The sequence below is a fragment of the Salvelinus namaycush genome, chromosome 2, assembly GCF_016432855.1.
Source record: "Salvelinus namaycush isolate Seneca chromosome 2, SaNama_1.0, whole genome shotgun sequence".
NCBI lineage: Eukaryota > Metazoa > Chordata > Actinopteri > Salmoniformes > Salmonidae > Salvelinus > Salvelinus namaycush.
In genome coordinates this window covers 73,813,224-73,878,622 of record NC_052308.1, presented here as the reverse complement: position 1 = coordinate 73,878,622, position 65,399 = coordinate 73,813,224, and the positions used below count along the sequence as shown (strand labels likewise).

The following is a 65,399-nucleotide window of genomic DNA, read 5'->3' as shown; positions in this document are numbered from 1 at the left end:
GAACTGTGTTTCATTCTTCCTTACCTGACTGTGTCAGTCTTCTACCTGACTGTGTATCAGTTCTCCGCTATGTTCAGTCTCTACCTGACTGTGTGTACAGTCTTCCTACCATGCTGTGTGTCGTCAGTCCCTTCCTACCTGACTGTGTGTGTCAGTCTTCCTACCTGACTGTGTGTAGTGTCAGATCTTCCTACCTGACTGGGTGTATCAGTCTTCCTACTCTCGACTGTGTCAGTCTTCTTCCTACTACTGTGTTATCGTCTTCACCTGATGTGTCAGTCTTCCTACCTGACTGTGTGTGATCGTCTTCCTACCTGACTGTGTGATCTTTCTACCTGACTGTGTGTGTGTCAGTCTCCTACCGATTATGTGTAGTCTTACTACCTGACTGTGGTATCAGTCTTCCTACCCGACTGTGTCATCTTCTACCTGACTGGTGTGTGTGTCAGTCTTCCACCTGATGTGTGTGTATCAGTCTTTCTACCTGACTGTGTGTCGGTCTTCCTACCTGACTTGTATCAGTCTCCTACCGACTGTGTATCAGTCTTCCTACCTACTGTGTATCAGTCTCCTACCTGACTGTGTGTCAGTCTTCCTACCTGACTGTGTTCAGTCTGTGTTCCTACCTGACTGTGCGTGTGTCAGTCTTCCTACCTGACTGTGTTCAGTCTTCCTACCTGACTGTGTGTGTGTCAGTCTTCCTACTGACTATGTGCAGTCTTCCTACCTGACTTTGTTCAGTCTTCTACCTGACTATGTTGTGTCAGTCTTCTACCTGACTGTGTCAGTCTTCCCCTACCTGACTGTGTTCAGTCTTCCTACTTGCACTGATGTGTGTGTCAGTCTTTCTACCTGACTATGTGTCAGCTTCCTACCTGACTGTGTCAGTCCTCCTACCTGACCTATGTGTGTGTCAGTCTTCCTACCTGACTGTGTCAGTCTTCCTACCTGACTGTGTATCAGTCTTCCTACCTGACTGTGTATCAGTCTTCCTACCTGACTGTATCAGTCTTCCTACCTGACTGTATCAGTCTTCCTACCTGACTGTATCAGTCTTCCTACCTGACTGTGTTTCAGTCTTCCTACCTGACTGTTTCAGTCTTCCTACCTGACTGTGTATCAGTCTTCCTACCTGACTGTGTGTATCAGTCTTCCTACCTGACTGTGTGTGTCAGTCTTCCTACCTGACTGTGTGTGTCAGTCTTCCTACCTGACTGTGTGTGTGTCAATCTTCCTACCTGACTGTGTATCAGTCTTCCTACCTGACTGTGTGTGTATCAGTCTTCCTACCTGACTGTGTGTGTATCAGTCTTCCTACCTGACTGTGTTCGTCTTTCTACCTGATTATGTGTCAGTCTTCCTACCTGACTGTGTATCAGTCTTCCTACCCGACTGTGTCAGTCACCTCTTTCACTTACCTGACTGTGTGTGTGTGCATTCCTTCTACCTGACTGTGTTTTTTGGGGGGTGTTTTTTTTATCAGTCTTTCTACCTGACTGTGTGTCGGTCTTCCTACCTGACTGTGTATCAGTCTTCCTACCCGACTGTGTCTCGTCCTGCTACTGATGTGTATCAGTCTTCCTACCCGACTGTGTGTGTGTCAGTCTTCCTACCTGACTGTGTCAGTCTTCCTACCTGACTGTGTGTGTGTCAGTCTTCCTACCTACTGTGTATCAGTTTCCTCCTGACTGTGTGTCAGTCTTCCTAGCCTGACTTGTGGTCAGTCTCCTACCTGACTTATGTAGTGTGTCAGTCTTCCTACCTGACTGTGTCAGTCTTCCTACGTACTGTGTATCAGTCTTCTACTGACTAGTGTGTGTCAGTCTTCTACCTGACTGGTGTCAGTCTTCCTACCTGACTGTGTCAGTCTTCCTACCTGACTATGTGTGTGTCAGTCTTCCTACCTGACTGTGTCAGTCTTCCTACCTGACTGTGTCAGTCTTCCTACCTGACTGTGTCAGTCTTCCTACCTGACTGTGTATCAGTCTTCCTACCTGACTGTGTCAGTCTTCCTACCTGACTGTATCAGTTTTCCTACCTGACTGTGTTTCAGTCTTCTACTGACTGTTTCAGTCTTCCTACCTGACTGTGTCAGTCTTCCTACCTGACTGTGTGTATCATCTCTACTGACTGTGTCAGTCTTCCTACCTGACTGTGTGTGTCAGTCTTCCTACCTGACTGTGTGTGTGTCAGTCTTCCTACCTGACTGTGTGTGTATCAGTCTTTCTACCTGACTGTGTGTCAATCTTCCTACCTGACTGTGTATCAGTCTTCCTACCTGACTGTGTGTGTATCAGTCTTCCTACCTGACTGTGTGTGTATCAGTCTTCCTACCTGACTGTGTCAGTCTTCCTACCAGACTGTATCAGTCTTCCTACCTGACTGATGTGTGTTACAATCTCCTACCTGACTGTGTGTGTGTCAGTCTTCCTACCTGACTGTGTGTGTGTCAGTCTTTCTACCTGACTGTGTGTCAGTCTTCCTACCCGACTGTGTGTGTTCTTCCTACCTGACTGTTCAGTCTTCCTACCTGACTGTGTGTGTGTTCAGTCTTCCTAACTGACTAGTTCATCTTCCTACCTGACTGTCATTCTTCCTACCTGACTATGTGTCAGTCTTCCTACCTGACTGTGTGTGTAGTCAGTTCCTTCCTACCTGACTGTGTGTGTGTCAGTCTTCCTACCTGACTGTGTCAGTCTTCCTACCTGACTGTGTGTGTATCAGTCCTTCCTACCTGACTGTGGTCTTCTCCTACCTGACTGTGTGTGTATCAGTCTTCCTACCTGACTGTGTGGTGTATCAGTCTTCCTACCTGACTTGGTTTCAGTCTTCCTACCTGACTGTATATCTTCCTACTGACTTGTTCAGTCTTCTACTGACTGTGTATCAGTCTTCCTACCCGACTGTGTGTGTCAGTCTTCCTACCTGACTGTGTCAGTCTTCCTACCCGACTGTGTGTGTTTCAGTCTTCCTACCTGACTATGTGTCAGTCTTCCTACCTGACTGTGTCAGTCTTTCTACCTGACTATGTGTGTGTCACCTCTATGTGTCATTCTTACTCTGACTTGTGTGTGTCAGTCTTCCTACCTGACTGTGTCAGTCTTCCTACTGACTGTGTATCAGTCTTCCTACTTGACTATGTGTGTGTCAGTCTTTCTACCTGACTATGTGTCAGTCTTCTACCTACTGTGTCAGTCCCTACCTGACTATGTGTGTGTCAGTCTTTCCTACCTGACTGTGTCAGTCTTCCTACCTGACTGTGTATCGTTTCGACCTGATGTGTCTCATCTCTACCTGACTGTATCAGTCTTCTACCTGACTGTATCATCTTCTACTGACTGTATCAGTCTTCCTACTGACTGTGTTCAGGCTTCTACCTGACTGTTTCAGTCTTCCTACCTGACTGTGTATTAGTCTTCCTACCTGACTGTGTGTATCAGTCTTCCTACCTGACTGTGTGTGTCAGTCTTCCTACCTGACTGTGTGTGTCAGTCTTCCTACCTGACTGTGTGTGTGTCAATCTTCCTACCTGACTGTGTATCAGTCTTCCTACCTGACTGTGTGTGTATCAGTCTTCCTACCTGACTGTGTATCAGTCTTCCTACCTGACTGTGTCAGTCTTCGATTATGTGTCATCTTCCTACCTGACTGTGTATCAGTCTTCCTACCCGCTGTGTCAGTCTTCCTACCTGACTGTGTGTGTGTCAGTCTTCTACCTGACTGTGTTGTATCAGTCTTCTACCTGACTGTGTGTCTGTCTTCCTACCTGACTGTGTCAGTCTTCCTACCGACTGTGTATCAGTCTTCCTACCTGACTGTGTATCAGTCTTCCTACCACTGTGTGTGTGTCAGCTCTCCTACCTACTGTGTCAGTCTTCCTACCTGACTGTGTGTGTGTCAGTCTTCCTACCTGACTGTGTGTGTGTCAGTCTTCCTACCTGACTGTGTGTGTGTCAGTCTTCCTACCTGACTGTGTCAGTCTTCCTACCTGACTATGTGTGTGTCAGTCTTCCTACCTGACTGTGTCAGTCTTCCTACCTGACTGTGTATCAGTCTTCCTACTTGACTATGTGTGTTATCAGTCTTTCTACCTGACTATGTGTCAGTCTTCCTACCTGACTGTGTCAGTCTTCCTACCTGACTATGTGTGTGTCAGTCTTCTACCTGACTGTTCGTCTTCCTACCTGACTGTGTATCAGTCTTCCTACATGTGTATCAGTCTTCCTACCTGACTGTGTATCAGTCTTCCTACCTGACTGTATCAGTCTTCTACCTGACTGTATCAGTCTTCCTACCTGACTGTGTTCAGTCTTCTACCGTGTTTCAGTCTTCCTAACTGACGGTGTATCAGTCTTCCTACCTGACTGTGTGTATCAGTCTTCCTACCTGACTGTGTGTGTCAGTCTTCCTACCTGACTGTGTTGTCAGTCTTCCTACCTGACTGTGGTGTGCAGTCTTCCTACCTGACTGTGTGTGTATCAGTCTTCCTACCTGACTGTGTGTCATCATCCTGTCGCTACCTGACTGTGTATCAGTCTTCCTACCTGACTGTGTGTGTATCAGTCTTCCTACCTGACTGTGTGTGTATCAGTCTTCCTACCTGACTGTGTCAGTCTTCCTACCAGACTGTATCAGTCTTCCTACCTGACTATGTGTGTATCAATCTTCCTACCTGACTGTGTGTGTGTCAGTCTTCCTACCTGCTGTGTGTGTTCAGTCTTTCTACCTGACTGTGTCAGTCTCCTACCTGACGTGTCAGTCTTCCTACCTGTGTATCAGTCTTCTACCTGACTGTGTGTGTGTCAGTCTTCCTAACTGACTATGTGTCAGTCTTCCTACCTGACCGTGTCAGTCTTCCTACCTTGTTGTGTCAGTCTTCTACCTGACTGTGTGGGTGTCAGTCTTCCTACTGACTGTGTGTGTCAGTCTTCCTACCTGACTGTGCAGTCTTCCTACCTGCCTGTGTGTGTATCAGTCTTCCTACCTGACTGTGTCAGTCTTCCTACCTGACTGTGTGTGTATCAGTCTCCTACCTGACTGTGTGTGTCTCAGTCTTCCTACCTGACTGTGTGTGTGTCAGTCTTCCTACCTGACTGTGTCAGTCTTCCTACCTGACTATGTGTCAGTCTTCCTACCTGACTGTGTCAGTCTTCCTACCTGACTGTGTGTGTGTTCAGTCTTCTACCTACTGTGTGTCGGGTCTTCCTACCTGACTGTGTATCAGTCCGATATCAGTCTTCCTACCTGACTGTGTGTCAGTCTTCCTACCTGACTATGTGTGTGTCATCGTCTTTCTACCCTGACCTGTGTGTCGGTCTTCCTACCTGACTGTGTATCAGTCTTCCTACCCGACTGTGTAGTCGACAGTCTTCCTACCTGACTGTGTATCAGTCTTCCTACCTGACTGTGTGTGTGTCAGTCTTTCTTTCTTACCTGACTGTGTGTCGTGGTCTTCTACCTGACGTGTATCAGTCTTCCTACCGACTGTGTGTTATCAGTCTTCCTACCCACTGTGTGATCATCTTCCTACCTGACTGTGTATCAGTCTTCCTACCCGACTGTGGTGTGTGTCAGTCTTTCTACCTACTGTGTATCAGTCTTCCTACCGACTGTGTATCAGTCTTCCTACCTGACTGTGTATCGCTCTTCCTACCTGACTGTGTGTGTGTCAGTCTTCCTACCTGACGTGTTGTGTCGCTGGTAGCTTCCTACCTGACTGTGTATCAGTCTCCGACCTCGACTCTTACTAGGAAACCTAGTAGTGGTTTCCTTTAGTAGTGGTGTCCTTTAGTAGTGGTTTCCTTTAGTAGTGGTCTCCTTTAGTAGTGGTCTCCTTTAGTAGTGGTCTCCTTTAGTAGTGGTTTCCTTTAGTAGTGGTTTCCTTTAGTAGTGGTTTCCTTTAGTAGTGGTTTCCTTTAGTAGTGGTTTCCTTTAGTAGTGGTGTCCTTTAGTAGTGGTGTCCTTTAGTAGTGGTTTCCTTTAGTAGTGGTTTCCTTTTAGTGGTTTCCTTTAGTAGTGGTGTCCTTTAGTAGTGGTGTCCTTTAGTAGTGGTGTCCTTTAGTAGTGGTTTCCTTTAGTAGTGGTTTCCTTTAGTAGTGGTTTCCTTTAGTAGTGGTGTCCTTTAGTAGTGGTGTCCTTTAGTAGTGGTTTCCTTGCAGAAATTCAACCATGAAGGCCTGATTCATGCAGTCTCCTCTGAACAGTTGATGTTGAGATGTGTCTGTTACTTGAACTCTGTAAAGCATTTATTTGGGCTGCAATTTCTGAGGCTAGTAACTCTAATGAACCTATACTTTGCAGAAGAAGTAACTCTGGGTCTTCCATTCCTGTGGTGGTCCTTAAAGTAACGGACTGTTGTTTCTCTTTGCTTATTTGAGCTGTTCTTGACATAATATGGACTTGGTCTTTTACCAAATAGAGCTATCTTCTGTATACCACCCCTACCTTGTCACAACACAACTGATTGGCTCAAAATAATTATGAAGGAAAGAAATTCCACAAATGAACTTCTAACGAGGTACACGTATTAATTGAAATGCATTCCAGGTGACTATCTCATGAAGTTGGTTGAGAGAATGCCAAGAGTGTGCAAAGCTGTCATCAAGGCAAAGGGTGGCTACATTAAGATTTTTTAAATATAAGATATATTTTGATTTGTTTAACACTTTTTTTGGTTACTACATGATTCCATATGTGTTATTTCAGAGTTCATGTCTTCATTATTATTCTACAATGTAGAAAATAGTTTAAAAAATTAAAAAAGACCCTGGAATGTCAATTTCTGACTGGTACTGTAAATTCCTCTACCATAATTCGCCTCCAACGTTGTTTTAGAGAATTTGGCAGTACGTCCAACCGGCCTCACAACTGCAGACCACATGTAACCACGCCAGCCCAGTACATCCACATCCGGCTTCTTCACCTATGGGAAACTGAGACCAACCACCCGGACAGCTGATGAAACTGAGGAGTATGTCTCTCCGTAATAAAACCCTTTTGTGGCCTGGATCCCCAATGAGTGGGCCTATGCCCTCCCAGGCCCACCAATAGCTGCGCCCCTGCCCAGTCACGCGAAGTCCATAGATTACGGACTAGTGAATTTATTTACATTGACCGATTTCCTTATTTGAACTGTAAATCGTTGAAATTGTTGCATGTTGCGTTTATATTTTTGTTCAGTGCATATATAAACTGTAATAACCATATTATAAAGCATGAAAATACTTATTCAGATGTCATGAATTCACTATGACATCATCATGTTTGGATAGGATTTATGGGTTGACATTTTTTCCCCTCAGACATAAATAAACAATCCAATCCAAAGGCCAAAGCTTTAATAAAATAACAAATTAACTGGCAAAGCAGCAGAACGAGGCCCGCGTAATCCAGCAACATCACTAGTCACGTTTTTGCAGCTGTTTCAGTACAACACTACAGGGAGAGACAGAGGGAGAGGACAAACTCCACTGGACTAGTTTCAATGTATGGAATCACTTTAAAGCATCATTGAGAAATAATGAATTGAAGTTGTAACATTTGTAGACTAGCGGTGAAGAATGTTGGGCCAGTAACCGAAAGGTCTCCGGTTCGAATCCCCACGCCAGCAAGTTGGAAAAATCTGCTGTTCTGAACTTGAGCAAGGCAGTTAATCCCCAACAACCTTGCCTTGAATACTAAATAAATCAGTGTCAACAGCAAAGCACACGCACACCATCACACCTTACTAGGAAACCTAGTAGTGGTTTCCTTTAGTAGTGGTGTCCTTTAGTAGTGGTTTCCTTTAGTAGTGGTCTCCTTTAGTAGTGGTCTCCTTTAGTAGTGGTCTCCTTTAGTAGTGGTCTCCTTTAGTAGTGGTTTCCTTTAGTAGTGGTTTCCTTTAGTAGTGGTTTCCTTTAGTAGTGGTTTCCTTTAGTAGTGGTTTCCTTTAGTAGTGGTTTCCTTTAGTAGTGGTGTTCTTTAGTAGTGGTGTCCTTTAGTAGTGGTTTCCTTTAGTAGTGGTTTCCTTTAGTAGTGGTTTCCTTTAGTAGTGGTGTCCTTCCTAGTGCTGGTGACCCTTCTAGTGCTGGTGGCTCAGCCAAACTGAGCAATAGGGGGAGAAGGGCCTTGGTCAGAGAGGTGACCAAGAACCCGATGGTCACTCTGACAGAGCTCAAGAGTTCCTCTGTGGAAATGGGAGAACCTTCCAGAAGACCAACCATCTCTGCAGCACTCCACCAATTAGGCCTTTATGGTAGAGTGGCCAGACGGAAGCCACTTCTCCGTAAAAGACAAAAGAAAGCCAGCTTGGAGTTAGCCAAAAGGCACCTAAAGGACTTTAGACCATGAGAAACAAGATTCTCTGGTCTGATGAAACCAAGATTGAACTCTTTGGCCTGAATGCCAAGCGTCACATCTGGAAGAAACCTGGCATCATCCATACGTGAAGCATGGTGGTGGCAGTATCATGCTGTGGGGATGTTTTTCAGTGGCAGGGATGGGAGAGGTTTAGGGTAACTGAAGGATAGGACTGGATGGTCTTCAGAGATAGATGGGAGAGGTTTAGGGTAACTGAAGGTTAGGACTGGATGGTCTTCAGAGATAGATGGGAGAGGTGTAGGGTAACTGAAGGATAGGATTAAAAACAAACTAAATATAACTATTGTAAAATACATTGTGTCCGTAAAATGTACATAGTATGTAGAAGCTGGACGTAGAAGCCTAATAGTTGTTGTGCATTAGTTTACTCTAATTAGGGGATGGATGGTAGGGTTAGTGGAAAACATATTTTTATATACATACAGTGCCTTCGGAAAGTATTCAGGTTTTTAGAAATGTTTGTAAATTATTATAAATGTTTGCAAATTATAAATTATTATCAAAAGAAATACTTTATTTACATAAGTTTTCAGACCCTTTGATATGAGACTCGCTCAGGTGCATGCTGTTTCCATTGATCATCCTTGAGATGTTTCTTCAACTTGTGGTAAATTCAATTGATTGGACATGATTTGGAAAGGCACACAACTGTCTATATGAGGTCCCACAGTTCACAGTGCATGTCAGAGCAAAAACCAAGCCACGAGGTCGAAGGAATGGTGCGTAGAGCGCCGACACAGGATTGCTTTCATTGTGCATCTGTAAAAATTTGTGAGTGTTTTAGGTGACAAGCCAACTTTCTTTAGCCTCCTGAGGTTGAAGAGGCTCTGTTGCGCCTTCTTCACCACACTGTGTTCTTGGGGTCCTTCAATGCTGCAGAAGTGTTTTGGTACCCTTCCCAAGATCTGTGCCTCGACGCAATCCTGTCTCGGAGCTATACGAACAATTCCTTCTACCTCATGGCTTGATTTTTGCTCTGACAGTCTCATAGCAAAGGGTCTGAATACTTACTGTTATGTAAATAAGGTATGTTTTTTATCTGATCTTTTATCTTTAAGAAATTCGCTAAATGTTCATAAAACCTGTTTTTGTTTTCTCATATTGGGGTATTGTGTGTAGATTGCTGAATATGTATTTTTTAAATCCATTCTAAAATAAGGCTGTAATTTAACAAAATGTGGAAAAAGTAAAGGGGTCTGAATACTTTCTGAATCCACCGTACAAACATCACATTGAATATTCACCTCACTTTCAAAAAGCTCCATGAGGAAGAAAGGATTCCCAGATGATCTTTTAGATGTTCTGTCTTCAGGATGTTCTGGGTTGATGTCTGTTGGAGAGGGGAGGGGCAGTTGAGTGAGCTGGGGGCCTTTTATTACCCTGCCTCTGGGAGCCTGTCAGCTTGTGACATGATGAGAGATAGTTAGAGAGGGTCTACCTGTAAGATAGTTAGGCAAATTTAACAATGACTTGCAGGCAGTGGGTTCAGAATAAAAATGACAAAAAAATGAATACAAATTATACCACCACCCAAAAGGGAACTTTAGAGACTGGAAGGGAAAAGGGGCATGAGCTCTACACAGGTAGAGCCGTATCTGTCCATGTTACCTTAAACAAAGCAGGCACTGCTTCATGTGGCCTCACCTACACTCACCTTAATAGCCCATATGCCACTGGGTGAGAGAAATTGTCATAGTTTTAGGGCAACATTATGTGAGGTGTTATTATGTGTTGTTTGCGATGAGCTTTGGTCAATTTAGCTTGGAATATGCCACCCTCTTCAATCTGTCACCTAATCCTACCTAAAGTATTGGCTGTAAGAAGGAAGAGAAAACATAACATCTGGTTGTTTTTTCTCCAATCTGCGTTACCCACTCCAGCCAGCAGATGGCGATATGAGTCTTTCGGGTGATGCGTCTTGCGTGACGTGTATTCTAGTGGACGGGACAGGATGCCTCTTCAACTGCGACAAAAGGCTTCTGATTCAATCAACGCGGTGGTTTGCTAGCGAACATAAACAGAAACATTGAAGCTCTTTAAACCATCTTGTGTATATTACTCTTAGTGTTTGGCTCATAATTATGTTTACGTATCTACTCGTTCATTTAAACGTAATTTGAGTCTTAAATTAGCAAATGTGTTAATTGATACTGCACTAGGATATCGCCCGGACATGAGCTCACTAAACTCGACGGAGAAAGAAGCTCTGGTGAAAGGAGAGGAAGAAGCTTTCAGGATGAGAAAGGAGGAAGAGGAGGCTATCACATTGACAGAAGAGGATGATATTACAGTGAAAGAGGAAGATGGGAGAGAGGTTGTCAGAGTGGAAGAGGAGGAAGGTAGAACCTTTCAGAATCAAAAAGGAGGAAGATACCATAACATTGAAAGAAGAGGAAGATACATTTTGTAGTAAAAGAGGAAGAGGAGGCTATCTCAATAAAAGAGGAGGAGAGGGAATTTTCCGATTACCACCAGTGAGTACTGTCTTAAAACCAGGGTCACAAACGATGCAGTTGTTGAACTAATGGGGTCTAATTTGTGGAACGTCCCAACATGAATCTGTTCCAAAATCTTCGTAAAGTACAAGGATGCCAACAAACGCCGCATGCAAAGTAGCATGTTCAATTCACCGAGCTAACACGCTGCCGAATAGGCATCAACTCACCACGTAGCTTATTCTTAATGTTTGTCCGTAGGCTACCAGAGTGGATTAACGTGGTGAGTGAAACACGTAATGAAATAGCCCACTCCCTTCCCGGTGTCTTATTCTGCCTCTATACAACTTTGTATGCGCTGTTTGTTGGCAACCTTGTTATTTACGAAGTTTTTGGAACATATTCCTGTTGGAACGTTACACAAATTATAACCTGAACTAATGTGTGGTTTTAAAGGGGCATTCTACTGAAGTTCTACACTTGAATATGTTGTTCAGTAAGGTAGGAAATGTTTAAGTGGTAATCTGCCATTGGTACATATATTTTTGGTACTTTTAAATTCGATTTATTGAATTCTCCGTGTGGTCTGTATTAAAGTGCACTTAACTTTGCATAACAGGCTTTTAAAATTCAATATTGGTGCATCATTTCTACTTAAAAATATCAAAGGGGTGCAAAAAGCCTCCATTTAGTGGAACGATCCTTTTACATTTACAACACAAACAATATTTTACAAAATCATGATGAAAGTGGCCATTATAGGCCCTTTTTAGACATTCATGCCTCTTGTAAGACTCTATGATTGTAGTAGAAGATCATAAGTTGACTGTCTGTCTGATGTTGTCGTTCACACAGGAGAGAGACATGACTATCGTGGATCCTCTGGGGAGCCTCAACAACATCCTGATGCTGACGAGGCAGAGAAGAGTCTCTCCAGATCAGAACACCAGATGGTACAGCTTGGTCTGGTCTAGCATACAGCTTGCTCTATCTGGGTACTGGGCTGGGTTTTTGTAACGCACTTCATGACAACAGTGACATCAGCATCCATAATGATTTGTGTCTGTGTCCCCTCTTTATGGTTACCAGGACAACGCTAGCACTTCTGTCCTACTGAAGTCGCTATGTCGTGCCTCTCCCGGTAGCAACTTACTGCTGGGTATGAATAGGTTGTCTGTGCAGCTGGTGGACTGCAGGAAAACAACGGGGCTGAGTGGAACTGTGAAAGGAAGTGAAGAGAAGAAAGGATCAGATTTGACACATAAAAGTAAGTAGTTTAGTTTGAACAAATACAATGGTTCTGCTTCTGACTGGTATCAGATACCAGGACAACCAGCAGAGTTCTGTTAGTTGACAGGAAGATAGACTGGTATCTGTTACCAGGACAACCAGCAGAGTTTCTGTTAGTTGACAGGAAGATAGACTGGTGGATATGGATGTTATGGAATATCATAACACTGAAAAGGATTCTGCAATGAAAAGAGAGAACCAATTGACCATATAAAACCTTAATGAAAGTTAGCTTTGGAGAGAAGTTTCAAGATGATCTGATGTAAGGACAAAAACAGTTCCTAAGAACATTATGGATGTTACATTGCCTGTCCCAGTCAACCCCCCTGTCTTTACAAGACTGTAGAACAGGCAAACTAAACTCCATACACTTCAATGTGGTCTGTATTGCTTCATTAACATCTGATCTACTGAACTTGTTAAACATGGAAATACCTATATTCTTCAGATATTCTAGTCTTAATGGAGGCCTGTAGCACGTCCAGATGAAACATTATGGAGGCTAATGATTGAAAGGGGAAACCTAGTCAGTTGTATAACTGAATGCATTCAACTGAAATGTGTCGAACGCATTGAACCCCTCTGAATCAGTGTGGGGCCTTCATCGACGTCCACGTCATCGGTGCCCGGGGAGCAGTTGTTGTTGGGGATTAACTGCCTTGCTCAAGTTCAGGACAGCAGATTTTTTCAACTTACTGGCGTGGGGATTCGAACCGGAGACCTTTCGGTTACTGGCCCAACATTCTTCACCACTAGTCTACAAATGTTACAACTTCAATTCATTATTTCTCAATGATGCTTTAAAGTGATTCCATACATTGAAACTAGTCCAGTGGAGTTTGTCCTCTCCCTCTGTCTCTCCCTGTAGTGTTGTACTGAAACAGCTGCAAAAACGTGACTTGTGATGTTGCTGGATGCGGGCCTGGTTCTGCTGCTTTGCCAGTTAATTTGTTATTTTATTAAAGCTTTGGCCTTTGGATTGGATTGTTTATTTATGTCTGAGGGGAAAAAATGTCAACCCATAAATCCTATCCAAACATGATGATGTCATAGTGAATTCATGACATCTGAATAAGTATTTTCATGCTTTATAATATGGTTATATACAGTTTATATATTATATATGTACTGAACAAAAATATAAACCTAACATGCAACAATTTCAACGATTACAGTTCAAATAAGGAAATCGGTCAATGTAAATAAATTCACTAGGCCGTAATCTATGGACTTCGCGTGACTGGGCAGGGGCGCAGCTATTGGTGGGCCTGGGAGGGCATAGGCCCACTAATTGGGGATCCAGGCCACAAAAGGGTTTTATTACGGAGAGACATACTCCTCAGTTTCATCAGCTGTCCGGGTGGCTGGTCTCAGTTTCCCATAGGTGAAGAAGCCGGATGTGGATGTACTGGGCTGGCGTGGTACATGTGGTCTGCAGTTGTGAGGCCGGTTGGACGTACTGACAAATTCTCTGAAACAACGTTGGAGGCGAATTATGGTAGAGGAATTTACAGTACCAGTCAGAAATTGACATTCCAGGGTCTTTTTAAAATTTTAAAAACTATTTTCTACATTGTAGAATAATAATGAAGACATGAACTCTGAAATAACACATATGGAATCATGTAGTAACCAAAAAAAGTGATAAACAAATCAAAATATATTTTATATGTAAAAAATCTTTACGTAGCCACCCTTTGCCTTGATGACAGCTTTGCACACTCTTGGCATTCTCTCAACCAGCTTCATGAGATAATCACCTGGAATGCATTTCAATTAATACGTGTACCTCGTTAGAAGTTCATTTGTGGAATTTCTTTCCTTCATATTTATTTTGAGCCAATCAGTTGTGTTGTGACAAGGTAGGGGTGGTATACAGAAGATAGCTCTATTTGGTAAAAGACCAAGTCCATATTATGTCAAGAACAGCTCAAACAAGCAAAGAGAAACAACAGTCCGTTACTTTAAGGACCACCACAGGAATGGAAGACCCAGAGTTACTTCTTCTGCAAGTATAGGTTCATTAGAGTTACTAGCCTCAGAAATTGCAGCCCAAATAAATGCTTTACAGAGTTCAAGTAACAGACACATCTCAACATCAACTGTTCAGAGGAGACTGCATGAATCAGGCCTTCATGGTTGAATTTCTGCAAGGAAACCACTACTAAAGGAAACCACTACTAAAGGAAACCACTACTAAAGGACACCACTACTAAAGGAAACCACTACTAAAGGACACCACTACTAAAGGAAACCACTACTAAAGGACACCACTACTAAAGGAAACCACTACTAAAGGAAACCACTACTGAAGAAACCACTACTGAAGGAAACCACTACTAAAGGACACCACTACTAAAGGCCACCACTACTAAGGCCACCACTACTAAAGGCCACTACTACTAAAGGACACCACTACTAAAGGAAAACCACTACTGAAGGAAACACTACTAAAGGAAACCAACAAGAAGAGACTTGCTTGCACCAAGAAACACGATCAAGGGACATTAGACTGGTGGATATCTGTCCTTTGGTCTGATGAGTCCAAATTTGCGATCTTTGGTTTCAAACGCAAGTAGGTGAACGGATGATCTCCGCATGTGTGGTTCCCACCGTGAAGCAAGGAGGAGGCGGTGTGATGGTGTGCGTGTGCTTTGTTGTTGACACTGATTTATTTAGAATTCAAGGCACACTTAACCAGCATGGCTACCACAGCATTCTGCAGCGATATGCCACCCCATCTGGTTTGTGCTTAGTTAGACTATCATTTGTTTTTCAACAGGACAATGTTATCCCTTACACCACCTCCAGGTGGTGTAAGGGATAATTGACCAAGACGGAGGGTGATGGAGTGCTGCATCAGATGACCTGGCCTCCACAATCCCCCGACCTCAACCAAATTGAAATGGTTTGGGATGAGTTAGACCGCAGAGTGAAGGGAAGGCAGCCAACAAGTTCTCAGCATATGTGGGAACTCCTTCAAGACTGTTGTTGGAAAAGCCTTCCAGGTGAAGCTGGTTGAGAGAAGAGTGTGCATTGCCGTCAAGGCAAAGGGTGGCTACCTTGAAGAATCTAATATATATTTTGATGTAACCCTTTTTTGGTTACAACATGAGTCCATGTATTTTTTCATAGTTTTGATGTCTTCACTATTATTCTACAATGTATAAAATAGTAAATATAAAGAAAACCCCTTGAATGAGTAGGTTAGTCCAAACTTTTGACTGGTACTGTACATTAAATTCCCTGGCGACAGCTCCAGTGGACATTCCTGCAGTCAGCATGCCAATTGCCCGCTCCCTCTGAGACATCTGTGGCATTGTTGTGTGACAAAACTGCACATTTTAGCGGCCTTTTATTGTCCCCAGCACAAGGTGCACCTGTGTAATGATAATGCTGTTAAATCAGATTCTTGATATGCCACACCTGTCAGATGGATGGATTATCTTGGCAAAGGATAAATGTTCACGAACAGGGATGTGAATATTTGAGAGAAAATAGCTTTTTGTACATATGGGAAAATTCGATCTTTTTTTTCAGCTCATGAAACATCGAACCAACACTTTACATGTTGAGTTTATATTTGTGTACAGTGTAGTTTCTATCAGTTTTAGGAACATCTGCTGTCATAGTGAATTCATGTGAATGAACAAGCCTTTTCAGACTTTAAAATATGGCTGTATATAAACTTACTATATATAGTTACTATCAGTTTTAGGAATGTCTACCCAAAATATCTCACCGTATTTTTACTTTACCCAAACTGTCATGACATCAGTAACAGTCAAAATGTTGAAAATTTGTCAACGTCTAAATAACAAACTGGGCCATTTTTAAATAGCGTGTCAAACGGGGAGATGTTATGTTCTTAAGTTATTTTATGTTTAAGGAAGTGCGTAGGTCACATTCTGTATCATACAGCTATGAAGTTAGATATTTAGAACCACGTGCTCGATTGGAATCCAGCGACGTCTGTGTCTTCAGTGTCCTAGAACTGTTTAGTTTTTTGTGTTCTGACTTGTAAAACAGAATGAATAAAATAAGTAATGTTAACATATTATTAGTAATTACCAGGAAGCTCGACAACATTTCTTTTAAAATCCCACTAAGATTGTTAAAACTGGCCTCAGGTTATTGAGGGATCTGATTAGGATTTACCCTCGTAGCAAGGCCGTTTTATCATGTGGAGGTTTCATTCGGGTCTCTATTTAAAAAAACACACTGTCTTTGGCAGGAGAAAGAACAAACTCAGAGGAACCAGAGCCAGGGACGTCAAGACGACACCAGTGTTCCCACTGTGGAAAGTGTTTTAACCAGTTTGGGGACCTGAAACGACATGAGAGAATACACACAGGGGAGAAGCCTTACCACTGCTCCCAGTGTGGAAAGGGTTGTTACCTCTTATGGGAGCTTAAACAACACGAGAGAATACACAATGGGGAGAAGCCTTACCATTGCTCCCAGTGTGGAAAGAGTTTTAACCAGAAAAGCTAGCTGAAAAAACATGAGAGAATACACACAGGGGAGAAGCCTTTTCACTGCTCCCAGTGTGGAAAGTGTTTTACCCAGTTAGGGGACCTAAAACGACATGAGAGAATACACACAGGGGAAAAGCCTTATCACTGCTCATAGTCACTTAAAGGTCATTAGAGAATCCACACAGGAGAGAGAAATTACTTCTCTTAGCGTGTATATTGATATTTCACATCTCATTGACTTAAAATTCATCAGAGAACATACACAGTGCTCCCGTTGTCTTATATTGTTGACTGGTAATGTTTTACCATATGAAATTGAATTGTACAAAGTATACTCAAACAAATATTTGTATGTTTTTATTAGAAAACATGAATTGAATATGGAGTCTGTCAGTTTGAATATAGAGTAGATCAGATTCCATGGGTTTTAAATGGTCCTTTTTTAAACTCTGTGTTTGTGTTTATCTGGGTGTCTTTCCTCCAGCACTACAGATAATACAGTGATATTTGGATGTGATGCATTTGTTCCATTGTTTACATTTGCATTGTTGGTCCACTGATGATTTAATGAAATTAAAATGTTCACAGACTGGGGCCTCCCGGGTGGCGCAGTGGTCTAGGGCACTGCATCGCAGTGCTAACTGCGCCACCAGAGTCTCTGGGTTCGCCCCCAGGCTCTGTCGCAGCCGGCCGCGACCGGGAGGTCCGTGGGGCGACGCACAATTGGGCCAGCGTCGTCCGGGTTAGGGAGGGTTTGGCCGGTAGGGATTTACTTGTCTCATCGCGCTCCAGCGACTCCTGTGGCGGGCTGGGCGCAGTGCGCGCTAACCAAGGGGGGCCAGGTGCACGGTGTTTCCTCCGACACATTGGTGCGGCTGGCTTCCGGGTTGGAGGCGCGCTGTGTTAAAGAAGCAGTGCGGCTTGGTTGGGTTGTGCTTCGGAGGACGCATAGCTTTCGACCTTCGTCTCTCCCGAGCCCGTACGGGAGTTGTAGCGATGAGACAAGATTGTAATTACTAGCGATTGGATACCACGAAAATTGGGGAGAAAAGGGGATAAAATTTATTAAAAAAAAAAAAAATGTTCACAGACTCTGTAATGGAAAATGTTAATTGTATGTGTCCATATAACTGAGTATGTGACTAACCTTGTGAAACTGTCCTATTATAATCTCCTGTTCCTGGGAGTATCATCCTGTGTTGCAAACCAGCTGCACCTGCATCCTTGTATGAATAAAGTCCCTCCCAGGAACAGAAAACTATAAAGATATGTGCCCATCACCCAATGCTTCAGGAATTCAGACTGTCTACACTGCGCTGTGTAACTGTTATTCTCTCTGAGCTCAGAAATAAAGAATCTTGGTTTGACTTGGACTCCAGCAGATCCTTATTTTATAATATCCACCACAACTCTCCCACGGATTGGTGTTTATCATTGTCTCAATGAAGAGTTCTTTGTTTTCCTTTCCTGGGGGCATTTACAAGCCTCCCACTGGTTGAATAAACATTGTTTCCACGTCATTTCTACAAAACAAATCCATGTGATGTTAGATCAATGCAGAAAACTGATTGGATTTGTAAAAAGCCGTCAACATCAGTAATCTTTATTTTTCACCCAACTTGTAAGCTAAATCCAATGACAGGTGACATTTTGTGTTGATTTCATGTTGAATTCACGACTCAAAGAAATGTAAATAGAAACTAGATGTTGAACTGACGTCTGTGCCCAGTGGGCTGGTTTGAATAAACAGCAGGTGTTGGATCAATATCCACCTTCGTAGCTAAGTTTCCGTGCAATTTGCGACAGATTTTCATGTGAATATTCTTAAATATGTACAAAACAATATTGGAAAGGAGCATCAAGCTCATCACATGCAGTTTCACCACCCTGTGAAGTTCATAACTTATTTCATCTGTAGCCTAATAAACTGCATGGGTTCCCAAGTCGTAGAGGGAGGACCAATCAACATATCATCACATGACTTCAAGTTAACTTCGATATGATGGTTATTATATAAATATTTGCGCATGAAGGAGTTTCCACCATTTCTCGCTCATAAACGTTTACTGACACAAAATGATCCCACCATGTAAAACGAACAAACAAATTGTCTGTCGGCATTTATAAAATTGTAAAGGCATATCCTGTTTCCGTCAGCCCGGTCATTACTTTTGAAATGGTTGGATAAATATCCACCTTCATGATATGGATGAAGCCTGATTTGGAATGTCTGAGTAGTTCTATCTGATGTCATAATAACCCCTCTGATAATCAAGTGATATTTGGAATGTCTGAGTAGTTCTATCTGATGTTAAAATACACCCCTCTAAAAGTGATACATTTGCTCCATTGTTTCCATGTCAGTTGGTTTCCCACTCTGATGATTTATATCTGACAGAGGGGCTTTAAAGGAATAGTATGGTCACATTTACAGGTTGTGGCTCAGTATTCTTAGTATGATGTGAAAAAAGAACAATCAACTATTTATTGCTAATGTATATTCCTATTCAGCTTCTACATCTGCATAGAGGCAAACAGTATCTTAAAGTTGATTAAATATATATATATATAAATTGTACACTTCTATTTTCACAATTTGAATTATTATTCATCAAAAACTATACCAACAATACACTGCAGCTTTGACGTCAAGATGAGAATGGGCTGATGGGTGGTGGTGCTACTCTACAGGTAAGGCTGTCCAATGTTCAATTCACACAATAGGTTGATCGGTAGCCAGATAGCTAGCTGCTACAGTCCAATATGAATGTTCAATACACACAATAGGTTGATCAGTAGCCAGTTAGCTAGCTGCTACAGTCCAATATGAATGTTCAATACACACAATAGGTTGACTGTTGACCAATATGAATGTTCATAATGAGGGAAAAATAAAGGTGGGCTCTCCTGAAAACATGGGGCTCCTGCTGCAGGTAGCCTAGCGGTTACTAGTGTTGGGCCAGTAACCGAAAGATCTCTGGTTTGAATCCCAAAGACAACTAGGTGAAAAATCTGTCAATTTGCCCTTGAGGACAGCAGCAGCAGGAGCCTCATGTTTCTCCCATTCTTCTCTGCAGATCCTCTCAAACTCTGTCAGGTTGGATGGGGAGTGTCACTACAAAGCTATTTTCAGGTCTCTCCAGAGATGTTAAATCGGGTTCAAATCCGGCCTCTGGCTGGGCCTCTCAAGAACATTCAGAGATATCTCCCAAAGCCACTCCTGCATTGTCTTGGCTTGGTGCGTAGGGTCGTTGTCCTATTGGAAGGTTAACCTTTGCCCCAGTCTGAGGTCCTGAGTGCTCTGGAGCAAGTTTTCAAAAATTATCTCTCTGTATTTTGCTCCGTTCATCTTTCCCTCGATCCTGACGAGTCTCCCAGTCCATACCGCTGAAAAACATCCCCACAGCATGATGCTGCCAACCCCATGCTTCACCGTAGGAATGGTGCCAGGTTTCCTCCAGACGTGACCCTTGGCTTTCATCAGACCAGAGAATTTTGTTACTCATGGTCTGATAGTCCTTTAGGTGCCTTTTGGCAAACTCCAAGCTGGCTTTCATGTGCCTTTTACTGAGGAGTGGCTTCCGTCTGGCAACTCTACCATAACGTCCTGCTTGGTGGAGTGATGCAGAGATGGTTGTCCTTCTGGAAGGTTCTCCCATCTCCACAGAGGAGCTCTGTCAGAGTGACCATTGGGTTCTTGGTCACCTCCCTGACCAAGGCCCTTCTCCCCCGATTGTTCAGTTTGGCCGGGCAGCCAGCAGTAGGAAGGGTCTTGGTGGTTTCAAACTTCTTCCTTTTAAGATGATGGGGACCTTCAATGCTGCAGAAATGTTTTGGTCCACTTCCCCAGATCTGGGCCGTGACACAATCCTGTCTCGAAAGGAGTATATCACATCAAATACAGGCTACTTAAAGTTCATGAGAGAACACACATATGCTCGTACACTTGTCTCATTTTTACAAAAATAGAATTGTGCTTTTGGTCATGCAATATTTTCTTTATATATACACTGCTCAAAAAATAAAGGGAACACTTAAACAACACAATGTAACTCCAAGTCAATCACACTTCTGTGAAATCAAACTGTCCACTTAGGAAGCAACACTTATTGACAATAAATTTCACATGCTGTTGTGCAAATGGAATAGACAAAAGGTGGAAATTATAGGCAATTAGTAAGACACCCCCAAAAAAGGAATGGTTCTGCAGGTGGTGACCACACACCACTTCTCAGTTCCTATGCTTCCTGGCTGATGTTTTGGTCACTTTTGAATGCTGGCGGTGCTTTCACTCTAGTGGTAGCATGAGACGGAGTCTACAACCCACACAAGTGGCTCAGGTAGTGCAGTTCATCCAGGATGGCACATCAATGCGAACTGTGGCAAAAAGGTTTGTTGTGTCTGTCAGCGTAGTGTCCAGAGCATGGAGGCGCTACCAGGAGACAGGCCAGTACATCAGGAGACGTGGAGGAGGCCGTAGGAGGGCAACAACCCAGCAGCAGGACCGCTACCTCCGCCTTTGTGCAAGGAGGTGCACTGCCAGAGCCCTGCAAAATGACCTCCAGCAGGCCACAAATGTACAAAATACAAAACCTAGGAGGCTCATGGTTCTCAAGGCTTCCATAGACTTAAACAGTAATTATGACAACTTCCGGAGGACATCCTCCAACCTATCAGAACTCTTTCAGCATGAACCTTCTCCGCTGTGCAATGTGGTTTCCGAGCTGGTCATGGGTGCACCTCAACCCCGCTCAAGGTACTAATCAATATTATAACCGCCATCGAGAAGAGACAATACTGTGCAGCCGTATTCATGGGTTGGCACCCCCCATTGGGTTGTGCCATGGCGAAGATCTTTGTGGGCTATACTCGGCCTTGTCTCAGGATGGTAAGTTGGTGGTTGAAGATATCACTCTAGTGGTGTGGGGGCTGTGCTTTGGCAAAGTGGGTGGGGTTATATCCTGCCTGTTTGGCCCTGTCCGGGGGTATCATCGGATGGGGCCACGGTGTCTCCTGACCCCTCCTGTCTCAGCCTCCAGTATTTATGCTGCAGTGGTTTATGTGTCGGGGGGCTGGGGTCAGTCTGTTATATCTGGAGTATTTCTCCTGTCTTATCCGGTGTCCTGTGTGAATTTAAGTATGCTCTCTCTCTCTCTTTCTCTCTCTCTTTCTCCCTTTCTTTCTTTCTTTCTTTCTTTCTTTCTTTCTTTCTTTCTCTCTCTCGGAGGACCTGAGCCCTAGGACCATGCCTCAGGACTACCTGGCATGATGACTCCTTGCTGTCCCCAGTCCAGCTGGCCGTGCTGCTGCTCCAGTTTCAACTGTTCTGCCTGCGGCTATGGAGCCCTGACCTGTTCACCGGAGGTGCTACCTGTCCCAGACCTGCTGTTTTCAACTCTCTAGAGACAAACGTTTCTTAAACAGAAAAAAACGGGATAAACATACCTGAATTTGTTAAATAAAATCAAACTTTATTTGTCAAATGCGCGAATACAACAAGTGTAGACCTTACAGTGAATTGCTTACTCACAAGCCCTTAACTAACAGTACAGTTCAAGAAAAGTTAAGAAAATGAGCAAATGACCAAAAGTAAAAAATAATAAAAAGTAACACAATAAAATAACAATAACAAGGCTATATACAGGGGGTACTGGTACCGAGTCAATGTGCGGGGGTACAGGTTAGTCGAGGTAATTTGTACATGTAGGTCGGGGTGAAGTGACATTTCATAGATAATAAACAGCAAGTAGCAGCAGTGTACAAAACAAATGGAGGTGGGGTCAATGTAAATAGTCCAGGTGGCCATTTGATTAATTGTTCAGCAGTCTTATGGCTTGGGGGTAGAAGCTGTTAAGGAGCCTTTTGTTTCTAGACTTGGTGCTCCGGTACCGCTTGACGTGCGGGAGCAGAGAAAACAGTCTATGACTTGGGTGACTGACAATTTTTGTGTCTTTCTTTATATAGGTCCTGGATGGCAGGAAGCTTGGCCCCAGTGATGTTCACTACCCTCTGTAGTGCATTATGGTCAGATGCCGAGCAGTTGCCTTACCAGGCGGTGATGCAACCGGTCAGGATGTCCATGTGTCACTGTCTGTCACCTAAAAAACGTATCTCGACCTGTGTGCACCTACATTCTAAACTTTCATTCATAGGCTAGGTTGTAGCAATCTCATGATGGGTATAGGGAAAATTCTAGTATCATGTAGTAGCCAAAACCTATCGCTGTTCCCTTGAACAGGGTGAATGGAATATGAATGACAGTCATCCAATATGCTGTAATAGAATTAAGGCCATGCTCATGAAAAAACAAATCGTTCTGCCTCATCTTAAACACCACTGTTTGGGTGTTGGATGATTCTTGGTACACATGGGAAACCGTTGAGCTGGAAAACCCCAGCAGCATTGCAGTTCTTGACACAAACCGGCGCCTGGGACCTACTACCATCCCCCGTTCAAAGACACTTAAATATTTTGTTTTCCCCATTCACCGTCTGAATGGCACACATACACAAGCCATGTCTCATTTGTCTCAAGGCCTAAAATGCCTTATTTAACCTGTCTTCCCCCCTTCATCTACACTGATTGAAGGGGATTTAACTAGTGACATCAATAAGGGATGATAGCTTCCAGCCCCAGCTAACACACCAGACTCCAATAACCACCTAATCATAATCTTCAGTTTAGGATGCAGTTTGATTAATCAGCTGTGTTTGCTAGCGATGGAGAAAAAGTGTGACACCAATCAGGCCCCCGAGGACTGGAGTTGCCCACCCCTGGTTTACAGGATGATTTGTATCTTAAAGAGCGTAGCTTTAAGGGAATAGTACCGTCACATCTAGATGAAAACGAATGTGAAAAATGAACAGAGCAAATGTTTATTTAAACACTACCTATTCATAGAAGTATGTATTCATCATTTACAATATATCAGCTTATTGTTAAATTATTTTGACGTTTTTTCCAATACAGAAAGTGTAGTAACTGTTGTTTCCAAACTGCGTTACCCACTCCAGCCAGCAGACGGGGATATGCGTCTTTCAGGTGTTGATTCTTGCGTGACGTATAATGGACTGGACCGGACGCTTCTTCAGGAACAACAACACGGCTACTCTTTCAACCACCTCGGTAGCTTGCTAGCCAACATAAAACTGAAAGATTGACGCTTTAGACCATGTTAATGTACATTAGCTAATCTCAGTGTTTTAAACACATTTCAGTTGACGTATCAACTGGTTAACTTTAACCTAATTTGCTTGTTCAATTTGCAAAGTTGTTAAACATTGATACTGAGCCTAGCGCTAGGCTAGTCGCTAATTCTAACATCCCAGACCATGAGCTCACTAAACTACTCCTCCCCCGTTAAAGAAGAAGAGGTCTGCTGTATGCAGAAAGAAGCTCTGAGGCTGAACATTGTCGTGAAAGAAGAAGAGGATGTTATAGAGGAAACCGAGGAAGAACCTTTTAGAGAGGAAGAGGATGCTATCTCAGTAGAGGTGAAGAAGGAAGACGTCTTGGGAGTGAAAGAGGAGGAGACAGAATATCAGATTAACACCAGTGAGTACTGTCTTAAAAACAGAGTCACACACTATTCCGTTGTTGAACTAAGGTGGGGGTTTTAAGGGGCATTCTACTGAAGTTCTACACTTGGATATGTTGTTCAGTACTGTAGGAATTGTTAAAGGGGCCATCTGCCTTTGTTAGTTTTAATCTGCCATTGGTACATATATTTTGGGGACTTTTAAATTAGATTTATTAAATTATCCATGTGGTCTACATTAAAGTGCATCTCATCTAGTATAACAGGCTTTTAAAATGCAATGTTGGAGCATAATTTATACTTAAAATATCAAAGGGATGCAAAAGGGACCCATTTAGTGGCACGACCCTTTAACATTTGCGTTTTAGGCTGTTTAGAGAGATTAATGCCTCTTGTAAGACCCGATGATTATAATAGACGGTCGTAAGTTCACTATCTGTTTGATGTTCTCATTCACACAGGAGAGAGACATGACTATTGTGGATCCTCTGGGGAGCCTCAACAACATCCTGATGCTGATGAGTCAGAGAAGAGTCTCTCCAGATCAGAACACCAGATGGTACAGCTTGGTCTGGTCTAGCATACAGCTTGCTTTATCAGGGTCTGGGCTGGGTTTCTGTAAAGCACTTCATGACAGCGGTGACATAAGCATCCATAATGATATGTGTCCCCTCTTTATGGTTACCAGGACAACGCTAGCCCTTCCTCCCTCCCGGAGTCCCCGTGTCATGCCTCTTCCGGTAGCACCTTACTGCTGGGTATGAAGAGGTTGTCTGTGCTGCTGGTGGACTGCAGGAAAACAACGGGGCTGAGTGGAACTGTGAGAGGAGGAGAAGAGAAGAAAGGATCAGATTTGACTCATCAAAGTAAGTGCTGTAGTTTAGTTTGAACAAATAAAATAGATCTGCCCACTGGTATCTGTTACCAGGACAACCAGCAGAGCTCTGTTGGTTGACAGGAAGATAGACTGGTATCTGTTACCAGGACAACCAGCAGAGTTCTGTTAGTTGACAGGAAGATATACTGGTATCTGTTACCAGGACAACCAGCAGAGTTCTGTTAGTTGACAGGAAGATAGACTGGTATCTGTTACCAGGACAACCAGCAGAGTTCTGCTAGTTGACAGGAAGATAGACTGGTGGATATGGATGTTATGAATATCATAACACTGAAAAAGGATTCTGCCAATGAAAACAAAGAAACCAATAGACCATATAAAACCTTAATGAAAGGTACCTTTAGAGAGAAAGTTTCAAGATGATCTGATGTAAGGTGCATGTTTTACAAAACCTTTTCCTAAAAACATAGATGTTACATTGTCTGTCCCAGTCAACCCCCCCCCCCCCCCCCTATCTTTACAAGACTGTAGAACACACAAACTAAACTCCAGACACTTCAATGTGGTCTGTATTGCTTCATTAACATCTGATCTACACAACTTGTTAAAGATGGCATATATATATTATAAAACCAGCTCCTTTTTTTGTCTTGACCTCTGTCTCTGTAATGGACAAAGTTCATTTCATTTCCTACTTTAACAGGTCAAATAAAGCCTGAACTCCAACATATTGACCTTAAAGAACATGGTTCATTTGGAAATGACTAACTTTATTAATAAAATGTGTAACTGACGCCAGTGTGCTTCTAACAGTTTAGTTTCCTCCACTGTCCCCATTCCGGGCTCAAACCAGTGATCCTCTGCTTCTCAACACACGTGACTGCTCTCCTTGAGAATGAACTATATTCAGAGTTCTAGAGCCACACACTCACTATAGCACAATAATTACTATAGCACAGTGTATTTAACAGATGGTGAGATCAGAAACAAATCAGTCTCTTTGTTGCTCTGTTTCAGAGCTACTCTGCTTTCTGATGAAGGAAAGCCCTTTCAACTATAAATGTATATTTGGCTGCCATTTAGGCTGCAACAACTATACAGTGGAACACCCCCTGATCTGTTGTTTTATGAAGGGTCACCTACGCCCAGTACCCAAACAGCTAGTCCCATCCTGGGATTTTTATGTTTTGCTTGAGGCCATTTCTGCTGTTGGAGCCGCTGGAAAGAATAGAAATTAGATTTATCTTGTTTAAAACGGCTTTACTTTAGCCATTATATCCGTATAATGAGTTACACCCCCATATCTTCATGAGGTTCTATAGTAGCAAGGATCTGACACCTCCGGAGGGCTTGATGGCTCAATCCACCAGAGGAATGGCTACAACATAGGCATTGTTCAAAGGCATCTCTGTTCAAGAGATCTGTAATGCAGCATGTTGTGGTGATGTACCTCCATGAGGTTCTACTGACTGGACATCACTACACATACGGTGAGTAGAGTGGGGACCTCTGAGGGATGATCCTGTCTAGACTTGGCATCAGAGAGGATATGAGCTGTATGGTAGTTGACTATATCCCCATAGTGAGAGACTAACGAGTCACTGAAATAGAACTGAAGGTTCCCTTACGGAACCCTGATTCTATGATATTCACCAGATTACCTAACAGAACCCTGATTCTATGATATTCACCAGGTTACCTAACAGAACCCTTATTCTATGATATTCACCAGGTTACCTTTCACACATGGAAGACGGGAGCGACTATGTCCCTGATATAGGAAGTGGTCTGCTATTGGCCGTTGCTATCGGAGAGTACAGTGCCTCCTGGAAGTATTCAGACCCCTTGACTTTTTCCACATTTTGTTACATTACAGCCTTTTTCTAAAAACACAATACCCCATACTGACAAAGCAAAAACATTTTGTTTGATAATTTTGCTAATTTATCAAAAAATACAAAACTGAAATATTACATTTACTTAAGTATTCAGACCCGATACTCGGAACTCTGTTCAAGCAGCAGGTTCTGCTCTGGAGCAGGTTTCCATCAAAGATCTCTCTTAAAGGAGGACTGTAGCATCTAATGATGAAACATTATGGAGTCTTAAAGGAGGACTGGGATGGGAAAGGAAAGGGGATATCTAGTCAGTCACAACTGAATCCATTCACCCTAAATGTGTCTTCCGCATTGAACCCAACCCCTCTGAATCAGAGTGGTGCGGGGGCTGCCTTAATCGACGTCCACGTTATCGGCGCCCGGGGAGCAGTTGTTGGGGGTTAACTGCCTTGCTCAAGGGTAGAACGGCAGCTTTTTTCTACCTTGGGGGGCGTGCGGATTCGAACCAGCGACTTCTCGGTTAATGGCCCAACATTCTTAATCTCTAGTCTACAAATGTCACAAATGTTCCAACTTCAATTCATTATTTCTCAATGATGCTTTAAAACCTCAATGATTAAAGCATCTCAATGATGCCTTAATGACAAATCATTACAAACAGTTAGCAGCCAAGAAGAAGAGTAACAAAAGCCAGAAATAGCATTAAAATGTATCACTTACCTTTGATCTTCATATGGTTGCACTCCGAAGACTCCATGTTACACAATAAATGTTTGTTTTGTTCGATAAAGTCACTCTTTATGTCCAAAAACCTCCGTTTTCTTTGCGCGTTATGTTCAGTAATACATTGGAACAAAGCGCGGTCACAGCAGTCAGACGAAAAATCTGAAAAGTACCATAAAATTTCATAGAAACATGTCAAACAATGTTTATAATCCAGCCTCATTGTTTTTGTCATAAATAATCGATCATATTTCAACTGGACAAAAGCTTCGTGAATAGAAAAGGAGAAACAAGAAATGCGCCCTCCCGATCATGCGCTGGGCTCATGGCTGGAAATTTCCACTGTACACTCATTGAACGTGCTGTTTCTCCCTCATTTTTCAGAGTAAAAGCCTGAAACAATGCCTAAAGACTGGCCACATGTTGAGGAAGCAATAGAGATAGTGACCTGCGTCATAAGTCTTTGTATGGTGGATAGGCTTTCAATGGAAAAACAGGCATTTCAAATAAAAGCATTTCCTGGATGGATTTTCCTCAGGTTCTCACCTGCCATTTCAGTTCTGTTATACTCACAGACATTATTTTAACAGTTTTAGAAACTTTGGAGTGGTTTCTATCCAAATCTACTAATTTGCATATCCTAGCTTCTGGGCCTGAGTAGCAGGCAGATTACTTTGGGCACTCTTTTCATCCAAAATTCCGAATGCTGCCCCCTACCCTAGTGAGGTTAAAGGAGAAGTTTACCCAAAATCCAGAAACTCTGAAGTGATTCCATACATTGAAACTAGTCCAGTGGAGTTTTCTCTCTCCCTGTAGTGCTGTCCTGAAACAGCTGCGTGACTCGTGACGTTGCTGGATGCGGGCCTCGCTCTGCTGCTTTGCCAGTTTGTTATTGTATTACAGCTATGGCCTTTGGCTTTCACCTGGAATTGTTTATTTATGTCTGAAACACTTTGTATTGATATAAATGTATATAAATATGATGATGTCATAGTGAATTCATGACATGTGACTGAACAAGCCTTTTCATACTTCATAACATGGCTACATACAGTGCCTTCGGAAAGTATTCAGACCCCTTTTTCATATTTTGTTACGTTACAGCCTGATTCAATCTACACACAAATACCCCTTAAACCTGTCTAGGACATGCGTTCCGCTAGCGGAACCCCTCGACAACATTCCGCTGAAAAGGCAGCACGGGTAATTCCAAAATATTTTTTTGAAATATGTAACTTTCACACATTAACAAGTCCAATACAGAAAATGAAAGATAAACATCTTGTTAATCTACCCATCGTGTCCGATTTCAAAAATGCTTTACAGCGAAAGCACAACATATGATTATGTTAGATCACCACCAAGTCAAAAAAACACAGACATTTTTCCAGCCAAAGATAGGAGTCACAAAAAGCAGAAATAGAGATAAAATTAATCACTAACCTCTGATGATCTTCATCAGATGACACTCATAGGACATCATGTTACGCAATACATGTATGTTTTGTTCGATAATGTGCATATTTATATCCAAAAATCTCAGTTTACATTGGCACCATGTTCAGAAATGCCTCCAAAATATCCGGAGAAATTGCAGAGAGTCACATCATATAACAGAAATACTCTGAAATTCACATTTACACAAGCATCGTTTAACATTTCCAAACTGATTGCAGATTTTTCTGACAAGGTTGCCAGTCTGGCATCCTCAACCATAGTGCCGTTTAGGCACACGCCCCCTATCAGAGGAGGTCGGTATGTGTCTGCTGGTGAATCACCCAAGCCACACAGGAAAACCTCATGTTCGGTTAAGTTCCGAGTTGAACTCACCTTGTCATTTGTCACCAATGGCAAACTCATGACCACGTTCACCGGGTTTGTGGCAGATGCTGACGTCGAACCCACGCCGTTGCGCAATGTATGACAGGTAGCCTTGGAAGAATGCGGGGAAGTCAACGGAGTTGGCATACATATTTGTCACCAGATTTGGTTGGTTTTCCAATCCATTAGTGGTACCAAACGGTCAATTAAATCTATCCCAATAAGCATCCGTTCGATGTCGATGGTAATCGCTTTCGAAGTTGAGTTTAAGTAGGAGACACTTGGTTAGTGGCGAGGTAACTTCGGTGAAACCCGAAGCTTCGTGTCGCAACGTTCCGTTTTCAACCAACGGTTTGTTGGGTCCACTGCCCCTTTTAGTTCATCCAGCAAGGTTTCGGATATGAGTGAAATTGTCAAACCCGAATCTATCAGAGCGTGACAGGTCAAACAGTCCTCCAGGACTGTTCTAAGGTATGGCCTGTTCGAGTTGGGTTTTCTCATCATATCCCCAACATAATGGAGTGGGTTGGGAGTACCGAGCGGTTTGTAATCTGTGTCGATTTCCAAGACGGATAACTCACCTATGTGACCCAGTGGGTCCTCTATCGGAATGGGAGAGGAATCATCTGTTGCAAAGCTGCTTATCTAGAACGAGTGGTCCCTGGACAGGGATTGGAGTGGGGGCGGGGGTAATGGAAATGTTGACGTCCTCTCGAATTGCGTTAGTTTCGGCTGACTTGGTTCCCAACAATTTTACGCCTAGTTATGTTGTCCTCTTTCTCAAATTTCTTACGATGCAGTACATCTCTTATCAGAGTTTCTATATCATTTCGCTTAGGGTTTAGATCATTGTTGAACACTTTGTTGCGCTTGTTACTCTTGTGTCCTGACCCTTTGTGAGGGTTAGGCGCAGGGACATATCGGCCAAGTTGATCTCTACGGGACCTGTTAGATTGGGGACGTTCATCATAGCTATTGTTACTGCAGTGGTTGTCAGTGTGGTGATTACTTGGTTGCCACCCCCTTTGATCGTCATCTTTTACCGCACCTGTCCCTAATGCTGCACCTTCTAATTGGAGTGATGGTTCCCGCCTAAGCTCGAAAGTCTAGGTGTCCGGGCTCTTAGCCCGGCTTGCTTTTGATGCTTCAAAAGCGGTGCTTACAAGCTCTCAGAGCGTCGAGATTGGCAACCCAATGTGGGCAGTAGGGCCCAAGTAGTTGATGAAGTAGATGTTTGACAGAAACAGTTGTTTGAATGGTAATAGGTCTTCCATTCCCGTTTCAGTGAGCATGCCAAAGTAAGCTGAACGAAGCAGGTGATAGTAGGTCTGTGGGTGTTCATTTTGAGCTTGTCTGATATTGTTAGCCAACGAGCTGTCGTGTTTGCGAGTCGCAGAACCACTGAATTCTATTTTCAAAACCGTGGCAAGTTTAGCGTAGTCGTGCAGGATTTCGCCACAATTTCTCTGTATATAATGGCCCATAACTTTAACACTAGCAGAGATCCTGGAATTGATATACCCTTACAGTATATTATATTCAACAATATATACAAAAATCAACATTTATATTTTCAATATTCATGTAAGAAATGTTTGAATGAAATCCGAATACTACTCATATTACAGAACAAGTGGTAAAGATTCATATTACACCCATTGTTGATTTGTAGCCTGTAGCATCTAATGATGAAACATTATGGAGTCTTGAAGGAGGTCTGTAGCATCTAATGATTATACATTATGGGGTCTTAAAGGAGGTCTGTAGCATCTAATGATGAAACATTATGGAGTCTTGAAGGAGGTCTGTAGCATCTAATGATGAAACATTATGGAGTCTTAAAACTTCTTATGGCTAGTGGAACCCCTCGACAACTTTCCGCTGAAAAGGCAGAGCGCTAAATTCAAAAATATTTTTTAGAAATATGTAACTTTGATGCATTCACAAGTGCAATACACCAAATTAAAGCTTAACTTCTTGTTAATCTACAAAAAAAGCTTTACAGCGAAAGCGGACCATGTTAGGTCAGAGCCTAGTCACAAAAACACACAGCCATTTTCCAGCCAAAGAGAGGAGTCACAAAAAGCAGAAATATAGATTAAATTAAATTTATCACTAACCTTTGATGATCTTCATAAGATGGCACTTATAGGACTTCATGTTACACAATACATGTATGTTTTGTTCGATAAAGTTCATATTTATATCCAAAAATCTCAGTATACATTGGCGCTTTATGGTGAGTAATGTTGTGCATCGAAAACATCCGGCAAATTTTCAGAGGCACATCAATTTACAGAAATACTCATAATAAACATGTAAAAGTTGATAAAAGATACAAGTATTATGCACAGAATTATAGATATACTTCTCCTTAATGCAACCGCTGTGTCAGAATTCAAAAAAGCTTTACGGAAAAAGCAAACCATGCAATAATCCGAGTACGGCGCTCAGACAAAAGCCATGCAGATACCCACAATGTTGTTGAGTCAGAAATAGCGTTTTAAATATTCACTTACCTTTGATGATCTTCATCAGAATGCACTCCCAGGAATCCCAGTTCAACAATAAATGTTTGTTTTGTTCGATAAAGTCCAACATTTATGTCCAAATACCGCCTTTTGTTAGCGCGTTTGGTAAACAAATCCAAACTCACGAGGCGCGGGCAAGTCCAGGCGAAAGTTCCGATGAAAAGTTCAAAAATGTATGTTACAGTTCGTAGAAACATGTCAAACGATGTATAGAATCAATCTTTAGGATTTTTTTAACATAAATCTTCAATAATGTTCCAACCAGCGAATTCCTTTGTCTTTAGAATTGCAATGGAACGCAGGTCGCTCTCACGTGTAGACGCATGACCAGCTCATGCCACTCTGGCAGACCTCTGGTTGAAACAGCTCTCATTCCCCCCTCCTTCACAGTAGAAGCCTCAAACAATGTTCTAAGACTGTTGACATCTAGTGGAAGCCTTAGGAAGTGCAATATGACCCCATAGACACTGTACATTCGATAGGCAATGAGTTGAAAACTACAAACCTCAGATTTCCCACTTCCTGGTTGGATTTTTCTCAGGTTTGCGCCTGCCATATGAGTTCTGTTATACTCACAGACATCATTCAAACAGTATTAGAAACTTCAGAGTGTTTTCTATCCAATACTACTAATAATATGCATATCTTATCTTCTGGGGATGAGTAGCTGGCAGTTTAATTTGGATATGCTTTTCATCCAAACGTGAAAATGCTGCCCCCTATCCTAGAGAAGTTTTTAACGAATGCACTGTGTGTGTATACTGAACCAAAATATAAACAACGATTTACAGTTTATATGAGTCAGTGATTGTAAATAAATAAACGAGGCCCTGATCTATGGACTTTACATAACTGGGCAGGGGCACAGCCATTGGTGGGCCCTGGAGGGCATACGCCCACCCATTGCGGAGCCAGGCCCAGCCAATCAGAATTAGTTTTTCCCCACAAAGGGCTTCATTACAAAGAGAAATACAACTCGGGTGGCTGGTCTCAGACGATGTGGAGGTCCTGGGCTGGCGTCGTTATATGTGGTCTGTGGTTGTGAGGCCAGTTGGATGTACTGCCAAATTCTCTAAAATGACGTTGGAGGCGGCTTCTGGTAGAGAATTTAACATTCAATTATCTGGTAACAGCTCCAGTGGATATTCCTGCAGTCAGCATGCCAATTGCACACTCCCTCAAAACGTGAGACATCTGTGGCATTGTGTTGTGTGACAGAACTGCACATTTTAGAGGCCTTTTATTCTCCCCAGCACAAGGTGCACCTGTGTAATGATCATGCTGTTTAATCAGCTTGATATGCCAAACCTGTCAGGTGGATGGATTATCTTGGCAAAGAATAAATGTTAACTAACAGGGATGTAAAAAATTCTGCAATCTTTTTTTTCAGCTCATGAAACATCCAACACTTTACATGTTGCGTTAATATTTTTGTTTATTGTAGTTACTCTCAGTTTTAGGAACATCTTGCCAAATATTTCACTTTATTTTTTACTTTACCCAAAATATCACATCAGCGATAGTCAAAATGTTGAAAATCTGTGAACGTCTAAATAATAAATTGGGCCATTTAAACAGCATGTGTCGAACCCTTTCGACAACGGGGAGATTTTACTGATGTGCTTTGTGTCTTCGATGTAAAAATAAGTTTTGGACTTCCACTTAAAATTACTTATTTACTTATTTTATGTTTAAGGAAGTGTGTAAAGTTGTGGCCAAACGTTTTGAGAATGACACAAATATGAATTTTCACAGTCTGCTGCCTCAGTTTGTATGATGGCAATTTGCATATACTCCAGAATGTTATGAATAGTGATCAGATGAGTTGTAATTAATTGCAAAGTCCCTCTTTGCCATGCAAATGAACTGAATCCCCCCCAAAACTGGAAGCTTCAAAAGGAGGGTGGTGCTTGGAATCATTGTTCTTCCTCTGTCACCCGTGGTTACCTGCAAGTAAACATGTGCCGTCATCATTGCTTTGCACAAAAAAGGCTTCACAGGAAATGATATTGCTGCCAGTAAGATTGCACCTAAATCAACCATTTATCAGATCATCAAGAACTTCAAGGAGAGCGGTTCAATTGTTGTGAAGAAGGCTTCAGAGCGGTTTAATTGTTGTGAAGAAGGCTTCAGGGCACCCAAGAAAGTCCAGCAAGCGCCAGGACCGTCTCCTAAAGTTGATTCAGCAGCGGGATCAGGGCACCACCAGTACAGAGCTTGCTCAGGAATGGCAGCAGGCAGGTGTGAGTGCATCTGCACACAGACTGATATTCTGCAAAGGGTACAGGGATTGGACTGCTGAGGACTGGGGTAAAGTCATTTTCTCTGATGAATCCCCTTTTCGATTGTTTGGGGCATCTGGAAAAAAGCTTGTCCGGAGAAGACAAGGTGAGCGCTTCCATCAGTCCTGTGTCATGCCAACGGTAAAGCATCCTGAGACCATTCATGTGTGGGGTTGCTTTCAGCCAAGGGTGTGGGCTCACTCACAATGTTGCCTAAGAACACAGCCATGAATAAGGAATGCCACCAACAAATCCTCCGAGAGCAACTTCTCCCAACCATCCAGTAACAGTTCGGTGACATACAATGTCTTTTCCAGCATGATGGAGCACCTTGCCATAAGGCAAACGTGATAAGTGGCTCGGGGGAACGAAACATCAATATTTTGTGTCCATGGCCAGGAATCTCCCCAGACCTTAATCCCATTGAGAACTTGTGGTCAATCCTCAAGAGGCGGGTGGACAAACAAAAACCCACAAATTCTGACAAACTCCAAGCATTGATTATGCAAGAATGGGCTGCCATCAGTCAGGATGTTTTAGCCCAGAAGTTAATTGACACCAGGGTGGATTGCAGAGGTCTTGAAAAAGAAGGTCAACACTGCAAATATTGACTCTTCAATCAATCAATCAATCAATCAAGTTTATTTTATATAGCCCTTCGTACATCAGCTTATATCTCGAAGTGCTGTACAGAAACCCAGCCTAAAACCCCAAACAGCAAGCAATGCAGGTGTAGAAGCACGGTGGCTAGAAAAAACTCCCTAGAAAGGCCAAAACCTAGGAAGAAACCTAGAGAGGAACCAGGCTATGAGGGGTGGCCAGTCCTCTTCTGGCTGTGCCGGGTGGAGATTATAACAGAACATGGCCAAGATGTTCAAAATGTTCATAAATGACAAGCATGGTCAAATAATAATTAGGAATAAATGTCAGTTGGCTTTTCATAGCCGATAATTAAGAGTTGAAAACAGCAGGTCTGGGACAGGTAGGGGTTCCATAACCGCAGGCAGAACAGTTGAAACTGGGACAGCAGCAAGGCCAGGTGGACTGGGGACAGCAAGGAGTCATCATGCCCGGTAGTCCTGACGTATGGTCCTAGGGCTCAGTTCCTCCGAGAGAGAGAAAGAAAGAGAGAAGGAGAGAATTAGAGAGAGCCAAGATGTTCAAAATGTTCATAAATGACAAGCATGGTCAAATAATAATCAGGAATGAATGTCAGTTGGCTTTTCATAGCCGATCATTAAGAGTTGAAAACAGCAGGTCTGGGACAGGTAGGGGTTCCATAACTGCAGACTAAACAGTTGAAACTGGAACAGCAGCAAGGCCAGGTGGACTGGGGACAGCAAGGAGTCATCATGCCCAGTAGTCCTGATGTATGGTCCTAGGGCTCAGGTCCTCCGAGAGAGAGAAAGAAAGAGAGAAGGAGAGAATTAGAGAGAGCATAGTTAAATTCACACAGGACACTGGATAAGACAGGAGTACTCCAGATATAACCAACTGGCCCTAGCCCCCCGACACAAACTACTGCAGCATAAATACTGGAGGCTGAGACAGGAGGGGTCAGGAGACACTGTGGCCCCATCCGATGATACCCCCGGACAGGGCCAAACAGGAAGGATATAACCCCACCCACTTTGCCAAAGCACAGCCCCCGCACCACTAGAGGGATATCTTCAGCCACCAACTTACAATCCTGAGACAAGGCCGAGTATAGCCCACAAAGATCTCCACCACAGCACAAACCAAGGGGGGCGCCAACCCAGACAGGAAGATCACGTCAGTAACTCAACCCACTCAAGTGACGCACCCCTCCTAGGGACGGCATGAAAGAGCACCAGTAAGCCAGTGACTCAGCCCCTGTAATAGGGTTAGAGGTAGAGAATCCCAGTGGAGGGGAACCGGCCAGGCAGAGACAGCAAGGGCGGTTCGTTGCTCCAGAGCCTTTCCGTTCACCTTCACACTCCTGGGCCAGACTACACTCAATCATATGACCTACTGTCGTGGAAAATCATCTCAGAAATATAACACTCATAAGAACTTGTGAAATCAAAACATGCTTTTATTACAATTGTATAGCCAACTGGAATGTCCGCGGAACACACCCCGCTTCCCAGCCCCGCTCCAACATTTTATATCCACCTAGTCTTATGCCCATCCCCCTATGAAGTCATTCACCACCATCTGCTTTCAATTAGTTTATAATGGTGGCCGGACCCTCTATCCCAGTGTATCCAATTGCTTCAGGCGCCTAAGTGTCTGACATGTATGTACGTAATGGAATGGTCAGACTATATGTCTAGTGGGTCTAAGTGCCCTAAACACATATTTCTCTGACAGGTGTATCTCTTAAAAGAATCAGCAGACTATGTGTCTAGTTTCCAATTACTTTAGGCGCCTATCTGTCTGATCAGTATGCACTTAATGGAATCAGCAGACTATGTGTCTCTTCTCTTCATGTGGTCTGTTATTTTACTGTTCAGCTGTCTTATGTCTTTATAAGTTATCCATGTGTCTAATCTTTCTCCTACACTACTGAAGAGAAAAGTCTTCAGTAAAGACTTAAAGGTTGAGACCGAGTCTGCGTCTCTCACATGGGTAGGCAGACCATTCCATAAAAATGGAGATCTATAGGAGAAAGCCCTGCCTCCAGCTGTTTGCTTAGGAATTCTAGGGACAATTAGGAGGCCTGTGTCTTGTGACTGTAGCGTACGTGTAGGTATGTACGGCAGGACCAACTCGGAAAGATAGGTAGGAGCAAGCCCATGTAACGCTTTATAGGTTAACAGTTAAACCTTGAAATCAGCCCTTGCCTTAACAGGAAGCCAGTGTAGGGAAGCTAGCACTGGAGTAATATGATCAAATTTCTTGGTTCTAGTCAGGATTCTAGCAGCCGTATTTGGCACTAACTGAAGTTTATTTAGTGCTTTATCCGGGTAGCCGGAAAGTAAAGCATTGCAGTAGTCTAGCCTAGAAGTAACAAATGCATGGATTAATTTTTCTGCATCATTTTTGGACAGAACATTTCTGATTTTTGCAATGTTACGTAGATGGAAAAAAGCTGTCCTTGAAACATTCTTGATATGTTCGTCAAAAGAGAGATCAGGGTCAAGAGTAACGCCGAGGTCCTTCACAGTTTTATTTGAGACGACTTTACAACCATCAAGATTAATTGTCAGATTTAACAGAAGATCTCTTTGTTTCTTGGGACCTAGAACAAGCATCTCTGTTTTGTCCGAGTTTAAAAGTAGAACGTTTTCAGCCATCCACTTCCTTATGTCTGAAACACAGGCTTCTAGTGAGGGCAATTTTGGGGCTTCACCATGTTTCATTGAAATGTACAGCTGTGTGTCATCCGCATAGCTTATGTTTACGAATAACATCCCCAAGAGGTAAAATATATAGTGAAAACAATAGTGGTCCTAAAACGGAACCTTGAGGAACACCGAAATGTACAGTTGATTTGTCAGAGGACAAACCATTCACAGAGACAAACCTGATATCTTTCCGACAGATAAGATCTAAACCAGGCCAGAACTTGTCCGTGTAGACCAGTTTGGGTTTCCAGTCTCTCCAAAAGAATGTGGTGATCGATGGTGTCAAAGGCAGCACTAAGGTCTAGTAGCACGAGGACAGATGCAGAGCCTCGGTCTGACGCCATTAAAAGGTCATTTACCACCTTGACAAGTGCAGTCTCAGTGCTATGATGGGGTCTAAAACCAGACTGAAGCATTTCGTATACATTGTTTGTCTTCAGGAAGGCAGTGAGTTGCTGCGCAACAGCTTTTTCTAAAATTTTTGAGAGGAATGGAAGATTCGATACAGGCCGATAGTTTTTTATATTTTCCGGGTCAAGGTTTGGCTTTTTCAAGAGAGGCTTTATTACTGCCACTTTTAGTGAGTTTGGTACACATCTGGTGGATAGAGAGCCGTTTATTATGTTCAACATAGGAGGGCCAAGCACATGAAGCAGCTCTTTCAGTAGTTTAGTTGGAATAGGATCCAGTATGCAGCTTGAAGGTTTAGAGGCCATGATTATTTTCATCATTGTGTCAAGAGATATAGTACTAAAACACTTAAGTGTCTCTCCCGATCCCAGGCCCTGGCAGAGCTGTGCAGATCCAGGACAGCTAAGCCCTGGAGGAATACGCAGATTTAAAGAGGAGTCCGTAATTTGCTTTCTAATGATCATGATCTTTTCCTCAAAGAAGGTCATGAATTTATTACTGCTGAAGTGAAAGCCATCCTCTCTTGGGGAATGCTGCTTTTTAGTTAGCTTTGCAACAGTATCAAAAATAAATTTTGGATTGTTCTTATTTTCCTCAATTAAGTTGGAAAAGTAGGATGATCGAGCAGCAGTGAGGGCTCTTCGATACTGCACGGTACTGTCTTTCCAAGCTAGTCGGAAGACTTCCAGTTTGGTGTGGCGCCATTTGCGTTCCAATTTTCTGGAAGCTTGCTTCAGAGCTCGGGTATTTTCTGTATACCAGGGAGCTAGTTTCTTGTGACAAATGTTTTTCGTTTTTAGGGGTGCAACTGCATCTAGGGTATTGCGCAAGGTTAAATTGAGTTCCTCAGTTAAGTGGTTAACTGATTTGTGTCCTCTGACGTCCTTGGGTAGGCAGCAGGAGTCTGGAAGGGCATCAAGGAATTTTTGTGTTGTCTGAGAATTTATAGCACAACTTTTGATGCTCCTTGGTTGGAGTCTGAGCAGATTATTTGTTGCGATTTCAAACGTAATAAAATGGTGGTCCGATAGTCCAGGATTATGAGGAAAAACATTAAGATCTACAACATTTATTCCATGGGACAAAACTAGGTCCAGAGTATGACTGTGGCAGTGAGTAGGTCCAGAGACATGTTGGACAAAACCCACTGAGTCGATGATGGCTCCGAAAGCCTTTTGGAGTGGGTCTGTGGACTTTTCCATATGAATATTAAAATCACCAAAAATTTGAATATTATCTGCTATGACTACAAGGTCCGATAGGAATTCAGGGAACTCAGAGAGGAACGCTGTATATGGCCCAGGAGGCCTGTAAACAGTAGCTATAAAAAGTGATTGAGTAGGCTGCATAGATTTCATGACTAGAAGCTCAAAAGACGAAAACGTAATTTTCTTTTTTGTAAATTGAAATTTGCTATCGTAAATGTTAGCAACACCTCCGCCTTTGCGGGATATGGTCACTAGTGTAACCAGGAGGTGAGGCCTCATTTAACACAGTAAATTCATCAGGCTTAAGCCATGTTTCAGTCAAGCCAATCACATCAAGATTGTGATCAGTGATTAGTTCATTGACTATAACTGCCTTTGAAGTGAGGGATCTAACATTAAGTAACCCTATTTTGAGATGTGAGGTATCACGATCTCTTTCAATAATGGCAGGAATGGAGGAGGTCTTTATCCTAATGAGATTGCTAAGGCGAACACCGCCATGTTTAGTTTTGCCCAACCTAGGTCAAGGCACAGACACAGTCTCAATGGGGATGGCTGAGCTGACTACACTGACTATGCTAGTGGCAGACTCCACTAAGCTGGCAGGTTGGCTAACAGCCTGCTGCCTGGCCTGCACCCTATTTCATTGTGGAGTTAAAGCCCTGTCTATGTTGGTAGATAAGATGAGAGCACCCCTCCAGCTAGGATGGAGTCCGTCACTCCTCAGCAGGTCAGGCTTGGTCCTGTTTGTGGGTGAGTCCCAGAAAGAGGGCCAATTATCTACAAATTCTATCTTTTGGGAGGGGCAGAAAACAGTTTTCAACCAGCGATTGAGTTGTGAGACTCTGCTGTAGAGCTCGTCACTCCCCCTAACTGGGAGGGGGCCAGAGACAATTACTCGATGCGACACATCTTTCTAGCTGATTTACACGCTGAAGCTATGTTGCGCTTGGTGACCTCTGACTGTTTCATCCTAACATCGTTGGTGCCGACGTGGATAACAATATCTCTATACTCTCTACACTCGCCAGTTTTAGCTTTAGCCAGCACCATCTTCAGATTAGCCTTAACGTCGGTAGCCCTGCCCCCTGGTAAACAGTGTATGATCGCTGGGTGATTCGTTTTAAGTCTAATACTGCGGGTAATGGAGTCGCCAATGACTAGGGTTTTCAATTTGTCAGAGCTAATGGTGGGAGCCTTCGGCGTCTCAGACCCCGTAACGGGAGGAGTAGAGACAAGAGAAAACTCGGCCTCAGACTCCGACTCGCTACTTAATGGGGAAACCGGTTGAAAGTTTCTGTCGGCTGAATGAGCGACACCAGTTGAGCATTCCTACAGCATTTCCCTCCAGAAGCCATGAGAAAGTTGTCCGGCTGCGGGGACTGTGCGGGGGGATTTATACTAACGTTAGTATCTGTACTTACTGGTGGCACAGACGCTGTTTCTTCCTTTCCTACACTGAAATTACCCTTGCCTAACGATTGCGTCTGAAGCTGGGCTTGCAGCACAGCTATCCTCGCCGTAAGGCGATCGTTCTCCTGTATATTATGAGTACAGCGACTGCAATTAAAAGACATGATGTTAATGTTACTACTTAGCTTCGGCTGTTGAAAGTACTGACGAACCATGTCCAGATAAAGCGTCCGGAGTGAAAAAGTTGAATGAGGGAAAAAACTCTTTGCATCAACTTCATGTCATTGCCAATAAAAGCCTTTGACACTTATGAAATGTTTGTAATTATACTTCAGTATTTCATAGTAACATCTGACAAAAACATCTGAAGACACTGAAGCAGCAAACTTTGTGGAAATTAATATTTGTGTCATTCTCAAAACTTTTGGTCACGACTGTAGGTCGCATTCTGTATCATACAGCTATGAAAGTTATATATTTAGAACAACCTGCTCGATTGGAATTATGCGACATCTGTGTCTTGAGTGTCCAAGAACGGTTTAGTTTTTTGTGTTCTGACTTGTAAAACAGAATGAATAAATAAGTAATGTAAACATTATCAGTAATTACCAGGAAACTCTACAACATTTGTTTTAAAATCACACCAAGATTGTTAAAACTGGCCTTAGCTTATTGAGCGATCTGATTAGGATTTACCCTCGTAGCAAGGCCTATTTATCATGTGGAGGTTTCATTCAGATCTCTTTTTTTAAAAACACACTGTCTTTGGCAGGAGAAAGACCAGACTCAGAGGAACAAGAGCCAGGGACGTCCAAACCAACAAGAAGACACCAGTGTTCCCGCTGTGGAAAGTGTTTTAACCAGTTAAGGGACCTGTACCGACATGAGAGAATACACACAGGGGAGAAATCTTACCACTACTTGCAGTGTGGAAAGAGTTTTAACCAGTTAGGGCATCTGAAAGAACATGAGATAATACACACAGGGGAGAAGCCTTACCACTGCTCCCAGTGTGGCAAGTGTTTTAACCGGTCAGGGAACCTGAAATCACACGAGAGAATACACACAGGGGAGAAGCCTGACCACTGCTCCCAGTGTGGAAAGAGTTTTAACCGTTTAAGGACCCTGAAAGTTCATGAGAGGACACACACAGGGGAGAAGCCTTACCACTGCTCCCAGTGTGGCAAGTGTTTTAACCAGTTAGGGAATCTGAAACAACACAAGAGAATACAAACAGGTGAGAAGCCTTACCAATGCTCCCAGTGTGGAAAGTTTTTCAGCCAGTCAGGGGATCTGAAAAAACATGAGATAATACACACAGTGGAGAAGCCTTACCACTGCTCCCAGTGTGGAAAGTGTTTCAACCGGTCAGGGCATCTGAAAGAACATGAGATAATACACACAGGGGAGAAGCCTTACCACTGCTCCCAGTGTGGCAAGTGTTTTAACCGGACAGGGAACCTGAAAAAACACGAGAGAATACATACAGTTGAAAAGCCTTACCACTGCTCAGAGTGTGGAAAGTGTTTCAACCGGTCAGGGGATCTGAAAAAACACGAGAGAATACACACAGGGGAGACGCCTTACCACTGCTCCCAGTGTGGAAAGAGTTTTAACCAATTAAGCAACCTGAAAGAACACATGAGACTGCACATAGAGGAGAAGGCTTACAAAAGCTCAGACTGTGGGAAAACCATATGAAATTGCTTCTTCCAATTATTGATAAACATGTACCTGTTAAGAAACTGACTGTTAGAACTGTTAAGGCTCCATGGATTGATGAGGAATTTAAAAACTGTATGTTTGAAAGAGTTGGGGCAAAAGGAGTGGCTAATAAGTCTGGCTGCACATCTGGCTGGCTTACGTACTGCAAATGGAGAAATGATGTGACCAAACTCAACAAAATAATACACTTTATTAGGAAGCCAAGATCAATGATATAAAGAATGATGGAAAAAAAACTTGTAAAAAATCATAATGAAAGAAAAGCAGTGCAAGTATTGAATGTTGTAAAGTTAGTGTGAGAGAGGTGGAAAAATTGTTATCGATCAATAATGACATTGACAACTTAGATGGGAAGCTACTGAGGACAGTAGCTGACTCTATAGCCACTCCTATCTGTCATATGTTTAATCTGAGCCTAGAGGAAAGTCTTTGTCCTCAAGCCTGGAGGGAAGCCAAAGTAGTTCCACTACCCAAGAGTGGTAAAGCGGCCTTTACTGGTTCTAACAGCAGACCTATAAGCTTGCTGCCAGCTCTTAGCAAACTGTTGGGAAAAATTGTGTTTGACCAAATACAATGATATTTCTCTGTAAACAAATTAACAACAGACTTTCAGCATGCTTATAGAGAAGGGCACTCAACATGTGCTGCACTGACACAAATGACTGATGATTGGTTGAGAGAAATTGATAACAAGAAGATTGTGGGAGCTCTATTGTTAGATTTCAATGCAGCCTTTGATATTCTTGACCATAACCTCTTGTTGAAAAAACGTATGTGCTATGGCTTTTCAACCTCTGCCATAATGTGGATTCAGAGCTATCTATCTACTAGAACTCAGAGGGTTTTTAATGGAAGCTTCTCTAATGTCAAACATATAAAGTGTAATGTACCTCAGGGCAGCTCTCTAGGCCCTCTACTCTTTTCTATTCTTACCAATGACCTGCCACTGGCATTAAACAAAGCATGTGTGTCCATGTATGCTGATGATTCAACCATATACGCATCAGCAACCACAGCTAATGATGTCACTGAAACACTTAACAAAGAGTTGCAGTCTGTTTTGGAATGGGTGGCCAGTAATAAACTGGTACTGAACATCTCTAAAACTAAGAGCATTGTATTTGGTACAAATCATTCCTTAAGTTCTAGACCTCAGCTGAATCTGGTAATGAATTGTGTTGCTGTTGAACAAGTTGAGGAGACTAAATTACTTGGCATTACCTTAGATTGTAAACTGTCATGGTCAAAACATATAGATTCAGTGGTTGTAAAGATGGGGAGAGGTCTAGCCTCAAAGAGATGGTCTACTTTTTTGACACCACACTCCAAAAAGCAAGTTCTGCAGGCTCTAGTTTTGTCTAATCTTGATTATTGTCCAGTCGTGTGGTCCAGTGCTGCAAGGAAAGACCTAGTAAAGCTGCAGCTGGCCCAGAACAGAGCGGCACGTTTTGCTCTTAATTGTAATCAGAGGGCTGATATTAATACTATGCATGCCAGTCTCTCTTGGCTAAGAGTTGAGGAGAGACTGAGTGCATCACTTCTTCTTTTTATAGGAAACATGAAAATGTGTTGAAAATCCCAAATTGTTTGCATAGTCTTGTAAGGGAATTCTGCCCTATGTGCACACAAGAGACCACATAAAACTTATTTGATCAGAGTTTACACTTACAGCAATTTGCAAGCAAGGCACTCAGTTCAAAAGATGGTGTTTTTCCTTTTTTATCCCCTACTGAGAATCACCCCGCCCAGGGTGATGTCCCTTAACTTTAATACCATATAAGCTCATAATTAATAGTTGCTAATACAAAGATGTCTCTGCTAGGCGGAGTTCAGCCTATTGCGTTTTTGGCAGTTAGTTTCCCAATCACTCTTCCCCTTATTGCTATCATGTCAGACTGGAAGTAAGACTGGAACATAGTATCAACAGGAACCCTTAGTTACCTTTATCCATCTGTTACCTAAAATATAGTTTCAACACATAGACATCTGACTTTGTACAGTTGACCTTTTCATGCACGTGCAGGGTGTCAACCACTGATTCTTAATCTCAAGCTAAAGCAACACATGAATCATTGTACTTTTGTCATCACAGGTGTTCCTATAATGTACAGATATCATCAAAGTTATTACAAGTCAACTTACACACAGCTCTGACACACACACTTATCCCACCAGACATGCCACCGGGGGTCTTTTCACAGTCCCCAAGTTTCCAGAACAAATTCAAGAAAGCGTACAGTATTATATAGGGCCCTTATTGCATGGAACTTCCTTCCATCTCATATTGCTCAAATAAACAGCAAACCTGGTTTCAAAAAACAGATCAAGCAACACCTCGCGGCACAACCCCTCTCCCCTATTTGACCTAGATAGTTTGTGTGTATGCATTGATATGTAGGCTACGTGTGCCTTTTACAAAATGTATGTAGTTCTGTCCTTGAGCTGTTCTTGTCTATTGATGTGCTGTATTCTGTGTCATGTTTTGTGTGGACCCCAGGAAGAGTAGCTGCTGCTTTTGTAACAGCTAATGGGGATCCTAATAAAATACCAAACTCTGTTATTCTCTCTGAGCTCAGAAATAAAGAATCTTGGTTTGACTTGGACTCCAGCAGATCCTTATTTTATAATATCCACCTCAACTCTCCCACGGATTGCTGTTTATCATTGTCTCAATGAAGAGTTCTTTGTTTTACTTTCCAATAAACATTGTTTCCACGTCAAAATAAAAAACATCTTTAACATAATGAACCTTCACTATCTTCATCCCTAAACTAGCAACATTAACTATTGTCTATTGTTATTCTCAGTAACCTTCCTGGCCATATGAAATCCTAGCTAAATACAATGTTCCCTACCAGTTTTCATGTCTTTGGTTATGCAAACATTTGTTTATTTAATTATATTTCTCATTGAGATTAATATTTGTTTAATTCTGTATGGGTCACGCATTGCTTTGGTCATATGTTCCCTTATGTGTCAATGATTTTAATTAGAATATAGCAATTATGCTCTCTCCTCAATCACTTACAGTTTCTTTGGAAAGTATTGAGACCCCTTGACTTTTTCCCATTTTGTTATGTTACAGCCTTATTAAAAAATGTATTAAATGAAACAATTTCCTCAGCAATCTACACACAATACCCCATAATGACAAAGCGGAAACAAGTTTTTTATACATTTTTGCAAATGTTTTAAACACAAAAAAATTATTTACATAAGTATTCAGACCCTTTGCTATATGAGACTCATAATTGAGCTCAGGTGCATCCTGTTTCCATTGATCATCCTTGAGATGTTTCTACAACTAGAATGGAGTCCACCTGTGGTAAATTCAATTGATTGGACATGATTTGGAAAGGCACACACCTGTCTATATAAGGTCCCACAGTTGAAAGTGCAGATCAGAGCAAAAACCTAGCCATGAGGTTGAAGGAACTGTCCGTAGAGCTCCGAGACAGGATTGTGTTGAGGCACAGATCTGGGGAAGGGTACCAAAACATTTCTGCAGCATTGAAGGCCCCTGATTTAGCCCCCTGCAGTAAAAGGTTATTCATGGAGTAAAATTATCTGTTTAAGTCATTAGTAAAGGGCACATCGTTAAGAATACAGTTATCTTTTTTTGTTGTTTTGTGGTCTATATCCTGTCAATCATTTATTCCTTCATAAACAGAAAACATATGTGTACCTCAACACAACATGTGTTCAAGGGCCCCTCTAGGTTCACAATCTCTTGACCATTAAATCTGGATAAGTGACAACTATTTTTTAAAGGGTAAAAGTGATTTGTTTAGGTCGTCAGGTTAGGATGCATAGTTAAAGAGTACAATGAACCTTTCAAAGAGGAGGGTGTGAGGCCTCTGGGGCTTTTTTTGGTGGGGTTGACTGAGACATCCCTCGGACACTCTTTTATGGGGGGTAAGATGTATCTGTTTAGGTCATCAGTAAAGGGGACATCTTAATATTACAATCACCCTTTCAAAGACAGAGACATCCCCCGGACATCTCCCCTATAACTATTTTTGAAAGGGTAAAAATGATCTGTTTAGGTGATTTGTAAAACATATGTTTTGAAAGACACCTGGGGGTCCAGGTTGTTAGTTATTTTGTGTACATATAGTTCCCCTGTGTGTAAGAGCCCCCCTAGATTCACATCTTCTTGACGTTTAACATTTCCAGCCAAGGGGAGAGACAGAGGGAGAGAGATTTAAATTCATTGAAAGTAAATTACATTTTATTTCAAACCTTTTATTTTATTCAACTTTAGTACACTAATTTAAACATACATATTACAATTATTAAAGTTTACTATGTAATATTAAATACAAAATTATGTCACTAATGTTTTTTACTAAAGAACTTTATATAAATCATACATGTTATTATTACATGTAGCAACACCACATGACAACAACATGGTTGCAACCCCACATAACAACAACATGGTAGCAACACAACATGACAGCATGGTAGCAACACCACATGACAGCATGGTAGCAACACCACATGACAACATGGTAGCAACACCACATGACAACATGGTAGCAACACAACATGGCAGCAGCACAACATGGTAGCAACACAACATGGCAGCAGCACAACATGACAACATGGTAGAAACACCACATAACAACAACATGGTACTAACACAACATGGTAGCAACACAACATGGTAGCAACACCACATGACAACAACATGGTAGAACCACAACATGGTAGCAGCACCACATGACAACAACATGGTAGCAACACATCATGGTTGCAACACCACATGACAACAACATGGTAGAACCACAACATGGTAGCAGCACCACATAACAACATGGTAGCAACACACCATGGTAGGAAAACAACATGGCAGTAGCACAACATGGTTGCAACACCACATGACAACAACATGGTTGCAACACCACATGACAACAACATGGTAGCAACACCACATGACAACAACATGGTAGCAACACCACATAACAACAACATGGTAGCAACACCACATGGTAGAAACACAACATGGCAGCAGCACAACATGGTAGCAACACAACATGGCAGCAGCACAACATGGTAGAAACACCACATAACAGCAACATGGTTGCAACACCACATGACAACATCATGGTAGCAACACAACATGGTAGAAACACCACAAAACAACAATATGGTAGCAACACAACATGGTAGCAACCCAACATGGTAGAAACACCACATAACAACAACATGGTTGCAACACCACATGACAACAACATGGTAGCAACACAACATGGTAGCAACACCACATAACAACAACATGGTAGCAACAACATAACAACAACATGGTAGCAACACAACATAACAACAACATGGTAGCAACACAACATGGTAGCATCACCACATAACAACATGGTAGCAACACAGCCTGGTAGAAACACCACATAACAACAACATGGTAGCAACACAACATGGTAGAAACACAACATGGTAGAAACACAACATGGTAGAAACACCACATGAGAACAATATGGTACTAACACAACATGGTAGAAACACCACATAACAACAACATGGTAGCATTACAACATGGTAGCAACACCACATAACAACAACATGGTAGCGACACCACATAACAACAACATGGTAGCAACACCACATGACAACAACATTGTAGCAACACAACATAACAACATGGTAGGAACACAACATGACAACAACAGGGTAGCAACACCACATAACAACAACATGGTAGCAACACAACATGCTTGCAACACAACATAACAACAACATGGCAGCAACACAACATGACAGCATGGTAGCAACACCACATGACAACATGGTAGCAACACAACATGGCAGCAGCACAACATGGCAGAAGCACAACATGACAACATGGTAGAAACACCACATAACAACAACATGGTAGCAACACAACATGGTAGCCACACAACATTGTTGCAACACCACATGACAACAACATGGTAGCAACACAACATGGTAGGAACACAACATGGCAGAAGCACAACATGGTTGCAACACCACATGACAACAACATGGTAGAAACACAACATAACAACAACATGGTAGCAACACAACATAACAACAACATGGTAGCAACACAACATAACAACAACATGGCAGCAACACAACATGACAGCATGGTAGCAACACCACATGACAACATGGTAGCAACACCACATAACAACAACATGGTAGCAATACCCCATAACAACAACATGGTAGCAACCACACATGGTAGCAACACAACATGGCAGCAGCACAACATGGTAGCAACACAACATGGCAGCAGCACAACATGGTAGCAACACAACATGGTAGCAACACCACATAACAACAACATGGTAGCAGCACCACATAACAACAACATGGTAGCAACACAACATGGTAGCAACACCACATAACAACAACATGGTAGCAACACAACATGGTAGCATCACCACATAACAACAACATGGTAGCAACACAACATGGTAGCAACACCACATAACAACAACATGGTAGCAACACAGCCTGGTAGAAACACCACATAACAACAACATGGTAGCAACACAACATGGTAGAAACACAACATGGCAGTAGCACAACATGGTTGCAACACCACATGACAACAACATGGTTGCAACACCACATGACAACAACATGGTAGCAACACCACATGACAACAACATGGTAGCAACACCACATGACAACAACATGGTAGCAACACCACATAACAACAACATGGTAGCAACACCACATGGTAGCAACACAACATGGCAGCAGCACAACATGGTAGCAACACCACATAACAGCAACATGGTTGCAACACCACATGACAACATCATGGTAGCAACACAACATGGTAGAAACACCACAAAACAACAATATGGTAGCAACACAACATGGTAGAAATACCAACATGGTAGCAACACCACATAACAACAACATGGTTGCAACACCACATGACAACAACATGGTAGCAACACAACATGGTAGCAACACCACATAACAACAACATGGTAGCAACACAACATAACAACAACATGGTAGCAACACAACATGGTAGCAACACCACATAACAACAACATGGTTGCAACACCACATGACAACAACATGGTAGCAACACAACATGGTAGGAACACAACATGACAACAACAGGGTAGCAACACCACATAACAACAACATGGTAGCAACACAACATGCTTGCAACACAACATGACAACAACATGGTAGCAACACAACATAACAACAACATGGTAGAAACACAACATAACAACAACATGGTAGCAACACAACATAACAACAACATGGCAGCAACACAACATGACAACATGGTAGCAACACAACATGGCAGCAGCACAACATGGCAGAAGCACAACATGACAACATGGTAGAAACACCACATAACAACAACATGGTAGCAACACAACATGGTAGCAACACAACATTGTTGCAACACCACATGACAACAACATGGTAGCAACACAACATGGTAGCAGCACCACATAACAACAACATGGTAGCAACACAACATGGTAGGAACACAACATGGCAGCAGCACAACATGGTTGCAACACCACATGACAACAACATGGTAGAAACACAACATAACAACAACATGGTAGTAACACAACATAACAACAACATGGTAGCAACACAACATAACAACAACATGGCAGCAACACAACATGACAGCATGGTAGCAACACCACATGGTAGCAACACCACATAACAACAACATGGTAGCAATACCACATAACAACAACATGGTAGCAACCACACATGGTAGCAACACATGGCAGCAGCACAACATGGTAGCATCACAACATGGCAGCAGCACAACATGGTAGCAACACAACATGGTAGCAACACCACATAACAACAACATGGTAGCAGCACCACATAACAACAACATGGTAGCAACACAACATGGTAGCAACACCACATAACAACAACATGGTAGCAACACAACATGGTAGCAACACCACATAACAACAACATGGTAGCAACACAGCCTGGTAGAAACACCACATAACAACAACATGGTAGCAACACAACATGGTAGAAACACAACATGGCAGTAGCACAACATGGTTGCAACACCACATGACAACAACATGGTTGCAACACCACATGACAACAACATGGTTGCAACACCACATGACAACAACATGGTAGCAACACCACATGACAACAACATGGTAGCAACACCACATGACAACAACATGGTAGCAACACCACATAACAACAACATGGTAGCAACACCACATGGTAGCAACACAACATGGCAGCAGCACAACATGGTAGCAACACAACATGGCAGCAGCACAACATGGTAGCAACACCACATAACAGCAACATGGTTGCAACACCACATGACAACATCATGGTAGCAACACAACATGGTAGAAACACCACAAAACAACAATATGGTAGCAACACAACATGGTAGAAATTCCAACATGGTAGCAACACCACATAACAACAACATGGTTGCAACACCACATGACAACAACATGGTAGCAACACAACATGGTAGCAACACCACATAACAACAACATGGTAGCAACACAACATAACAACAACATGGTAGCAACACAACATGGTAGCATCACCACATAACAACAACATGGTAGCAACACAGCCTGGTAGAAACACCACATAACAACAACATGGTAGCAACACAACATGGTAGAAACACAACATGGTAGCAGCACCACATGAGAACAATATGGTACTAACACAACATGGTAGAAACACCACATAACAACAACATGGTAGCATTACAACATGGTAGCAACACCACATAACAACAACATGGTAGCGACACCACATAACAACATGGTAGCAACACCACTTGACAACAACATTGTAGCAACACAACATAACAACATGGTAGGAACACAACATGACAACAACAGGGTAGCAACACCACATAACAACAACATGGTAGCAACACAACATGACAGCATGGTAGCAACACCACATGACAACATGGTAGCAACACCACATAACAACAACATGGTAGCAATAACACATAACAACAACATGGTAGCAACCACACATGGTAGCAACACAACATGGCAGCAGCACAACATGGTAGCAACACAACATGGCAGTAGCACAACATTGTAGCAACACAACATGGTAGCAACACCACATAACAACAACATGGTAGCAGCACAACATGGTAGAAACACCACATAACAACAACATGGTAGCAACACAACATGGTAGAAACACCACATAACAACAACATGGTAGCAACACAACATGGTAGCAACACCACATAACAACAACATGGTAGCAACACAGCCTGGTAGAAACACCACATAACAACAACATGGTAGCAACACAACATGGTAGCAACACAACATGGTAGAAACACAACATGGTAGCAGCACCACATGACAACAATATGGTACTAACACAACATGGTAAAAACACCACATGACAACAACATGGTAGCGTCACCACATAACAACAACATGGTAGCAACACAACATGACAACAACATGGTGGCAACACAACACGGCAGCAACACAACATGGCAACAACATGGTAGCAACACCACATGACAACAACATGGTAGCAACACCACATAACAACAACATGGTAGCAACACAACATGGTTGCAACACAACATGACAACAACATGGTAGAAACACAACATAACAACAACATGGTAGCAGCACCACATGACAACAACATGGTAGCAACACAACGTAACAACAACATGGTAGCAACACAACATAACAACAACATGGTAGCAACACCACATGACAACATGGTAGCAACACAACATGGCAGCAGCGCAACATGGTAGCAGCACAACATGGCAGCAGCAAAACTTGACACTATGGTAGAAACACCACATAACAACAACATGGTACTAACACAACATGGTAGCAACACCACATGACAACAACATGGTAGCAATACAACATAACAACAACATGGTAGCGACACCACATAAACACAACATGGTAGCAACACCACATGACAACAACATTGTAGCAACACAACATAACAACAACATGGTAGCAACACAACATGGTTGCAACACAACATGACAACAACATGGTAGAAACACAACATAACAACAACATGGTAGCAACACAACATAACAACAACATGGTAGCAACACAACATAACAACAACATGGTAGCAACACAACATGGCAACAACATGGTAGCAACACCACATGACAACAACATGGTTGCAACACAACATAACAACATGGTAGAAACACAACATAACAACAACACAACATAACAACAACATGGTATTAACACCACATAACAACAACATGGTGGCAACACCACATGACAACAACATGGTAGCAACACCACATGACAACAACATGGTAGCAACACCACATGACAACAACATGGTAGCAACACAACATAACAACAACATGGTAGCAGCACCACATGGTTTTTTGCAACTTGTTCCAGTCGCTAGCTGCAGCGAACTGAAAAGAGGAGCGACCCAGGGATGTGTGTGCTTTGGGGACCTTTAACAGAATGTGACTGGCAGAATGGGTGTTGTATGTGAAGGATGAGGGCTGCAGTAGATATCTTAGATAGGGGTAAATGAGGCCTAAGAGGGTTTTATAAATAAGCATTAAACCAGTGGGTCTTGCGACTGGTATACAGAGATGACCAGTTTACAGAGGAGTATAGAGTGCAGTGAGGTGTCCTATAAGGAGCATTGGTGGCAAATCTGATGGCCGAATGGTAAAGAACATCTTGCCGCTCAATGTATCCTACCATGACTATATTCAACCCAGCTCCATGTGTTGCCACTATCATGTATCATACCATGACTATATCAAACCCTACTCCATGTGTTGTCACTATCATGTATCCTACCATGACTATATCAAACCCTACTCCATGTGTTGACACTATCATGTATCCTACCATGACTATATCCAACTCAACTACATGTGTTGCCACTATCATGTATCCTACCATGACTATTTCCAACCAGAGTCCATGTGTTGCCACTATCATATATCCTACCATTACTATATCCAACTCAACTCCATGTGTTGCCACTATCATGTATCCTACCATGACTATATCCAACCCAGCTCTATGTGTTGCCACTATCATGTTTCCTACTTGGCTGAAGCTTTGATCCAGTGGAAGAAGTATTGAGGAGCAGGGAGGTTAAAGGTCACTTCAGGATACAGCTGTTACTCTACACTATTCCTAGATAATCCAGTAATGAGAGAAACTGAATAGAATATTTAGGGCCCTATCAAATCGGTTTTCTTTAGTATATATATTTTCTCCATTTAGTTTTTCCAGGTTTCTGATGTCCCTGTTTTTCTGTTTTTCTCTCTAAATCACACTGTTAATAGAAAAACAACAACATTGGATGTTCTTAGTCCACAACAATACTTAAACCACATCAAGAGACCACTTTTGAAGTCTGAGAAAAATCTAAGAAATGTTCATTTTTTGTGTGTAGATACCCTTTAATTCAAGTGGCACCAGCAAGAGCCTTGCTTGGTTAGTGGTGTCTCTGTAGCACACATGTGATTGCAGAGTTTGCTGAACAAATCACAACTGGATTGATGCAAATAATCATGATATCATTCTGCCAGGTAGGCATAGACTACTTTGTAGTAAACATTTAATTGACAAGGTTTTTGGGAAAGCTTTTCCATCAACCAGAAGATGGTTGTCATTAGCATAATCGCCCCAACAGCTAAACATAATGGTAGAAAAATGCACTCAGACAGGAGCATTTCCGGGCTTTTTCCTCTTCAAAAAGTTGAAGGAAAATAAAAATCACTTAGGCTAATTTAGACGACTTGCAGGCAGTGGGTTCAGAACAACTATGACATAAAAATGAAAACTCTTTAATCTGTCACCTAATCCTACCTAATGGGCAGGTCAGCCCTGGAGTAAAGTATTGGCTGTAAGAAGGAAGAGAAAACATAACATCTGTTTATTTATTTCTTATTACCTCTCATGACATTGCTTGCAAGAATAAACATTGTAATTAATATTTTTCTGCGTTACCCACTCCAGTCAGCAGATGGCGATTTGAGTCTTTCAGGTGATGCTGCTTGCGTGACGTATAATCTAGTGGACGGAACTGGAGGCTTCTTCAACAGCGACAAAAGGCTTCTGATTCAACCAACGTGGTGATTTGCTAGCGAACCTAAAACCGAAACATTGAAGCGCTTTAGACCAATCTTGTGTATTTTACTCTTAGTGTTTTGAACATAATTCTGTTTACCACTGGTTAATTTGAACGTAATTTGCTTGTTAAATTAGCTAATGTGTTACATTGATACTGCACTAGGCTAATCTCCCGGATCATAAACTCACTAATCTAGACGGAGAAAAACTCTGGTGAAAGGAGGCAAAGAAGCTTTCAGGATGATAAAGGAGGAAGAGGAGGTTATCACATTGAAACAAGAGGATGATATTACAGTGAAAGAGGAATATGGGAAAGAGGTTGTCAAAGTGGAAAAAGAGGTAGAAGCTTTCAGAATCAAAAAGGAGGAAGATGCCGTAAAATTAAAAGAAAAGGAAGAACCTTTTGGAGTAAAAGAGGAGGATATCTCAATAAAAATAAATGACCCCCAGCGTCCTATATCAATGTATGTCCTTTCTTTTGCATTTCAAAGATTATCAAATAAAAATTGAAAACATGTTTTTATCTTTTACCAGATGTGTTATATTCTCCTACATTAATTTCACATCTCCACAAACTTAAGTTAGATTTGGGTAATTTTAGGTGGAAATTGAGATGAAGGGTCCTATCCGGAAGAGGTTTTAACCTGACCCAACCATTCTCCTCCCTCTCCTGCTGGCTTTCGCAGATTGTGCCATTACTCTCCTGAAGTTGCCGCATTGACCAATCATGTCAATGAGAAGCTATACAGAGCTGTCCGCATTGGTACAACATTTGGGAGGTGCTTGGCGGTGCAGCACGGAGCTCCATTTGGCCTCTGGAGGCTGAGACCAAATTTTTGGATAAAGCATAAATTGGATTTTAGTCTTTTTTAGAATTAGTTCACTGAGAGGGTGCAAATACAATGCCTTCGGAAGTATTCAGGCCCCTTGACTTTTTCCACATTTTGTTACGTGACAGCCTTATTCTAAAATATATATATTTTAAATAATCAATCTACACAATACCCAATAATGACGAAGTAAAAACAGGTTAACATAAAAAAATTGTTTTTGAAATATCACATTTACATAAGTATTCAGACCCTTTACTCAGTACTTTGTTGAAGCACCCTAGGCAGCGATTACAGCTTCGAGTCTTGGGTATGAACCTACAACCGCCTTTCTTAAAGTATGGGTCGCGACCCTGTTAATGGTGGGTCGCGATGTGTCAGTGTACATTTATAATTGTTCACAACACCACAAAAATTGCAAATAAATTCAAACCTGTTTTCACTCTGTCATTATGGGGTATTGTGTGTTGATTGATGAGGGGGGAAAAAAAGATTTAATCCATTTTAGAATAAGGCTGTAAGGTGAAAGGTCAAGGGGTCTGAATACTGTATGTGCCAAGTTAAAATATTCCCAAGAGACATGTTCTAAACTCTGCTTCTGGCTCCTCAGCAACTTTGCAGTGTTTTGTTATTTCTATTAGCCCAGGACGTTTGTTGTGTCATTACATACAGCCGGAAATAACATTTGGATATCAGAGCGGCGGTAACTCACCAGCATTACGACCAGGAATACAACTTTCCCGAATGTGATCCTTTGTTCGTACCCCCCAGGGCTCGTCGCCGACGGCAGAGAAGAGGTATTCCGAGTGGATTTCTAGTCAGACTCAGGAGGCGGGCACACCATGTACAAAGAATAATAATGCAATTTAACCATTGATGGATGGTGACGAAATTAATGACATCACCAGTAGTCATGTTAAAGTTTTCAATATTTTATTGGTGGAGTTGATGTATTTGCATGTGGCTGTGCATTATATGATGCCTGAATAGGAAGCATAGTCTGATCATGACTACTGGTTTTCTTAATAAATTATTGATCAAAACCTTCTTTGGGGTTAATTCCAAATATCTACTTGCATTGCTTGGTCGTGTATTCGCATAGTATGATACATAAATAATAACATTTAAGTAAAATAAAACAAACAGTATTATCCTGAATTCAGACGTGAATAACATTTTTGTTATCACATCAAAATCTTTCAGAATATACCTGTTTTCATTGTAGAACGTTGGCTAGCAAGCTGCCGATCTGTCTGAATCAGTAGCCTTGTGTCGAACGGTCCCGTCGACTAGATTATACGTCACGCAAGAAACAACTTGAAAGAATCATCTGCTGACTAGTTTGGGTGACGCAGTTTAGGAAAATGTTAATTGCATTGTTTATTCTTGCTAACAACTTAATACAAAGTATTTTCAAAATAACCAGAGCTGTTTTTACTGCCCCATAGGAAGCATTTTGCCATGCTGTCATTGTAAATACGAATTTGTTTCCGAGGCTGCTGTTCATGCTGGGAATGTTGATTGGCAATTCAGTTTGGTAAACTAAGAAAACTATCATTTTTATAGTAGATTTTGATCACACAATATACATTGGACATACTCAGAAGTAAATACCACACCTTTTCATTCCATGTCATTCATTTCACTACTTTCACAGGAAGTTATGCTACACTGCCTACAGGAAGTTGTGCTACACTGCCTACAGGAAGTTCTGCTATACTGCCTACAGGAAGTTATGCTACACTGCCTACAGGAAGTTATGCTACACTGCCTACAGGAAGTTATGCTACACTACCTACAGGAAGTTACGCTATACTGCCTACAGGAAGATATGCTACACTGCCTACAGGAAGTTCTGCTACACTGCCTACAGGACGTTACGCTATACTGCCCACAGGAAGTTATGCTACACTACCTACAGGAAGTTATGCTACACTGCCTACAGGAAGTTATGCTACACTGCCTACAGGAAGTTATGCTACACTGCCTACAGGACGTTATGCTATACTGCCCACAGGAAGTTATGCTACACTGCCTACAGGAAGTTATGCTACACTGCCTACAGGAAGTTATGCTACACTGCCTACAGGAAGTTATGCTACACTGCCCACAGGAAGTTATGCTACACTGCCTACAGGAAGTTATGCTACACTGCCTACAGGAAGTTATGCTACACTACCTACAGGAAGTTATGCTATCTTATATCTTCATTCCTACAGCCTTCATCCCTGCCCCCGGAGTCTCTTCACTGTCTGATCTTCAGCCCCATGTTCACAGGAGAGCCCACCTGCACTCAGCTGGTCAGGTGCCTTAACAGGAAAAGGATATGACATCACACAGGGAGAAAGGCAGGAGCAGTGGTGCCCTGTATGTCCAAGGTGTCTCTGGGCCAGATGACTGTAAAAGCACTTTGTGACCACTGCTGAAGTAAAAAAAAAAGGCCATACAAATTTGCTTGATTGATTGTATAAATAGAAGTCCTACTACCAGTCAGGTAGGAAGTAGCAGTGAAGTCCTATTACCAATCAGGTAGGAAGTAGCAGTGAAGTCATATTACCTGTCAGATAGGAAGCAGCAGTGAAGTCCTATTACCAGTCAGATAGGAAGTAGCAGTGAAGTCCTATTACCAATCAGGTAGGAAGTAGCAGTAAAGTCCTAATATCAGTCAGATAGGAAGTAGCAGTGAAGTCATATTACCTGTCAGATAGGAAGTAGCAGTGAAGTCCTATTACCAGTCAGGTAGGAAGTAGCAGTGAAGTCCTATTACCAGTCAGATAGGAAGTAGCAGTGAAGTCATATTACCAGTCAGATAGGAAGTAGCAGTGAAGTCCTATTACCAGTCAGATAGGAAGTAGCAGTGAAGTCATATTACCAGTCAGATAGGAATTAGCAGTGAAGTCCTACTACCTGTCAGATAGGAAGTAGCCGTGAAGTCCTATTACCAGTCAGATAGGAAGTAGCAGTGAAGTCCTACTACCAGTCAGATAGGAAGTAGGAGTGTCAACACTGCCAAGTGGCTGGGATGTCCTCCACTGAGTCCACAGTCCTCTCCACCATAAACACCATCTGTTGTCTGCACACCTCTGACCAGATCAAATCAAATGTTATTGGTCTCATACACATATTTCTCTGATGTCATCCCTGTTGTATCGAAACAGTGCTGTAATATCTAACAATACAAATCAATACATGCAAATCCCCACAATTTATTTCAAGGAAGAAGAAATATAGAAATAGTAGAACGAGCAATGTCAGAGTCCGGAATATAAATATATATACAGTTAGTTTACAATGTATATGATGGTGTGTATAGACATTATGGACTGTATATGAATAGAAAAGGTGTGTACAGCAGTAATTATATAGGATGAGCCTGGACTAGAATACAGGGTGGAGTACTGGGTGGTAGACGGCAGTGTAACAGTGACTAAAGTTCAGGGCAGGGTACTGGGCGGAGGCCGGCTAGAGGTGACTATTTAACAGTCTGATGATCTGGAGATAGACCACACATTAACCACACAATAAGTATTGTGGTGGCAGCATCATGTTATGGGTATGCTTGTCACCGGCAGGGACTGGGGAGTTGGTCAGGATCAAAATAAATATGAATGGAGCAAAGCCCAGGTAAAAAGTTAAAACCCACCTCAGTCTTCTGAAACCCTGCCACGTTGTTTAATTTTTCTGAAGGACAATTACACAGATGTTTACACTGCTGCCACCACCAGGCCTGGAGGGCTGGGATAGGGTTTTATGTTTCTGCAATTACACCATTTTTTATGCAAAAAACACACCAGAATGGCGAGACTTGTTGAGTGTTCCTAAGTGGTCTGATCTCAGTCCTGACTTAAATGTACTGAAAAAACCCATCTGGTTTAAATATCGCTGTCCAGCAATGAGCAGTTTTGACAAAAACTATGGATGTATTTTGCACAAAGTTGGTGGAATCTTAATGAAACTGTAATGGCTTCCACCAAGTATTAACTTGGACGGGGGACGGACTTATCCAATTATGATGTAAACAAAAAAATTGTTCAACATTTTCTATTAAATCTAATTTCATCCCTTTATAGATTTAATTTTAAGGAGCAAAACGTATCAAAAAGTTAAAAGGCGTGTAGATGTTCTATAGTCACTGTTCAGCTTTAACTATGGAGTGACCCCATGAAATGGGACATCAGCCAACTCAGTGACAACCACAGAACACTGTTCAGCTTTAACTATGGAGTGACCCCATGAAATGGGACATCAGCCAACTCAGTGACAACCACAGAACACAACTATGTATAGTTTACACAAATATTAGCGTCTTAGCTTTTATTGCAGGACTTTGACTGTGGTACATCACCTCCATAGTCAACCTATTGTGAGAATTGAACATTCATTGGACTGTACAGACTTACTAACTGTGTTAAGATGGAGCAGCTAGCTAACTGGCTACCGATCAACCTATTGTGTGTATTGAACATTCATATTGGACTGTAGCAGCTAGCTAACTGGCTACTGATCAACCTATTGTGTGTATTGAACATTCATATTGGACTGTAGCAGCTAGCTAACTGGCTACCGATCAACCTATTGTGTGTATTGAACATTCATATTGGACAGCCTTACCTATAGAGTAGCACCACCACCCATCAGACCATTCTCTTCTTGACGTCAAAGCTGCAGGGTATTGTATCTGTAGGAGTTTATGATTAATAATCCTATTTATTTAAAGCCACCCTAAGATGTCACCATACTATTCCTTTAAAGCCCCTCTGTTAGATATAAATCATCAGAGTGGGTAACCAACTGAAACGGAAACAATGGAGCAAATGTATCACTACTCAGACATCCAAATATCACTTGATTATCAGAGGGATGTATTATGACATCAGATAGAACTACTCAGACATTCCAAATCAGGCTTCATCCATATCATGAAGGTGGATATTGATCCAACCATTTCAAGAGTAATGACCGGGCTGACGGAAACAGGATATGCCTTTACAATTTTATTAATGCAGACAGACGATTTGTTAGTTCGTTTGACATGGTGGGGTCTTTTTGTGTCAGTAAAAATGTATAAACGTGAAATGGAGGTGGAAACTCCTTTATGCGCAAATATTTATATAATAACCATTACATCTTAGTTAACTTGGAGTCACGTGATGATATGTTGTGTGGTCCTCCCTCTACGACTTGGGAACCCATGCAGTTTATTAGGCTACAGATGAAATAAGTTATGAACTTCACAGGGTGGTGAAACTGCATGTGACGAGCTTGATGCTCCTTTCCAATACATTTTGATGGTCTTATTCTGGTGACATGATGATTGATGCTTGGTTGCCATTTGACAAATAAAATAATATCGCTCTCTCTTATCCATAATAATCTCATCACGTAGGTAGCCTACCCCACTGTATCTGTGAGCTGTTGGCTACAGTGCAGTTTTCTATATAATGTTAAAAAATTAAACCATAGTAGATTTGAACATGTAATGGAAATCCATTTAACTTCTATTTTTCATTCGGTACATGGGAATTTAACAGCAAAAGTTTATTTTGGCAGTTACAGTCTTGTCCCATGGCTGCATCTCACGTACAGACTCGGTAGAGGCGAAGGTCGAGAGCCCAAAACACGACCCAGCCAAGCCACACTGCTTCTTGACACAATGCACGCTAATCCCGGAAGCCAGCCCACTGGTCAGTTCAGCATCTAGTTTCTATTTACATGTCTTTCAGTCGTCAACTAAAGTTAATTCAACATGAAAATACCTTATGTTGATGGATTTTCACTAATCCAATCCGTTTTTCACATTGATCTAACATCACATGGATTTGTTTTGTTGAAATGACGTGGAAACAACGTTTATTCAACCAGTGGGAGGCTTGTAAATGACCCCAGGAAAGTGGAACGAGGAACTCTTCATTGAGACAATGATGAAACAGCAATCCGTGGGAGAGTTGTGGTGGATATTATAAAATAAGGATCTGCTGGAGTCCAAGTCAAACCAAGATTCTTTATTTCTGAGCTCAGAGAGAATAACAGTTACACAGCGCAGTGTAGACAGTTTGAATTCCTGAAGCATTGGGTGATGAGCACATATCTTTATAGTTTCCTGTTCCTGGGCGGGACTTTATTCATACAAGGACGCAGGTGCAGCTGGTTTGCAACACAGGATGATACTCCCAAGAACAGGAGATTATAATAGGACAGTTTCACAAGGTTAGTCACATACTCAGTTATGTGGACACATACAATTACCATTTTCCATTACAGAGTCTGTGAACATTTTCATTTAATTAAATCATCAGTGGGCCAACAATGCAAATGTAGGCAGCAGGCTGTTAGCCAACCTGCCAGCTTAGTGGAGTCTGCCACTAGCATAGTCAGTGTAGTCAGCTCAGCCATCCCCATTGAGACTGTGTCTGTGCCTCGACCTAGGTTGGGCAAAACTAAACATGGCGGTGTTCGCCTTAGCAATCTCATTAGAGAGATAAAGACCTCCTCCATTCCTGCCATTATTGAAAGAGATCGTGATACCTCACATCTCAAAATAGGGTTAGTTAATGTTAGATCCCTCACTTCAAAGGCAGTTATAGTCAATGAACTAATCACTGATCATAATATTGATGTGATTGGCCTGACTGAAACATGGCTTAAGCCTGATGAATTTACTGTGTTAAATGAGGCCTCACCTCCTGGTTACACTAGTGACCATATCCCCCGTGCATCCCGCAAAGGCGGAGGTGTTGCTAACATTTACGATTGCAAATTTTTTGCAAAAAAATGACGTTTTCGTCTTTTGAGCTTCTAGTCATGAAATCTATGCAGCCTACTCAATCACTTTTTATAGCTACTGTTTATAGGCCTCCTGGGCCATATACAGCGTTCCTCTCTGAGTTCCCTGAATTCCTATCAGACCTTGTAGTCATAGCAGATCATATTCAAATTTTTGGTGATTTTAATATTCATATGGAGAAGTCCACAGACCCACTCCAAAAGTCTTTCGGAGCCATCATCGACTCAGTGAGTTTTGTCCAACATGTCTCTGGACCTACTCACTGCCACAGTCATACTCTGGACCTAGTTTTGTCCCATGGAATAAATGTTGTAGATCTTAATGTTTTTCCTCATAATCCTGGACTATCGGACCACCATTTTATTACGTTTGCAATCGCAACAAATAATCTGCTCAGACCCCAACCAAGGAGCATCAAAAGTCGTGCTATAAGTTCTCAGACAACACATAAATTCCTTGATGCCCTTCCAGACTCCTTCTGCCTACCCAAGGACGTCAGAGGACAAAAATCAGTTAACCACCTAACTGAAGAACTCAATTTAACATTGCGCAATACCCTAGATGCAGTTGCACCCCTAAAAACGAAAAACATTTGTCATAAGAAACTAGCTCCCTGGTATACAGAAAATACCCGAGCTTTGAAGCAAGCTTCTAGAAAATTGGAACGGAAATGGCGCCACACCAAACTGGAAGTCTTCCGACTAGCTTGGAAAGACAGTACCGTGCAGTATCGAAGAGCCCTCACTGCTGCTCGATCATCCTACTTTTCCAACTTACTTGAGGAAAATAAGAACAATCCAAAATTTATTTTTGATACTGTTGCAAAGCTAACTAAAAAGCAGCATTCCCCAAGAGAGGATGGCTTTCACTTCAGCAGTAATAAAATCATGAACTTCTTTGAGGAAAAGATCATGATCATTAGAAAGCAAATTACGGACTCCTCTTTAAATCTGCGTATTCCTCCAGGGCTTAGCTGTCCTGGATCTGCACAGCTCTGCCAGGGCCTGGGATCGGGAGAGACACTTAAGTGTTTTAGTACTATATCTCTTGACACAATGATGAAAATAATCATGGCCTCTAAACCTTCAAGCTGCATACTGGATCCTATTCCAACTAAACTACTGAAAGAGCTGCTTCATGTGCTTGGCCCTCCTATGTTGAACATAATAAACGGCTCTATCCACCGGATGTGTACCAAACTCACTAAAAGTGGCAGTAATAAAGCCTCTCTTGAAAAAGCCAAACCTTGACCCGGAAAATATAAAAAACTATCGGCCTATATCGAATCTTCCATTCCTCTCAAAAATTTTAGAAAAAGCTGTTGCGCAGCAACTCACTGCCTTCCTGAAGACAAACAATGTATACGAAATGCTTCAGTCTGGTTTTAGACCCCATCATAGCACTGAGACTGCACTTGTGAAGGTGGTAAATGATCTTTTAATGGCGTCAGACCGAGGCTCTGCATCTATCCTCGTGCTACTAGACCTTAGTGCTGCCTTTGACACCATCGTTCACCACATTCTTTTGGAGAGACTGGAAACCCAAATTGGTCTACACGGACAAGTTCTGGCTTGGTTTAGATCTTACCTGTCGGAAAGATATCAGTTTGTCTCTGTGAATGGTTTGTCCTCTGACAAATCAACTGTACATTTCGGTGTTCCTCAAGGTTCCGTTTTAGGACCACTATTGTTTTCACTATATATTTTACCTCTTGGGGATGTTATTCGAAAACATAATGTTAACTTTCACTGCTATGCGGATGACACACAGCTGTACATTTCAATGAAACATGGTGAAGCCCCAAAATTGCCCTCGCTAGAAGCCTGTGTTTCAGACATAAGGAAGTGGATGGCTGAAAACGTTCTACTTTTAAACTCGGACAAAACAGAGATGCTTGTTCTAGATCTGACAATTAATCTGGATGGTTGTAAAGTCGTCTCAAATAAAACTGTGAAGGACCTCGGCGTTACTCTTGACCCTGATCTCTCTTTTGACGAACATATCAAGACTGTTTCAAGGACAGCTTTTTTCCATCTACGTAACATTGCAAAAATCTGACATTTTCTGTTCAAAAATGATGCAGAAAAATTAATCCATGCATTTGTTACTTCTAGGTTAGACTACTGCAATGCTCTACTTTCCTGCTACCCGGATAAAGCACTAAATAAACTTCAGTTAGTGCTAAATACGGCTGCTAGAATCCTGACTAGAACCAAGAAATTTGATCATATTACTCCAGTGCTAGCTTCCCTACACTGGCTTCCTGTTAAGGCAAGGGCTGATTTCAAGGTTTTACTGTTAACCTATAAAGCGTTACATGGGCTTGCTCCTACCTATCTTTCCGAGTTGGTTCTGCCGTACATACCTATACGTACGCTACGGTCACAAGACGCAGGCCTCCTAATTGTCCCTAGAATTTCTAAGCAAACAGCGGGAGGCAGGGCTTTCTCCTATAGATCTCCATTTTTATGGAACGGTCTGCCTACCCATGTGAGAGACGCAGACTCGGTCTCAACCTTTAAGTCTTTACTGAAGACTTATCTCCTCAGTAGGTCATATGATTGAGTGTAGTCTGGCCCAGGAGTGTGAAGGTGAACGGAAAGGCTCTGGAGCAACGAACCGCCCTTGCTGTCTCTGCCTGGCCGGTTCCCCTCTCTCCACTGGGATTCTCTGCCTCTAACCCTATTACAGGGGCTGAGTCACTGGCTTACTGGTGCTCTTTCATGCCGTCCCTAGGAGGGGTGCGTCACTCGAGTGGGTTGAGTTACTGACGTGATCTTCCTGTCTGGGTTGGCGCCCCCCCTTGGTTTGTGCTGTGGTGGAGATCTTTGTGGGCTATACTCGGCCTTGTAAGTTGGTGGTTGAAGATATCCCTCTAGTGGTGCGGGGGCTGTGCTTTGGCAAAGTGGGTGGGGTTATATCCTTCCTATTTGGCCCTGTCCGGGGGTATCATCGGATGGGGCCACAGTGTCTCCTGACCCCTCCTGTCTCAGCCTCCAGTATTTATGCTGCAGTAGTTTATGTGTCGGGGGGCTAGGGTCAGTTGGTTATACCTGGAGTACTTCTCCTGTCTTATCCAGTGTCCTGTGTGAATTTAAGTATGCTCTCTCTAATTCTCTCGTTCTCTCTTTCTTTCTCTCTCTCGGAGAACCTGAGCCCTAGGACCATACGTCACGGCAAACCGGGCATGATGACTCCTTGCCCCAGTCCACCTGGCCTTGCTGCTGTTCCAGTTTCAACTGTTCTGCCTGCGGTTATGGAACCCCTACCTGTACCAGACCTGCTGCTTTCAACTCTTAATGATCGGCTATGAAAAGCCAACTGACATTTATTCCTGATTATTATTTGACCATGCTTGTCATTTATGAACATTTTGAAAATCTTGGCTCTCTCTAATTCTCTCCTTCTCTCTTTCTTTCTCTCTCTCGGAGGACCTGAGCCCTAGGACCATACGTCAGGAC

The 65,399-nt window shown here is 42.3% G+C and overlaps 1 pseudogene; it reads left to right on the top strand.

The window, feature by feature from the left end:
* The first annotated feature begins 14,065 nt into the window (after positions 1 to 14,065).
* LOC120023462 lies at positions 14,066 to 42,121 on the top strand (annotated as a pseudogene).
* Positions 42,122 to 65,399: the final 23,278 nt, after the last annotated feature.